The 67129-nt window shown below is 40.9% G+C and overlaps 2 protein-coding genes across 3 annotated transcripts in view; both read left to right on the top strand.

Annotated features, from left to right (window-relative positions):
• The first annotated feature begins 7959 nt into the window (after window positions 1-7959).
• Window positions 7960-44164, top strand: LOC122784424 (gamma-aminobutyric acid receptor subunit rho-2-like). Its single transcript, XM_044049695.1, has 9 exons — window positions 7960-8280; window positions 12671-12777; window positions 25979-26046; window positions 28327-28550; window positions 28663-28745; window positions 30460-30600; window positions 35622-35774; window positions 38968-39176; window positions 39254-44164. Exons 1-9 carry the CDS (start codon window positions 8156-8158, stop codon window positions 39569-39571), a joined length of 1428 nt encoding a protein of 475 aa, XP_043905630.1. The 5' UTR covers window positions 7960-8155; the 3' UTR covers window positions 39572-44164.
• Window positions 44165-60769: 16605 nt separating this feature from the next.
• ankrd6b (ankyrin repeat domain 6b) overlaps window positions 60770-67129 on the top strand; it is a 37111-nt gene continuing 30751 nt past the window's right edge. Inside the window, exon 1 of one of the 2 annotated variants that reach the window (XM_044049167.1) lies at window positions 60770-60941. The gene's annotated coding sequence lies outside the window, so the exon portion shown is untranslated. The remainder of the gene's footprint in view (window positions 60942-67129) is intronic. The other variant, XM_044049166.1, reaches the window with a different exon arrangement.

Genomic DNA, 67129 nt, shown 5'->3' with positions numbered 1-67129 from the left:
TCTCTCTCATGCTGTTTCATGTGCATTAATCTCATTTCACAGGCTCCTCCGAAGCTGCATGTAAACACTTTTTTTCCCTCTCTCTCGCCCCGCTTGTATAAATAGACCCAAACACTGTGTTACATTTATCCTCTTTCATAAACTTTGAGCTTGGTTTTTATCACCGTAATGAGTTTTACTGTGTGTTGAACAGGTACAGTAGCCTGGCAGAGCACGAGTAGCCGGAGGTGGTGACAATAAATCAAGCGACCTGTGGAGGGGAAACACTTTTATCACGTTATCTAGTCGCTCCCGTCTTATTTGAGCAACATCTAGCGCGTACGTATGTGTCCGTGTTTGATGCAGCAGCTGCAGAGATTCTCTGTGAATAATTACTTGTTCATATTCTCTTCATCTCTGCCTCCTCCTCCTCTGCTTTACAAACAGATAATAAATGACTTGAATCAAAGACGGTGTTTGCTGGCTTGTCTGCCGCCGCATCCCACCGTGAAAAGAAAAGAAAGAAAAAAAGTTAGTATAGTAAAATTCTGTGTGTTACTTTGGGACGTTCTGTGCGGCAGATGAAGATATTTTTATCTCTCTTGACATTTTGTCTTTTCTAACTTTCACAGCGTGACAACACTGTCAGGCTTCGTCTCATAATGTCACAATTAGCTTCATTGCTGATGAACCTGGTGAGGTCTTCTTGTTTTTAGTCATTGTTGGTGTGTTTGAGTGCTCATTGTTACTATTACACAGCAAAAGTTCTCTCACATTTTTATTTGTGTTTGGTAGAAAGCAAATACTGATACTGACATAATGGCAAACAGTAAATATGGAAAACTACATGGTGGCATAACAGTTGCTTGGTCGTCACCGGGATGCACAGCTGGAGTTGAGCAGGTTGACAGATGCAGGAAAGAAGCTTCCTCTGAACCTGCTGGTTCGGGGGCGGAGAGAGAGACACCTTGTCTCCCTCACAGTGCCGTGTGAGTGAGAGGGGGAGTGGCTACAGTAGAGCGGAGATATCTCTCTCTCTCTCTTTCTCTCTCTCTCTCTATATATATATGTTTGATTGATTAGTTGTTTGGTCAACAGAATGGTCATTAAAATCAGTCTATCCCAAAACTATATGCAAGATGCATCACTTCCAACTTCTTCCTTAACTAAGTCTAAGTCTAAGTCTAACTTATGGTCAGTTGTCATTGAGTGGAAACTTGGACGTTTTAAGGTAACATTAGCGATTAAACATCCGGTGTATAGACAACAGGAACATGGGCAGATCTGTGGTGACATCACGATCACATTTCCCTGGTAGTTGTTGGAGTTTTTTTAGGATTGTTAAGTCTTTTTAACTGATCTACAGATCGGGATTCTTGTGTCGCACGTCTCGTCCGTCTCTTGGCCGACAGTCTGGTGACGTCTCACATAATGTCACCTCGCCAGAGCAGGTACTAAATAAAGTATGTGGTACCAGGTACTATGCTAGTGCACACACAACGAGAAACACGCCATTAGTACCCTTTCCAGGCTGCCTGGGTACTAAGTGGGTACTAAGTGGGTAAATTAGGCAGGTCCCACATGGTTTCAGTAAGAAGGGTTTGTTTGTAACCAGATATCAAGAGTGTTCATTTGCACTGAATCAAACTGACTTTGATGTTTTTTACCATGATCACATAGAAGGTACTAAGTATATAACCCAAGGACCAAGGTTGTTATCAATTGCTTTGAATAAATTACATTTTAAATACCTGACAACAGCTCTGGGATCATTCAAATTGAAATGTATTCAAGTATAAAATAAGCTTTGGTTCAAACCGACTGTAAACTCTGAAGCTGGAGAAACACTTTCTCTACATTATTGTCATTAACTAATATCCAAGTTTGAGGTGTGATGTAAAGTCTGTCAGTAACCGTGGAATAAAACATAACCAGCAGGGAAATGCATTAATGCTCTAAGCTCTTTTATTCGTTTTTGTTTCAAAGACGTAAATCTCCTCTCACTCCTTCACTGGCTGGATAACTGTTTACAAAACCTCATTTTGACTTCATATCTTCTAATCTTTTGAGATTATAAACACTTATTCAAGTGCTGGGATCACAACGTTCTTCAGAGTGTGAGCAGCGTCATAGCAGAGCAATTAAAAGTCAAAAAGATCAGACTTGCAAAGAAAAGAAAAAAAAATCTAATTTGTCCTTGGACGTTTCACTGTGAAAAGTGAACCCTATAACAAAATAAATGATCCCAATAAAGAGAGTTTTCCACAGACCAAAGTCGTGAAACACATGAGTTACCACCCACAAGCCACAGGCTTGTGTATTTTTCATGATCTTGAGATTTTCTTCTCTTGATGAAAATGGGCGGTTGTGACAAACAGGTGCAGGAATTGTCCTTCACCTCAATGTGAGTACATTTATGATAAAAACTGAGGCCTGAAGCTTTTTCAACACACAATCGTATGTGGCTGATATTAAACACTCACAAACACCCAGTGTCCAAGATTCAGGCTGAATTATAATAATAATAATAATAATAATAATAATACATTTTATTTGGAGGCGCCTCTCTGGGCACTCAAGGACACCGTACAATACATAAATAAAAACACTAAGCGAGAAAAAAAAAAAATTAAATAAATAAAATTAAATAAAAATATATATATATAAAAGTAAAAATAAGAAACGACGATGTAGATAGTTAAGTGGGGTAGGCAGTTCGGAATAGGTGAGTTTTTAGTCTTGTTTTGAAGAGTGTGAGAGAGTCCAAGTTCCTGAGGTCCGGTGGGAGTGCGTTCCAGAGTTGGGGGGCAGAGCGGCTGAAAGCCCTGCTCCCCATGGCGACGAGGCAGGCGGGAGGGACAGAGAGGTGGACAGAGGAGGCAGATCTGAGGGAACGGGAAGGGGTGGCTATGTGGAGGAGTTCGGACAGATAAGGAGGGGAAAGGTTGTGGATGGCCTTGAACGTAAACAGGAGGATTTTGAAGTCGATGCGGAGTTTGACCGGGAGCCAGTGGAGTTGCTGCAGAACAGGGGTGATGTGGTGGATGGAGGGGGTTCTGGTGATGATCCGAGCTGCAGAGTTCTGAACCAGTTGGAGTTTATGGAGGTATTTGTGAGGTAGACCAAAGAGAAGGGAGTTGCAGTAGTCGATGCGGGAGGTGACAAGGCTGTGTACAAGAATGGCAGTGGAGTGGGGAGAAAGGGAGGGGCGGAGGAATATAGGCAGGAAGGTGACGTGATGTCCTGATATTACACACACACACACACACCAGGCACAGGAGCAGTGAGCAGCACTTATCTATGCCCAGAGAGCTGTGGTGCTGAGGCCACTCTCTCTGGTTCTCAAGCTCAACCCCCCAATTTGGCCATGGGCCGTCAAATGACCAGATAATAAGTTCTATTGGTGAGCTGAGATAAGGATGAGCTGTTTGTCTCCACAGAGGAACGTGTTTCCAATGTTTAGTTGATGAGAATGAAGTGTAGCTGTTCCTTTCTTAAGCTTTTCTAATGGGCCCAAATTTGGCATTTTCACAAATATAATTTGGCTCCAGTGAGGCTTCAGTGCAGGGTAGTGACAGCAAGAAGGTCACCAGTTCCAATCCTGGTCCAGCAGAGGGCCTGTACCTGATCCCTGTGGCACTCTTTTTTGGTCAAGAGACAATGAAGAGGACGTCTGCTGGTACCAACATCCATGTACAACTCAGTGTGCAAAGGAAACAAGGAAACAAGGAATCACAAATGAGGGCAATTTCCTGGCAAGAAAGTCTGGAAAGGTTGTCGTCACCTCCCACTCGCAAAAGGCGTGGCCGGTGGATGCGCTGATGAAAATGCCCTCTGTGCACAATTGGATAGACTTACAACCAATGAGACCAGAGATCAGGATGACGTGTGCAGAGCAATGAAAACGTTGCTTTGTTGCTTGTTGCATTTTCCCAGGAGTCGTGGCGTCTAACGCCTTCGAGTCGCTCGAAATGGAAGCAACAGCCAAACCGAAAGACTGCTGCTCTTCGATGGACGCCATGTTGGACACATACGAAAGCTGTTAGACGCCACTTCTCTGTCGCCATCGCCTTCGTGATTGGTTAGGAGATTGTGAAGTTGGCCAAAGTGTGTGCCGTCCTTTGCCTGACGTGTCTGCGGAGTGAAATGAAATCGCTGGCAGACTCGACTGAGTTCACCCGCGACTACAGCGATACTAAAATGCAATGTGTCACTGATGCATATGAGTGTAACGCTACACTGACCAGGAACAGTGGGCTTATTCACACACAGAGAATATAATATGTGTTCTGATGTTTGTGAGGCAGTTATTTATGGTTATTATTATTATTATTATTATTATTATTAATAATAATAATAATGATAATAATAATAATAATAATTCCTCGTGTGTAAATGGTTGAAGCAGACGCTTCATCCTCACGTCTGCTTATGCTTGTGTGGATTAAAGATACTGCAGGCGGGATTCTTTTGACATTAATGATCGGTAATTCCTCAACAACTTTTCTGTTGCATAATGGAATTTAAGGGATTTAAATAAAAATGACAAGTGATTTAAGTGAAAACGACACGTTGGACTCTGTTTACACTCTTTGCAAAAGTCTCACCCGTCACAGGAGGCGATCACAGTGCGCTTTAGAGAGAGAGAGACAGACAGAGAGGGCAGGATGTCTCTCTGTTGGCTGTTCCACTACATCTACTACATCTACTCTGCATTCACATCCCGTCAGAGGAATGATGGCTACTCCAGCACCAGCACCAGCAGTCTCCACCGCAGTGCATGCTAGAAAAAAGGAAAAGACTCTAAAGGCAGTCGAACAAAACAATCAATCGCCGCAAGCGAGTGTTTCAGAGATGGAGAGATTGCCTCGGGTCATTTGTTACGTACCTTGACCGTGTAAAAGAAACGAATGAAGGTTTGAAAAGTGAAACTTAGGAAACTGTAATTAGCAGTTAGCCACCAGGGAGCGCCTCGGTCGGTTTGAGTGTCAGCGTAAATGGAAGTCTGTGGAAAAATGAGCTGACTCTTTACGTGATTCATCACGCCAATTAACCTTTTCCACAGGAGTTAATGGTCTCAGTCACAATTTACAGTGTTTCTTCAATAGCACATGATGCCAACTTTGTGAATGATGCTCCCCATTGAGAGGACAATAGATAGGACACACGTGAGAGGACGCCACTGTGATTGACAGTGTATTGTCAGCAGGAAAAACCAGAAGAATATGTGTTCGTTTATATGTTGTCTTTGTTTGTATTTTGACAAACTTTGACTGAAAATCTTGAAATGTTCTTGAGATCCTGCTATACTGCAGCTTTAAGGGAGACCTCAGTTGATTGTTGCAATCTGCAAACTGACCACTAGATGCCAGTAAAGACTGCATACGGATCTATCTATCTATCTATCTATCTATCTAAATCATGACAAGTGCATCATATAACATTTGCGACCGTTTTACTGCCTGATGATATCCATCTATCCAGTTTGACGTCAGGACGATGTAAGTAACTATCGTCCCATATCTCTATTTTCACCTGTCTTCTTGAAAAAGTTGTAGCTACACAACTGATGGACCAGCTACAGGCCAGTCTTAGACAAAGTGTTGCCTCACTGAAAATATGAAAGTAATCTGGTGGGAGCTGTTTTTCTTAACCTGTCAAACATAGTTTGCTTTTGTCCACGTTGTCATCTGTTAACTTCTCATCTGAGGCAATGAAATGCTTCACATCTTAGCTCCAGAATCGAGAACAGTGAGTCAAAGTTGGCCAGGACACATCCTTCTCTATATGGGCATTCCACAAGGGTCTATTCTTGGTCCTCTGCTTTTCCGCCGTTAACCTGCCCAGCCACAACATGTCAACTCTATGCAGATGATGCAATCATATACACAGCTGTGTGCAGGCTGCTGCCGTCCTGTCCACGTGTATGGTTGATATGGAAAAGCATCTACTGCTGGACCTTAAATAGAAATTAACATTACATAATCAAGACATGAGCACAGTGACAGGATTCAAATATCAGGGAAAATTACACTAGATCCTCGACTCAAGTATAATCACCACATAACGAAGATTTGAAAAACAACAACTGAAACTACACACCACACCAGGCAGTCCTGCTATACATGCACGCCATGATCTTCTCCCACATCTCATGCTGTGTGACAGTTTGGGCACAAGCAGCTCCTTCTCCAATAAAACATTTTGGTTCATTATACAATCAAGCTCTGGAAATTCGAGATAAAAAGCCAATTCGCTGGCATCATTGTCATACACTGCAAAAAAAATACAACCTCGTGAGTTATGAAAGCCTCATTCATCTCTGCTCTGGAAAATGAATTTTCAAATGTGTCAGTAATTCAGCACCAGAGCGTCTCTGTGGTTTTCATCCAAAGACTCACCAGCAGCCCTGTCAACAACAACAACATCTGTAAAAGATCAGCTTTCTCTATCAAAGGATGTCAATGAAGTCTGCTCAGATAAAAGTGATGGAAAACTTTCTCTTCAAAGGTCAAGAACTGGTCTCAATAAGCTCTTCAAGTGTGTGTGTGTGTGCTGCAGTGGACTTCCTCAAACCAGGGAGTCTCCTTGAGCTTTACTGTCTCATGTTGTTGTCGTTTTTACTGCACATGTGTTACTCTTTTTATCTCCGAAAAGCTCCGTCTGGGACAGGAGTTGCAGACTAGTAAATTGCTCCCGGCGCTGTTTAGTTGTTGTCTTGTGGTTCCTGTTTTATTTTGAAATGTCTCTCTCCTCTCGTTTCAGGTAACTTGCTCCTTCCCCTTGTGTTTTCCTGCCAGTCTGATTGTCTGCCCCGCCCTGATTGTTTCCACCTGTTCCCCATTACTGTGTGTATATTATGGTCTGCGGCTGCCTTTGTCTGTTGCCAGTTGGTCTTGTCTTCTGAACCAGAGTAACTCCCGTGCCGTTGTCGTCACGTTTTTTGTACTTTTATTTGCTTCTTTGTCAAGTCCTTGTTTTTTCTAGATGTTTTTCCCTTGAAAAAGAGTTTTTTATTTCTTAGCTTTCCTTGAATGAGTGATTTTGTTTGTTAGTTTTAGTCATTTTTTTTGTTAGTTTTTCCCTCTTAGGAGTTTTTTTTTGTTGCCCTTTGAAAATCAAAGTTGTTGTTTTTTTTTTTTCACTTCCTCTCCCGAGTCGTGCAATTGGGTCCAAGTCCTTGTCCCGGTGTGACATCCATGTGTGGACCCTGACCTGGTCTCTGGTAATGACAGCTTTAAAGGTTCGCACAGTGTGTGTCATTTGGGTGACATTATTTTCATTAGGCACTAATTGAAGATTAAATAATTATATTTTATTTATTTATTTATTTTAAGGGTGCAATCACCTGATTGTATGAGTTGTTGTTTTTCATGGTCCCAGAATGATCCTATGCTGTCTTTTAAGGTCGTATTGCAGCGTTGGTAGATGACGTGTGCAGCGGCTTTTCTGTGAAAATCATCGTAACGTGTAAATATACATTAATAATATGTCTTTTGTTGGTATGTCTGATATCCTCATTTATTTATCCAGTAATTAAAATGAAATCATGGGTTTTGCAATTATCCTAATGGCTCTTTAAAGGGCTAGTGCAAACACTATCACGCAGTATTGCACTGTGGCTGAATGGTTAATGTTTGCTTCAAAAGCACTTGGTTACAGGTGTTGCAACACGTAACATGGACTGAGTGGAATCACGTGGGAGACAATGGACAAACCTTTTGTTTTGCTGCTGATTTAAGGCTACAGAGTTTCTACAACACACTTGGAGTTCACCAATAAATGTTGCTAAATGTTACACACTGCACCTTTAAAGTAATGTATGACGCCCATGCTTACTCACACATATCTACACGCAGACTAACTATGATAGTGTGTGTGTGGTGCTGATGCTGTGCGCTCCTGAGCCATGAGTCTGAGAACCAATCAGAGCGCTTCTCTCTCTGTCTCTCTCTCTGTCTCTCGCTCTCTCTCTCTCTCTGCAAAGCAAACCACTTGTTCACACACAGATACACACTGAAAGTCTCACACACGCCCACGCTCACACTCTCGCATCCCTCTCTCTCTCTGTGAGTCTCTCAGATGAAGATGGTCCCTGCTGTCATCACAGCTCCTCCTGTCCGTGGAGCAGCACCGTCGTCACGCACCCACTCTCTGCGGGAACTTTAAAGTGTCCATGGCGCGCTACGTCCGGTTCCTGCTGCTGCTGCTGTGTCTCATCCTCGTCGGCGAGTGCAGGAGGCACAAAAGTCGGAAAAAGCGATGGTCAACGCCGCCGACGGAGATCCACAAGCTCGGCAAGTAAGTGGAGACATTTTTTTTTTAGATATTTGTCCTAATGTGAGTTAACACTGGGATCCAGAAGTGATGAAAGCACCACATAATCTCCAACATGGATGAGATCTACTTTCTCTGTTTTTCAGCATAACAATAATTATTGATGCAGCTGCAGCGGATTTCACCTGCTCTGCATTTGCAAGAACACTGTGATTACTCGACTAATCCTGGTAGATTTGCTCTGAAATGTTTTATCACACTTGACATGTATCGCTTTTTCTTCCACGGGAACAACCCGTGCGTAAAAACGCAGCCAGAGCGCGCATCCCTCTCTCTCTCCTCTCTGTTTTCTGCTGCGACGGCGGCAGATTAGAGGAGAAAAAAAATGTTGGTTGTGATTTCAGCTGAGTGAAGATTCTTCATCAGAGTGGATTTGAGGGTAAAGAGACTTAAAAGTGGAGGGATTTGAGGAGGGATATTCTCTTTTAAGCCTTTTGTTTGGGGGGATATTTATCCATCAGTTTTCAAAGAGCATCAAACATCCACCAGCAGGAGCCTGCCTTCTGTTTTTTTGAGTGCATGATTAAAACATGTCTCTAGATTTCTTATTACTTATTATTATTATTATTATTATTATTATTATTATTATTATTAGTGGCAAACATCGATCATCAATCAAAAGTTGTTGCTGCTGGTTTTGGTTAATTGATTAATCAACTAATTGTTCTTGCGGAGCAGAAATTGGCTTGTTTCTGTTTTCACACCAGTGTTGCTGCATGAATGTGCAGAACAAGTATCAGCTATAATTAAACTCAAGGAGAGAAAAATCAAAGTCATTAAAACATGAAACCTGGAAGCATTTTTGAGTAAAAAAAAAACAGTTAAAACAACACAGAATCATTATTTCGGAGCCTCAGACAGAATACACCATAACTGAATACCTCACCGTAAAACCAGGTCTTAACCCACAAAAAGCCCTTTAAAGATGTGAGGACCAGACAGAATGTCCTCACTCACCATGGTTTTTTTTTTGGATCCTCACAAATCAAGAACACACACACACACACACACACACAGGAGCAGGAGAACATCTGTCGTTGATTTGATTTGAGATTGGTTGAAAAGAAGAAAATGACACCACATCACGACTACTTCAGTGTGTGTGTGTGTGTGTGTGTGTGTTGTTGTGTATTTGTTGCCTCTTTTGATGGCATAAATACTGGAGGACTAGTAGTGCTCATGAAGACCAAAACCTGGTCCTACTGAGGCAGAACCTCATTTCGGAGGAACTGATTAAGTTTAAGGCTTGGTTATGTTAAGGTTATTAACTGGTTAAGGTTAGACTGTCCAAATGAATGGTAGTCAATGCACAGTCCTAAGAAGAATAGCTGTGCAAACCTGTGTGTGTGTGTGTGTGTGTGTGTGTGTGTGTGTGTTATTCCTCTGTGCCACCACCATTATTAAAGACACATCATTGAGCCACACTGTTGCACTGGGTGTCAGGTGCCTTAATTATAACGAACGCACACATACTGTGGTTTTCTTGGACTCGCCACATCTTGACATAGTCGCCACAGAAACCACATGTGGATGAATACCCTGCTAATAATAGCAGGGATGAGCTGCTATGAGACTCACTCTTATCACTCCGTTGCGATAAGAGTGGTCAAAATCCCTGGGCTGGATATCAGAAAAAGCAAATCAGAAAATCTGATATGCATCTAAATATCATATAAATCATTCATTCATTCTGTCTGTCTTGAAAAAGAGGCATTAAATCATCTCTAAAACGAGTCCCCAACTGCTGCATCATTTCCCCGCTGACTGACTGATAGTGTATTTAAAGTCTTCAAAGTCGAAATGAAAGTATAAACCATGTTTGTGTAAAAGCAGTTGTGCCTTTCCTCAGCAGGAGCTGTGTGTGTGTGTGTGTGTGTTTGGTGCAGGAAAGTCCAGCTCTGTGTTTGAAGGAAAAACATCCTCATACACAAACAAATCCTCCCTTTGTGATTTCTATCCATTTCACAGAAAGGTTTAGTGCCGGCGTGAGGAAAAGACTCGGGCCTTTTCTACAGAGCGGCTGGAAAGTGAAACATCGCAGTCGGTCACAGAAACTTTTTCATCTTCCGATGAATGTGTTTGAGGAGAGTTGGAGTTGAAGAAGTCAGGATAACTGTATCTTAAATCACTTTAAGATACAGGGTTACTTGATTAAAGCTGCGACTGTCAGACTTTCTGGAAGTTAATTTGAATGTTGAGTTTATTTAAATACTCATGATTTCACAATCCCGTCCCATAAATAGACACATTTGTTTACTGTCTACTGTCTAATCTGCTGAAATAATGCTACACTATCAATCCAATAAAATACCCAAAGCTTCATTATAGGCCAAGACATCATATCTTCATCAGGTAAAACCTGTTTTCTTTTTTTCTCTTTAAATCTAAACTATTCAATCTTGTACTAAATGAAAGATTTAAGAGATGAGTTGGTTTAGAAAAAGAAGAAGAAAGAAAAGTGAATTGAATTTGCCTCAGACTGTTACTAGTAAATATGCTCTTTGACTTCTCAGAATAAAAGCCACTGAATTCAGCATGACGTCAATGTTTTCACGAAGATAAGCAAATCATTATTAATAAATCTGCCGAGCCAGATATTAATGCTGACAGTTGCCTACCATGGTAATATAAATCTTGTTATAATATAATATAATATAATATAAGGGACAAGGTGAGACACGTCCATCCATGTCTTGTCCGTGACTTTCAAAACAGGACAAAAATCAGACAAGTGGAGGTGAAACAGAATGCTTTGCTGGCCACATGGCGCAGCAGGGGCTAGCATTGCTGTTTCACCACAAGAAGGTCCCTGTTTGGTATCTGGGTTTCACCAAGTGTCTTTCTGTGTATTGTGTAGACCCAGGTTCAAGCCCCAGTTGGGCCTTTTGTGTGTGTGTATATTTTCTCAGGCTTCCTCCTGTCCAAAAACATGCAATATGGGGATTAGGTAAATTAGACACTCTAGATTGACCGTAGGTGAATGTTTAAATGGTTGTTTGTCTGTGTATGTGGACTGGTGAACTGTCCAGGGTGTGACCCCGCCCTATGTCAGCGGACATTGGCACAGCACCCCCCGTGACCCTCCTGTGGAGGATAAAGTGGTAGAAGATGATGGATATTTATACAAAATGCGTTCATAAATTAGGATACAACATTAACACAACAGGGTTACGTATTAGATACAAACCACAAGAGTACAAAGTGGTGCCCAACGTAAAGGGTACAAATGGTACCACACATGTGACAAGCTAAATATACAATGGTGAAGTCACTCTGCAGGCATTCACATGTTTTATTATGTTCATTTTCTAAATCTCTTTAAAACATTTATTTAAGCTTTCTTTGCAGCATAGGCACTTGTTTGCAATGTTGAAGTAGCGATATTTCTATAGGTGTGTAGGTGTAGTAGAACAGCCGATCGTAGCATCTGCTCTCTGTGAACTGACCTGTCATTGGTCACATCCTCCCATGATGCTACAGAGTAGCAGCAGAATTGGTGATATCTGTCTCTCTCTCTGTCTCTCTCTCTCTCAGATAACTTTCTAATTTCTTCCATTTTTTCCCTGTGCAAGAGTTTCTGTGGAGTTCTCCACAGAACTTATTTACACTGAGAACTAAGTACTCAGTGTAAATGAAGGGCATTACAGGCTGCTGTACAGACTGTGTTTGTGATGTTGGTCTATGTAAATAAAAGTGTCTTGACTTGATTTACGTTGTACTGAAAGGTTATCATCAAATGAAACACATAGCCTGCGTTTGTAATGTATTTGCCGTATATTTATTCACTAAGATACTGTAGATGAATGGAGGAACGGGGTTTCCATTTATGCACTTCTAGTAAACCCTATTTGGAGCTGCGGATAGATTACCCAATTTTCTGGTTGACTACTCTGTCTGGAACGTTCTAATAACAATGATAATCTCTGGTGACTGGGACATTTTTGGACTCTGTTATAAATATAATGTTTTTCCCTCTGAGGACAAACCATAGACCATAGGGGCGACTGCTAGTTTCAAAAAGAACAAGAAAACTTGTGTTTATAATGTCAGTAAATGGCAATATTGAATAAAAACTGAGCAGTTAATCGTCTCCATCACTAGTTTCAGCTCTTCTTCAATCGATCATGATGTCAGTTTTGTATATTATGTTCTCATTTAGACGAAAGTAGATGATAAAGCACGGCACCAGCGTGATTGACAGCCTGGTTGCAGGTGATGTTTGTGAACGTCCCTTTGGCACCAGTCAAATCACGAGTACAGGTTGTTACGGGTGATGTTACGATCGGACAAACTCTGACGTGATTTAAAAAAACTGTCTGTGCATCTGTAAAAATGTCCGTCTGCTTGTTTTCAGCCCGCTGTCGAAAAAGGTTGCCGACGGAACCAAGACCCGCAAAGTGAAGACCAGCCACCTCCTGCGCATCGACGACCACGACTTCACCCTGAGGCCCGCCTTCGCAGGTAAGCTCGCCGCACGGCTGCTGCAGATAATTAGCCAACATTTATCCTTCACTCCTGCGTCTCTGAAGAAACCGTCCTGCTTTCTGAGTCACATCACACACTGACTATTCAGCGCAGCAGTCTGTTGACAGCAAGTGTGTGCTGTTGACATGTCAGGCGACACCCTTTGTTCAACCTGAGCGTGACTGGAATAGAAGTAGAAGTAGGCTCATTTTCCACCACCTGTCTTCTCCAATCTTTTACGAGGACAGAAATAGGTGAGACGCAGAGTTTGCAGCCTCCAGCTGAAGAAAAAAAAGAAAACCGAGATCCTCAGCAGGCTGTGTAAGAAAAGAAAAAGCCCCTGCTGCTTTAAAATTACCGCTGCGGTTGTGTTACTTATCTGACAGATGTTTTTAAGGCCGTTATTTGTCAAATCTCACTCCTCCTGACTTAAGCCCAAGTCACTTTAAGGTCACTCGCTGTTACCCTGGTCGCTATGACAATAGCGCTGCTTCTAGGATTTGAGGAGACAATTAAAAAATAAGAAGCTTATTTATTGAACTAAAGAGCTCAATTCAATCTGGTGTTTAACATAAACAGGCCCTTTAAGGGCCGGCTCTATGCATGCTGGTGCCCTGGGTGAGATTGGAGTTTGGGCCCCCCCCCCCATCTCGGCCACCCAACAGACACACCACAGTGGTTTGTAGAAGCACATTTTTAAGTAACCCCCTTAGACCAGGGGTGTCCAAACTACGGCCCACGAGCCAATCACGGCCCACGATGAGATGTTGTGTGACCTGCAGCTTTGGTTTTATAATGTATTAATTAAGGTCAGGGAGGGACTTGAACAAAAAATATCGCCCCTGGTCACATGATGTTACCCCATTAGCTCTGTTTGTAAGGAGTTACATTTTGAAACCGCAGTCCAGGGTTCAAATCCCACCTGTGACAGACAGCTATGTGCACTCATCTCATATTATGTTATTTGACTCCAGATGTGGAAAAAAGGCAATTTTTTCACTCCCGCGGAAACTGGTCTGAGGATCTCGTAGCTTTGGCAGGAGTTTGGACTGCTGCACAGAGATGACTGGTTCAGACCCACACATAAATAATTACAGTAATCCAATCTTGACGTAACAAAGTCACGAATAACTCAGAGTCTCTGTGGGGGAGGTAGGGTTTTATTTTAGCCAAGAGGCATAACTGGTAATAAACAGCTTTTTTCAAATAAAGTGATATGTTTTTCTAGTTTCAAGATTACACCAAGATTCTTGGCTGAAGAACAGGCAAATGAAGTTAGAGGGCCAAGAGTGTGGACATACAATAGGTGTCCACTTAGTCACGTCGTCCAAAACCAACAATTTCAGTCTTATTTCCATGTAGATTCAGGAAATGTAATCCCATCCAGGATTTGATGTCATTTCTGCAATTTATTAGGGACTGAAGAGGATCTTTGCTATTTCTTCTGATGGCCAAATAGATCTGGATATTGTCTGCAAAACAATGGAAGGAGATACTGTGTTTTTCAAAGATAAATCCCAGGCACAGCATGTACAGTGCAACGAGAATGGGGCCCAGCATAGAGCCTTGAGGAATCCCACAGGAGAGAAATTTACCCAATTTACCCATGCTCAACATGGGATGATAAACTGTGGTCGACAGTGTCAAAGGCAGCAGTTAGATCTAAAAGCACTAGCACAGCAGGGTTTCCAGCATCAGTAATTAAAAGAAAAACTCTTTAAAGAGCAGTTTCTGTGCTATGGCGTATTTTAAAACCAGACTGAAACTTAATTCTGCATTTCCAGAGTCAGCTGCCTCCAGTCCAGGTCTGACTGTCCACTACAGATCAGACTATTGCTCATGGCTTTATCAGGTCTTTAGAGGGCAGGTCAGGAAATTTGACAAGTTCCCCAAACTTGTTGTGAACTTTACTCAAGGTCTGAAATCTTTCCTGCGGTGAAGTTAGACCACCGTCCACCACCACAGTGAAAAATGAAGTTGTGATTCTTTTTTTAATGTTGTCAATCCTCTATATTTGGCTTTATTTTCCTTCTTTTTCTCCCTCGGGCACCTCAAGGCATTGACCTTGTCACTGTGAAGAGAAATAACACATACTGCTTCTGTCCTCATATTAATGTTTATCCTCGGTGCTGCTGGTCAGTGAAAACTGTAAAAATCACTTTAACTATTATTATATTACTAGGTACATTCATTTGTTAAGCAATGTAAGGCCAAGTTATTGTGGTTGTCAAGCAACCCTCCAGTAGATGCTAGAAGCTAATTTTGGTTTACTTTTTAGTTCTAGTTTTAGTTTGACTAAAATGGCATTTAGTTTGAGTCATAATTTAGTCTAAGATGTTCTAGTTCTAGTCTAGTCGACTACATTTCTCCCATACAAAATCTATATTGCAATTTTTTGTGTGGTCCCATATCTAACATAAATGTCTACCACATTGTTTTTAACGTGTTACAATCAAAGTAAAGACAGGGAAACATCACATTTGTTCCAAATCCAGAATTTGCAGCATCGGTGGTTTGTTTTAGTTTGAACTAAAGTTTCAATTTCATTCCATTCGCTTCCAAATGCAGATTCAGGTTTGTTTGTTTTTCCTCCTTTCCTCCGTACCTCACAAAAAGATTAGTTTTGATCGGATGTCCTCCCGATTCATTCCCCTCTAGTTTGCGTCATAACAACTTTCATTTTTATTTAGTAAACTTAGTCTGGTTTTTGGCCCAAAACACAAACACTACTGCAGGGAAACATCCCACAGTGGAATCCACGCTCCTCTGGGACCTCATTTACAGCTGCAGATGGGAGCGGGACACGGTCTATCTTGTGTTTGTCTAATTTTGTTTGCCGGTGCGAGCAGCAGCTCTGTCGACAGGTTCACAGACTTTTATTGTCCCTCCAGGGAGGGAGTGTGGTTTGCAGTGGATGACAGGAACAACCACGATCATAAGAAATTACAGTTACACGTAAAGAAGACGTGGGACAATAATCACACAGTTAAAACCCAATTAAAAGATCAGATGTTAAAATGCTACTGGGATGGAGACAGTAAAGTAGTGCGAGTTGAGTGAGTTTATTGCACTTGGTAGAAGAACAGTTTGCAGTTTGTTTCTCCAAAACCTGAGAAACCTGTGTCTCTGCCCAGGAGGGAGAAGAGAAGATTCCATTTGTCCAGGAATGAGTGATCACAGCTGGCTAAGATTGAGTGTCCCCTTCTGCAAAAATGCTCTTTCATAAATGTCAGCCAGAGAAAGCTACTCTGTGCCTGGTATTTTGCTGCCTACCTTCTACTGATAGGTCAGGTTTGTTGAAGTGAGGTTGGATGAGGTAGCGATGTCAGCGTGTGCACTGCCATCACTGAGAACATAGCTGCCAGCCATGAAACAAGGAAAAACAGCTTTTATAACCGCTCAACAAAGTCTAGGATATATGAAAAAAATACATTTCTCCATTTCATCTCACTATTAAACAACCTCTTCTAACTGGAAACTGCAAAGCACTCACTCGCCTGCACCAAACCCCGGAGAGAAAATCCTCATTGTTTACCCTGCAGGGGAGAAAAAGTGTTGATCTACTTCTGCCTCATTAGGTAAGATCAGGTCGCTGAAGCAAATCTGACCAAAGCATCTCAAACTCTGTGAAGTCATTGGAATTTGCAGCAGTGGATTAACGACGTGTGTGTGATCGAATCCGTGATTTTCTCGATGGACTTTTCAATGAGCGGTTTCACGAGTTTCAGTTTCCAGCTGGAAAAAACGGTCTAATGGCGAGAAAAAGATAAAACCGTCACATTCTTTAGATATCACACACTTGAGCAGGTTCAGATTTCAGTGTCGTGAGACTCGGTTAAGGTTCCGGCAGCTGTGATTTTTAGTGGCGTTTCCGTGTCTCAGGCACCTGATGGTGACATCACCACTGACTACAACCACGTTTCAAAAAAAGCCTAAACTATCCCTTTAATCACGTTGAACAGTCTTTTCTTTTCTGTTATGCACCATGCAGCACGACATTCAACACAGAGGAAAGAAGTAAAAGAAAGTAAATGTGGTTTTCTTGTTCAAACACAGCTGACTTGTGAAAGCGCCTGCTGCTGCCCGTGAGACACCGTGTGCTTATTTGACTGGAAGAGGTGTGTGTGTGTGTGTGTGTGTGTGTGTGTGTGTGTGTGTGTGTGTGTGTGTGTGTGTGAGCGTGCAGCAGCAGCTGCCAAGGATCCTCCAGGGCTTCAAACGGAGCGGCTGCAGTGTCACTAATGAAATCTCCTTACATCACTACTTTTGTCCTCTTCTGGTGGAAGAATACGTAGAATGAGGCTCTTATGTGCCGTTTGGGGCCATGGCGAGAATTCCCGAGTCACAATCAAAACAGAGTCCTGAGTGTGGAGAATTTTAGTGTCTATTAACGGCTCCGCGATCCCCAGGAAAGACGCTGAGGAGGGAGATGTTAATTGTTTGGTGCAACAGCGGCTTGGCAGTATCAGGGGTTTGCAGGTGATAAGGTTCTGTTATCCTGATCAGAGGCACCTGCGAGGAAGATGATGAAGACAACACGCCTTGTTGTTTGAACAGAATTTGTCACCACAACAAGTTGTGATTCTTTGGAAACATCTATTTGTGGCGCTCCTGCACCACCTTGTCTGCCTCAGATGTTATTTTAAGGCCTGTCATGCTTTCGCTACATGTGCATTAACGAAACAGCATGTTTCTCCCCCCTTTTGGATTGTGAGGCACATGAATGCGTCAGTTGCCTGGGATTTCCCCCACTCTCGGCTGTGTATAGTGCCTATAATGGAAGAGTGGCGCTGTATAATCTAGTCAGGATGAAGCAGCTGTGGATTTACAGCTGCTAATCCAGGAAACACAGGAGCAGTCCGGTATCAGCACGAGGAGGAACGGATCATCTCTTTTCAAACACATGTGCAGGAATTATACATGAGGACGATTTGATCGGAGGAAGTGTGACAAAAAGGAAAATGAATGCGGTAAATTGTTGATGAAGAGGAGCTGATTTCACTTCACGTGAAAGCTTTTGATGTCGTATTATCTCCATCAATGTTTTTGTTGTTTTCGTCTGCGTGGGTTTATCTGTACGTTTGTCCTCCTGTTAGATACTTCCTCTCTGCAGTTCTTTACAGATCAATCTGATTTTTTTGTGATGAATAGCCCCCGTATGTTCCCATTTGATTTTTGTAGGAATCTGCCCACTGATGACATCACAAAAAAAGATAAAACATTCCCTTATAATGAGCAAAATTATAAAAAGTAAAATTCCCACCCACATTCACACACCTTGATGGATACAACCAAGACAGGAAATAAGATCAATTCAATACTAAAGTGAATAAATAACCAAATAAATACATCAATAAATAAATAAGCATAAGCACATTAAAATGAAAAAATAAAAATATATAGTAATTAAAGGTATCAACACTTATGCATTGAAGAGTCAGAATCAGTTTATGTTTAAAATCTTTGGATAATCTGTTTTGTTTATGAAGTGTCACGTCATGCAAGAATAATGTGGTCGTCACAAAATCCCACTGCACACCCGGACTCGCCTCCCATGTGGGAACTACTGTCCTGTCTGATAAGACACGACAGCTCATCACTCATAAGCGTCTACGAGTGAAATTCTCACCCTTTACCTTTAATTTCATCATTCCTCAAAACAAGGAAAACACTGCACCAGCCGTCCTCTGACTTAGGATTCTCTCAGTGTTCCTCATTCAAGAGTTAAATTATCCAGAGAAGTCTCCTTCACTCCCAGACAAACAGAGCAACGGTGATTAGATCTGGTAAACACACTGAAAAGTGTTTTTCCAAGGCTGTTGTACAGACACAGGGGTGTGTGTGTGTGTGTGTGTGTGTGTGTGTGTGGGAGGACGTACAAGCTGCTGCTTCATACGATGACACACACACACACACACACACACACACTTAAAAACTACTAATATTCTAAATAATTGAGATTTCAACCTAGTTGCCAGGATGTTACTGTTCATTTCTGCAAACCACATGTTAGCTCATGATCCTGAACCTGTATGATTTGACTTATTTACATGTTTGCAGACAGGGCCACATGGCAGTGTAGTGGTTAGCACTCTCGCTTTGCAGCGAGAAGGCCCGGGTTCGAGCCCCGGTTGGAACAAGGGCCTTTCTGCATGGAGTTTGCATGTTCTCCCCGTGTGTGCGTGGGTTCTCTCCGGGTACTCCGGCTTCCTCCCACAGTCCAAAAACATGCAATGTGGGGAATAGGTAAATTGGACACTCTAAATTGACCGTAGGAGTGAGTGTGAGAGTGAATGGATGTTTGTCTCTATCTGTGTGTGGCCCTGCGATGGACTGGCGAACTGTCCAGGGTGTACCCCGCCTATCGCCCGATGTAGCTGAGATTGGCACAGCACCCCCCGCGACCCTCTGGTGGAGGATAAAGCGGTTAGATGATGACTGACTGACTGACATGTTTGCAGACGTGCATATCAACAAAGTGACTGACAGGAAACTGAAGTTTGCAGAAGAACTCACTATCCTGCACCAAACTCCACACAGAAAATCACTGTTTTTACCCTGCAGGGAAAACAAGGTGTTGATCTACTGCTGCCTCATTGGTTTGTGTCACTGAAGTAAATCTGAACTAAAGATTTCAAACACTGAAGTCACAAAATAACACATTGGAATTCACTGACTGAGGCAGCAGTGAATCAACAAAGTTTCCGTTTCCAGCTGGAAAACGAGGTCTAATGGCAGAATTATTATTATTTATTATTATTATTATTATTATTATTATTATTATTATTATTTATAATATTTACATATGTGGCAACCGGCCATGACGTCCCAAATAAGAATGTGAAGTCCTGTTTTGAAGCCTCCAGAATCACGATTTACATGTCTGTAACCACACGTTAAGAGGCATCATCAAGCTCTTATTGGACGACTGTTTGTAAATCTGTGAAATTGACATCATGTTCTATTAAAGATGCGCTGAAACTAGCGATTGAGATCATTAACTACTCTGTGAAAAAGTTTATTGATGTTATAAATCAAATGAAGAACAGGCTCATTTCCCCATAGATTTCTATTCAGATGCAACCAGTGGTTTTGCCCCCTGATGGCGGTTTAATATATTGTCACTTCCCGATTGACTTCACCGAAGAAAGATTTTTGTACATAATCTCTGATGTTAACGTGATCGTGTTTTAACAGCTGAAATGAGGGAATTAGAGTTATGATAACCACATTCATAATTGATTTATATGTAGATTATTCATTCATGTAAATCAGAATATCTGATGTTTTTATTTGCCCCCAAACCAAAATCAAATGCAGTTTCCCGTCAGAGAGAAGCAAAGAAACCAGAAAATAATAATAATAAAAATAACCTTTAAGGAGCTGAAGTCAGATAACTTTTCACTTTATAGAAATGAACCAATTCAAATGATGCACTCGTTAAAAGCAGAATTGTCAACAGCTCCAGAAAAATGCAGCGCTTGACAATTTTTCTATGTGGCTAATTTCTCATGGACGCCATTTCAAAAGGAAACATTCAATCAATCTTTTCTTCTTACAAAATGTACAAATGTAACAAATGATCATTATGGTTATTATACATTATAACATATATACACATTAAAAACACAAATGCTACATTTTACTGGACGACCAGCCTGACAAATGGAATTCATTTCTATGTGAAATTGCTGAACAACTGGGTTCTTGGGTCGGGTTATTGTTTTGCCAGTTACAGCAATGTTGACATGAGACAAATCATTTCCTGTGTGCGGCGTGCAAATGTGACACGAGATCTAAACACTGACATGCAGAGAGACAGTGTGAGAGCGTGTGGAGCTGATGGGCTTAATCACTATTATGTTTATGTGCTTTGACTCAAACTGACATTTCTTTATACATTTAAAACGGACGCACAACAGCTTTAAAAAATTGTATCGCATGAAACCTTCTTAAATCAAATGGCGCCGTAATAAAAAAAAGTAGCTTTGCTGAATCATGTGTTTCTAGATACACATTAAATCTTCCTCTGAGGAGACGCAATACACAATAACAATATACAGTGAACAATGTAAAAAGTATACAGACGACAGCATGTGAATTAGTTTCTAAAGCTCCAGTGTGTAACTTCTGGTGCTCAAACACTGCTCTTGGCCTCCACTCGTCTGTCTCTGTGAACTCACACATGAAAAAAGACATTTGGGACAACTGTGGCTCAGTGGTAGAGCAGGTGTGTGAGTGAATGGGTGTGAATGGGTGAATGGCAAAATTGTAAGTGTAAAGCAGCTTTGAGTATAAGACTAGAAATGTGTCATAAATGATGTAAATACAAGTGTGGCGTCACACACTTAAATAAAAATGTTTTTCATGTTCATGTTTGGGCCACATGGTGTTACAGTGGCTAGTATTGTTTCCTCACAGTAGGGAGGTCAGCAGGGTTGTCACACATAATATTTGGTTTGGCAGAGATATACACAATCCTTCCATTTAGAGAGTCTGAATGAGCAAATCAATGGGGATTGGGCACCCTGCTCAGGGGTTCCCTTTCCACTATAGCCATGTTAAAGTCATTGAACAGCCTACAGTTGATACATCCGTCCAGTAGAAAGTGGAGTCCAAAAACACAGTCCGTATGTTTAAATGACATTAGAAGAAGTTTGTCCTAAATCAATCTTCTCTAAGTTGGACCAACACACAGATGTCGGTTAATGCACCTGCGAGTCGAGCTGCGACTGCACGGATAGTTTTTCTACCCTCAGTGGGACCAGAGTCGGACAGAACAATAAAACTACTTTGACAAAAACATAATGAAATCTAGGTTGGTACATTTTTTTATAGATTGACAAGGAGACTGAATTTATGCTCTGTCATTTTTAAGAATTGGACATTTTAAAGTAAATAGATAGTAGGCAAGGATGGATTACTGAACTGGTCTACCGGGACCAGGCCCCAGGGGCCCCTGAGGCTCAAGCCTCTTCTCTACTATCCTGATATCTTCACAACTATGTTATTCATCCTGATGTTATTACTCACAATACGCCCCAGATACTAGAAAACTGTCCGATCCTGAAGGAGGCATATCGCCCCCTAGTGTTTATTTAACAAGTAGATTCCTCGTTGTTGCTCGTGCACTGGGACAAAGACAGTCGTCCAACTGAACTAAGTTACAGAAACAGTGAGTGAGTGAGTGAGTGCCTCATAATTAGCAGACAAATAAACTCATCATCAGTGAGGGGGAAAAAAAAAATGCATCGCTCGATAAACTCCCACGCAAATAATGAAGCGTTTACTTCTCTGTCACGTTATGAGCTCGTATGGATTATGTGCATTTATTCTCCTCCCTCGTGCCTCGGCATTCATTCCATTTTAAACAGTGAGACGTGATATTAAACGAAGCCGCTGAGGTTCAGCGATGCAGAAACCAGAAAGAGACAATATGCCTGTGATTGCAGGCCACGTGAGCCCATTAACGAGGCTGTTCTATGCATTTGAACCTTGACTTACAGTGTTGGCTCCTCTGTGATGTTGCTGCCACTGACAAACACTGGCTGACACGCAGGCTCTCCCTTCACGCTTTCATCTCTTTGAAAACAGCCCACACAGAAGAAATAGCAAAACATTATCAAGTGGAGCGTCTCTGTGACGCATTCATTTGTCTCATCGCATAATCATGTGACGTTGGATCATTTGCAAATTGCTCAGAAAGCTCATAGAAGCAGAAGGAAATACTCTGGCCAAAACCCCAATTTCATCATTTAATCTCCACAGCCATCAACACTTAAGCATAGAAAACCAGCCACAATATTGTTAAACCTTTATTTAACCAGGATAAGACTCACTGAGATTAAAAATCCTGGCCAAGACAGACAGACAGGCAGCAGCAAGTTACAGACATGAACAACATTACAACAGCAAATAGATTAAAGCACAAGTGCTAGACAAATGTGGGCTTAGTGAAATTAAAACCACTTAAAAACATCGATGTTCCATCATACATCTTTCATACTCACTCACACGGCACAGCCATCAGGAGCAACTTTGGGTTAAGTGTCCTGACCAAGGACACATCAGCATGTAGACGAGCAGAGCCGGAAATCAAGCCCTCAACCTTCCACTTAAAAGGTGACTCACTCTAACACTGAGCCACCGTCACCCAATCCGTATTAAATCTGATCACAAAAACCACATTACATTAAAGCAATCCATCCTCAGGCCGGAATCGAGAAAGAATCGTATTTCATGTTCTAGTGGCGCGAGTAGAGCGTCTCTCGTCTCTTTTGTCCTCCTTGTCTCGGTCACTTGAGCATATGTAGATGCATAGACACACTGACTGAAACATGTTGATGTCGTCAGACGTGTGAAAAACATCGTTCTGTTCATGCAAACACGTGTGTTTGAATAAAGGGGCGGGAACAGCCAGATCCCATGGTGAGGGAAATGTCTAATCGTCATCCATCCCTCAGGGTTCATACGGGTCCTTTAAATCTGTTAAAGTCATAGACCGGCGACTACATGAGTCAAGCAGAGGACGTGTCCGGCTCTTCCTCTCAATACAAAACAACTCATCACAATTCACACAACAAATTCTCTCCGTCTCCGTCTAAAACCAGCTTCCACGCTCTGTGATTGCTGCTGTTCTACCCGTGCAGAGCCTTTGCGTCTCCTGGCTGCAGACTCTTGTGACCCAGCTGCAGAGACACCCGAGACAGTTCCACTCCATGAAACACCAGTGGACCAGCAGATGTCTGCTGTTGAGTCTACTGCTGGGGTTTTTCAGCAGGTGCTGGGGCTTTACCGAGTCTGGCACGTGATGTGGGACATATGGTGTGTGTGTGAGAGACAGATAGAAAGAGACAAAGTGAGGATTCTCTGCCGACAGCTGGGACTGGGCACGAATTAATATCCCCTCTTCCAGGTAGCAGCTTTGCCGTGCCACTAGTATGTTACGTAATGGTGGCGCTATTACGGCTGCACAGATTAAAAACTCAATGTGAGATTAGTACTCAAATGAAAGACGGGTATGGGACTTTTTCCCCCCCGTTGATGTTCAGGCTACTAGGATACCCTTCCATTTCCCTGTAAATCCCAAGATGGTCTTAAACATGATCCTCGCCATCAGCTACACAACGCATATCATCAAATATGTAAATGCTGTTGAATGCAAGTTATCATGTAAAATGATTGGAGAGATTAGTCTGGCTTAGTAGGATGTTACTTTAGGACTGAGTGAGTTAAAATGGGAGGATTGCAAGAATACAAATGACAATAAAATCCCACTTTGCACATCCAGGAAAAGAGACAGGATGAGCCTGATGGATTCAAGCAGTAAACAAAAGTGCCCCCAAACTGTCGAGGTAGCAATCGTAATGTTATGGTGCTAGACCTTCCTTGGGCTAAGTCAGATGATTTTGCCAGAAATCATCAGGCAGCTGGCTGAGCAGTCAAATGTTGTTGTTTTTTCCAGTCGTCACTGTCACTGGGTCGCAAACTTGGGTTGCCAGGTCTGCATGACAAAACCATACCAGAAAAAAACCCCAATACCAGAGAGTCTAGAGGTCTAGTTTTGAAACCCTGCAAATAAATTGTAAGACATGCCATGGATTTTCTGTTCGCTGCTTTAAAAAAATACAAATCACAGCATTGACTGCAAAATATATCTTTGGAAGGCAACATGACCTCATGTGAATGGATCATAGTGATAAAGCTGCAGAGAATTATGAGCTGTATTTGTAGCGCCAGCTGTTGCACCTTCGGTTGTCAGTTAGAGTCAACACCAGGTCGAGGTTTGGGATACCCCTGAGCAAGGGCCCCAATCCCCATTGCTCACTGTTAAGTGGACACTCTAAATTGACCCCCAGCCATGGTGGTGTACTCCTAGTGCTGGTCCCAGCCTGGATAGATAGGAGGGTTGTGCCAGGAAGAGCATCAGTCGTAAAATCTCTACCAAAATCATGAATGCAAGTCATCCACTGTGGCGACCCCTCGAGAGGGAGAAGCAGAATAAAATATGGGTTTCAGCCAAAGACTAGGAGTGAGAAGTCTATGGGAAAAAGAGCTTACTACTCAGTAAGCTCATTGATTGAGTCAGTGTTCTCAATCACTAGTTTCAGGTCTTCTTCAGGTCAATGTAGTAGAAAAATAGACGATTCCAGATCTCGATTCTGGAATGCTGACGAAAATGCTTAGTTGTCCCATAACTTTACTCAGAGCCTGTACTTGTTCTTTCTCTGCTGGAGGAGAGAGCTGTTATTTAGCCGAACTATTCATTACTAGCTCAGTATAAACACATTTACTGAGGTTCAGGTTAAAATACTGGAGCACTTGGCAGTCAGAGTCATTGGTATTGACCGAAAACAGAGCAAAGAGACTTACTAGACTAGTGTTTGAAGTCAATAGCCAATTTACCCACTTTATAGATATCATCAATTGTGCATGGGGTTATGTGTAGTCTGTTTTTATCTCATAGCCCAGATTCTACATGATTATATTTCCGTTTTCTCCTCTTTTTTCTCCTCATTTTTCATATATGTTCATATATAAACCTGCTGTAAACTGCTCAATGGATTTAGAATGAAGATAACAACATGTCAGGAGGTTTTTATGAATTTGGGGCAACTGTGGGTCAGAGGAACCAATATTTATGAACAATATTGTCAATTGTGGCAATGCGGGATAAACTGAATATCTCCAATTGGAAAGCTTCGTCCTCTGTGGTACCTAAGTTTACCTAAGTTTACCTTTCTCTACTCTGACAACATTTGTATTCTCACTTCTAATGTTCTGATGTCAGTCAGTGGTGTTTTATTGTAAATTTAAAATATGTGTCTATCAAACACATATGGAACTCCACCAAAGTGATTGTGATTTTATACAGTCTAATCCAGTATTTCTACAGAGAAAAATAATGCTAATGTACAGTAAAAACTGTATGAAGATACTGCTAAATGACACATTATGTAACAGTGAAGTTACAAATAGCAGTCAGATTACGGTAATATACTATTAAAAAACACTAACCTGCTGTGAATGTCTGGTATTTGGTATATTGTGTATAGTTTAGGCTCTAATTTGTCTTTAAATATGTGTTCCATCTTTGCAGTGTGTGCTGAAATCGTACTACATGTCCAAACGGCAAATATTAAACCAGTGAATGGCACAAATGCAAACTTTAATCTTTTTTGCTGCTATAAATCTGCAGGTCCTGCTGTCCCTGTCGGAGTGGATGTTCAGGTGGAGAGCTTGGACAGCATATCTGAGGTCGACATGGTAAGCGGCTTGAGCATGTTATATATGCCACACGTTACACATGTGGTAAGGTTATAGGTATATGTGGATTACAAGGAACTGCAATCATCCCGCAGTAAGAACTGAAATTTGAAGCAGACATTGGAAATAACGGTAATTACAATGGATTCGGTCCAAGAGGGGAAATGGAATTACTGGGATTATTCTGTCTCTAAATCAGTCTTCCGTCAAGATTGAAGGCGAAGGCAAGAAGAAAAATAGATTATGGTACAACATCAATACATAATGCCATTAATAATGCTATATTCAATTTGCAGCTGTGGATTGTTATGACTTCAACAAAATGATTCAACGTGTGAGAGAAGCCTTTGCTAGATAAAGAAGGTTGATAGTGAATATGACTGTGGTAACAGTGATTTTTTAATGAAACACTCCAGCTTAGAGCCCAAACATAGTCTAATAAATAAATGATATACATCTTTGCCATCGGCATGTGGATGAGCCTGGATTTGAAATGAGACAATCATGTCCTTTTATTTATAGCCATTAAACTGTTTTCAGTTGAATAATCACAATTAAATAATGGAAGCGTGATGGTAGGAACTGTTTATTTTGCCCAAAGTCAGCTTAAATTAATGTTGACTAATGTTATTAAATCAACCCTCTGCTCAGGAACCATAAATTGAATCCCAAACTGTCATCCTGATGTTGTATAAGCTCCTGTTTGCAAGGACGACCAAGGATTATATTTCAATTGGATCCCGGGGGTTGTGTCTTTATTTGATTTGGAACAGAGGACGGAGGGAGGGGGGTGATTGGTGCTGACAGATGCTTTTAATGACATTATATCATTTCACAAAGCCTCGGGACGCCAAAAAGTTCAACAGAAAACAATCTATTGCAAAAAAAGTGAATTTTAAAGGATACATTAAAGTATAGTTTATGGTTTATGGCAAACAAGTTCTCCGAAGAAACCTAAGTATTAGTCTGCTTCTGTACTTTCTATCCTGATTACCCATCTGTGACTATTTGCCCCAAGTCCTAAGGCTGCTGAGTTGAGGATTTGATTTTAAGTGAGCAGGAAAAATAATGAATTATAACAGAAAATGTTATAAGAGATGTGCATTTGTTTATTAGCTGTTGTAGCTGCGAGTCCAATTTAGCCTTCTTAGGAATAATTAACGTTGTTGGTCATATTTTGTTTTTATGAAAACTCTCCAGACCAATGTTCTGAGACATACTTAGCTTAACTATTTAAAGATTTGCCCAGGCAACCGTTTGTCGAAAAACACACCTAAAGATACAATATATGAATCTAATGTCTCTGTTTAAATCAAGACAATTAAAACGGGCCCCAAATGGAACCCTGAGGTACCTCACAATTGACTGGAGCTAACATAACTCTCAGAGAAAGTAGGAGTTGAACCACTTGACCAATGCATTTCAAAATGATTGAACTACAAAATATGAAGGCTTTTGCTGAACATCATAGCATCATAGATAGCTCAGTCGGTACTAGAGCTGCAGCCTTGTAGGGCAAAGGCCCTATTGCAGTGATCGTAATGTGGGATCATAAATGTCAAAATGTAGCTCAAATAGAGAGAAAGCCATAGATTTATGAGCCACTTATCAATAAATGCATCAGTTAAATTAGATACCAGTAAAGTGTGGATGTAGCATAAAGTTTGTGTTATTTGATATAATCAAGAAATGTAAAAACTAAGAGTAGGAGGAGCAAGTATAAATGTAAATTAGTGAGGTGACAGCAGAGGTTTTCTAGTATTAGCCACCATAATCTTGTAGCCGTGGTAAACCATGTTGTTTAATTAGAACATTTCTAATGCATAACAGTTATTGTTAACCTGAGGGATTCATAAATTCCCCCTAAACTCATCTTATGTAACATGAAATGGACTTTGATGGTGAGTGCCAAGAGTACAATGTGTCACTGCAGCCATTATTCAAAACTGATCTGGTCTTATGTAATGCCACGAAGAGAGCAGGATAGAGGATGATCTCCTGTGGTCGGCTGAAATGCACACACTCCGGCCTGCATAGCAACACGGAGGAAAGAGGCGTGAAGACAAGAATAATCTAAGACCAGTGGAAGCTGTAGCTGACATATGTTCAGCATTTCTGTCGACCACGAATGTTTAGTCATAAACAATCCATATAATCCAACAGCTACTGGCCACAGTGGTGTAATCCCAGAGGAATGTAATACACCAGATTCAGTGAGTAGAGAAACTGTATTGAGACTTAATCCAGGCATCACCCTCCCTCCCCCCAACTCCTCTCCAGGACTTCACCATGACGCTCTATCTGAGGCACTACTGGAAGGATGAGAGGCTGGCCTTCCCGAGCACCACCAACAAGAGCATGACCTTTGACGGGCGGCTGGTGAAGAAAATCTGGGTACCCGACGTGTTTTTCGTCCACTCCAAAAGGTCATTCATCCACGACACTACGACTGACAACATCATGCTGCGGGTCTTCCCTGATGGCCATGTCCTATACAGCCTGAGGTGAGGACAGGAAATTACCCACAGGGTGTTTTTTATTCCACCCACAAGCCAAATGGGACTCTGCAAGCCCTGGTGTGGCATATGCTAATTAAATTCTGCTTTAATTCCCCAGGGTTACAGTTACTGCTGCATGCAACATGGATTTCAGTCGTTTCCCCTTGGACTCGCAGACATGCACCCTGGAGCTGGAGAGCTGTAAGTATTTGCATACAAAAGTCTATTATATTTAACTCCCAACTATCGATGGACTGCGGCATTTTAGCAGCATGTTGCCTCAAGCAGCATCACACACACACACACACACACACACACACACATTCAGCTGTGATTCATCAGTAAGATGTTGGTGCATAACAACAGGGGATGTTATTGCTCCATATTATCACATCAGAGAGTATTTCTCTATTTACTAATGACCCCCCCCTGGATGCTCGATATTCTTATGCATTTGCTTTATTGACCATGACTGTAGAGAACAGCAGGGCTTTAATTGAAACAGCTTTACATTAACAGTACTACTGTCTTTCCAATATGTTTATTTAGTGGTACTGTTTCATTTAGTCATAATTCCCTCTGTGTGATCCTGTAAATAGAGTACAGTATTCACCACAGCTTTCCAAACTTTGGACGACCATTTTTGGCCATAACTGTGTTATAATGTGAATAACAAAATGAGACATATTCTGACATCTTTTAAGTTCTTTCTCTCTCTAAGAAAATTAATTTATTGTATGTTTTAATGAATTAAATGGAGGAATTTTTATATCCCTCTACTGCAATACCTCCAAGGCCCACCAGTGGGCCGCAGTGGTTTATACTGTACCATTTCTACCGCACCACTACCGTGAGTACAGCATCATGCAGTTAATACTGTACATACTCATTGCTCTTCTTTAAAGGTGCATATGTAAGATTTTGCATGGTTTATTTCCCATACGTATGTTTGTCTTTTAAACACCTAAAAATAAATATTGTTTTTGTAGCCTTCGACAAACTCTTTTATACATACAGTAATTCAGGCAAGGGCCTTGCATTACGGAGGCTGCTGTAACGTGTTTCTACAGTAGCCCGCATGGACAAACTAGCCAGAGCATGCGTTTCGTGTTCAAAAGTGGAACCTTAGCTCACAAACAAAGACGAGTTGCTCCACCAACATGCATTAACCAGCAAAGGACAAGGTGTGGAAGTGACAGAGAAAGTTTCTGTGTGGAGTTTACATGTTACTCCTCGTGTGTGCGTGGGTTCTGTCCAGGTTCTCCAGCTCCCTCCCATCTTCCAACTACACACAGATTAGAATTGGACACTGTGAATTGACTGTTAGTGTGAGTGTGAGAGTGAACCCAGCCAGCATATCCATGTGGGCTCCATAAGGGTTATATTCGGGCTGACATGGGTCCCAAGTGGGTTTGTTCATGGTTTCCATGGTGGCTCCACCGGTTTTACTGAAACCATAAGGCACAAGTGGGCAAACTTTGCAGGTTGCATATGGTATAACCCTTATGGAGCCCACGTGGACATTCTGGATGGCTTGTTGTTCATCGTTCCAGCCCTTGCGATCCTCATTTGCAGGATAAAGAAAATGAATGAATGGATGACTGATCAATCAATCATTTTCAGTTGCCTCATTGTTTGGTGCTTTGCCATCACTGTTGAGTAATTGCCAAATGAATGGACACTGTCCTCCACTGCACCTGTCGGCACCTCATTTCATTTTTATATATATTACTTTTGAAGCAACCGCAGGACGTGCTGAGTTCCCCTCACAGTAACGCTCTTCATAGTCATGTTCCATTATCAGCACGTGTCCCTCACTGGATGCACAAAGTCTGAATTCTCAGCATTTTCTCATCTCGGTCTGTTTTAACCGTCGCAGCGATGCTAAAAATGTACTGTGCTCTCTGTCCGTCAGATGCTTACACAGACGAGGACCTGATGCTGTACTGGAAAAGTGGCGACGAGTCTCTGAGCACCGACGATAAGATTTCTCTGTCGCAGTTCCTCATCCAGAAGTTTCACACTACCTCTCGACTGGCTTTCTACAGCAGCACAGGTAGCGGAGTTGAGCTTTTGCTTATTTGTGGTGTGTGACAGTTTTGTGTTGTTCTGTCTATTAATTGATGTAAAGAAAAAGGACCCTAATGTTAATACTCTTTAACGTCACACTTACAAATGCAGATCATTCTTATTAACCAAAGTATGTCCTCGTATTGCACGATGGCATTTGTCTTCTTTATAAAAAGATTCATTATTCACAGGATGTGCTGTGATTAAGGAAATAATTTGGTTTTAAACGTAAAATCACAGAAATAGTGTCATATTAACGCAAAGGAAGCACATTTAAATTCAGTTATTATATGCTGAATAGCTTCATCTTTAATTGTATATATTCTCTCCCAGGGAGTACAGAGGGAACTTCACTATATGCACTTATTATAGATGCATAAAGAGAAAAACTAAAGCCAGGACAAACTAAAGAGCCGTCAAGGCCATTTAATATATGCAGATGTGCTTCTATTATAATTAGAATTATAATTATGGTGGAGTGCTTCTGTTTTACTCACAGTTAATGCAAACAACTGCAGTTTCCTGTCTTTGAGACATGCACTGTGATGCCCACGTAAATGTAATTTCTCTCAGTCCAGTGACTTCCTGCGAGAGTATCAGCGCCTTCATCTTCTCTGCCCTCTCTTCCTCAAATATGTGTGTATTTGTGACTCAGTACACAAGTGTAAGATGTGTCTCCCGGTGCTATTTGAATTGAACTTTTCTCAGGTCTGCCACCACGCTAAACAGGCAAAAGTTTTTAATTATACAGTCAGCCAAAGTATTAATTAGCTCTAAATGTGTTGTTATCTGCCCAGGACTAATGCTCTCCTGTTGTAGAGAGAGTCTTGACCATCGCATTATACAAGAATGACCAGAGGATGAGTTGAAATATATTACAACTTTTAATGTGTTACTTTCGATCTTTCTGTCTGTTGATTGTTAGCCTGGGTGAACCCAGGCCAGCCTGTGAGTGGTTTGATTTTGCTCTGCAGACACAATCTCCCATAAAAGGGAACCAATCTGCACACAGGTTTTTACATAAAGGCTAAATGACCATAAGAAGCAAGATTTTGTGCACATCCAACATGGCGGCAGATGTCTTTCATTCCAGCTTTTGCTTCCATACTTACTAAGAGCACCAGTGTGTGCAGCACCGACTTTGACACCGCAGTGTTCTTCAAAACAGAACTATGCAGGATTTCTGCTCCAATTTGACAGCTTCAGAGTCATTGTCATGGTTAAATGTATTGTTGCAGGGAGATTGGGGGCTGTCTCCACTCCCCCTACTGTCTGTTAGCAGAAGGCCAGCCTTGCAAGATCAGGGCCGCCCAACCGGGAGTCCTCAGAATCAGGAGGTCTTGTGAGAAACACAAATTGCTTCTTGGCACCATGCACACACCCCCGAGCCCGAGCCAAGCACTGGCTGTAAGATCAAGGCAGAGGGCCACACGAGTAAACAACAGACTGGCTTTTCCCAAAAAAAACACAGAAGTGTGCAAAACAGATGCTGACCGACATGAACATGACTCCACGGCTTGTGTTCACCAGCAAATGCTCATGGCCAGTAGAGGGGAAAGCAGTAGACAATGGATAGATGAATTGATGTGTACTGTGGTGTCATACAAATGATGTACTCTGTAGTGAAAAGGGCAAAAAAGTTTGGTAGCAAAGAGCAATTTTGCACAAATCTGTTGCAGAATTGGCGCGTGGAATCGGTCCCACTATGTTCAGCACGCTGTTGCTGTGGTGCAGAGTAAATGTTTTTCAACCTGGGCCCTATGAATGCAGGTGTGTATGTGAATAATACTTACAAAAACGTTCATATTTGGTCCATATGATCACCTCGGACTGCAGCCGAGACAGGTGGCAATGGCTGCTGTGTAATCTTACAGCAGTTATCTCCATAAAAAGTGCTTGTTTTCGCCAATAAATGGCTCGGATTGTCATTGTAAGAGTCTGGCAACATTACCAAGGATGTAGGTCTGTTTGCAAGACTGGTGAGGACACTGTGCCGCTGTGCTGTCAGCACTTCTCTCCTCTGTGACTCGCAGCTCTGTTTCTGTAAAATCCCTCTCTCTCTCGCTCTCTTCTCACAGTATTCGGTGGGGACATGTCCCAGTATTTTGGAGAAAGCCAGATAGTCCCGACCAATATGTGAATGTGTGCATGAATGCTGTGAGAGGAGAGTGAGATGCTGGTAATGTTGCCAGACTCAGTTAACAATAACAACCCCAGTCACTTTTTATGGAGATAACTGGTGCTGTTGTCCCCCTGTCTACATTTGTACTATTACCATTTAAGTACTATTCACATACACACCCACATTTATTAACATAGGTCTCACTACCAGAATTCCCATTTAAAGGCACCTGAACGGGTATGAGTAAAAACCGTAGTGTGACGCACTTGTTGTTGCTAACTCCTTGAGTCCCATGTGTGTTGCTCTGGTGAGTCCATTGAATGGCCTTAGTTTCCTCTCAGTGAGAGGTTACCTCATGTCAGCGGGTGACGAGGCAGACATACCAACCACGTTTGTACCTCTAGGCCCGACAGCATGCGAGCAGACCTCTGAGGTCAGATGTTAATACCAGGTCTTGTTTTTTCCACTATCAAGAAAAACCAGGTCAGTCGCTGACTTTTGGAAAGGTTACAGCTTCCACCGACTTCTCGACTTTCACTTTGTTAAATACTGAAAAGGCTTTGCTGTGGCTACAGACACGCAGACGCATCACGGACTGAAGGAAAAACACGGAGCAGGTCTTTGATTAGCAGCCAAACAGACTGTGTGATTCACAGCTGGGTTGGAATGAAAAAAAACCCCGACTCAATGCTACCCCTGACAGCATCATTGATTTGTTAGTTTTCAAGCACCGAGTCGATGTGCCTATAGTCACTCTGCACTAAAAGCAGCCTTGACTAACTGCTCTTCCTGGTTGTTTTTGGGTTTTTTTCATTTCATATAAAGTGATTGTGTTTCTTTTCATTCACATTCACGCAGGTATTCACTGCCTATGTGTGAAATCATAAGAGGCTATGCATTTAATAATAAAAGAAACATTAATATCATTACAAACTAAAATGATATGCAGTGCAGCAGCTTGAATGTGCAACATAGCAAATATTAATGTAGTAAATAATCTGCCTTTGTGGTGCAGGCAGTGCTAACAGTCACACAGAGGATTAATGGACTGGTTCACAGCAGCGATGGCTTGGCCTTTATTTGTGCCCGTGTATCTTAAATAAATGTGTTTGGGTTTTTTCAAACAACCCAGACACTGAAAAGTTTTACATTTCTTAACCAAGAAAGGATTTTTTATCTGGACCCTCGTCAAGCTGAAGGGCAGCTGCAATTGCTGTCTCAAATGGTTTAGTGGTAGAATTAAACATGCCGTGTGTTTTTGGGAGTTGGCCCGCAGCGGCTGCTACCCTCAGAGGGAAGCACTATAGATAATAGATGGAAGAATGGATGGATAAAGATCGTAAAAGCTGAAAGAGAATTGTTTTGTGTGTGCTGATAACTTCTTCAGTAGCTGGTGTTAACAAAACAATCCCTGCATGTAAAAATATGAAGCCGTAATATTACATGCACGGTTTGACAGGAACGCTTGTTCCTGCTGCATCTTTACAGCTCGCTCTCATTCCAACAGCATCAGATCGCGCCGCTCTGTCTCTGTCCCTCAGCGTCACCTTACAGACGCACAAGGTGTCGCTCTGCTTCTGAAAGTGACGCACCAGGCAGCACATTCAGACGCTCACATCAGTGTGTGAGTCAGCAGTCAATATCTACTATTTATCCTCTGTCCTCTTTGCCCTTACCTTAACCCCTATCCTGGCCCCCAGCCCTAACCACAGTCTCTTTTCATTTTACCTCCAGTGGAATCAACTGAAAACCTCCTTCAGATGTGGGAGGATACCTCGTGCGTCTATAAGACAGAGCGCGGCTGTATGTGACGCTCTCGCATGAGAGCGTGTTGGTGGAATACTGCTAGAATAAAATGTCCTAAGTGTCTTTAAAATAGTATAAATGTGTTTTTGTTGGTCAGTGGTGCATCAATAGAGAAACAGTGCACCTGACCACGCCTCATACAAACACCAACAAAACCTTGGGTTCTACGGTAATGCTGCATTCCATTTCTAGTCAGAACTTGGACTTTTCCAACATGGCAAAGGTTTAGTGACACCGAAGAACGTTTCAGTTAAACTTTGACAAAAAATACCCCGACCTCTTTGACGTTTCCTCAAGGGACGACCACAACAAAGATGTTGGCGAGAAATAGCAGCGGCACTAAAGCAAACCCACTTCCCTGATGACCTATGAACCTGTGATCCACAGGTGCACGTCTTGCACGCTGAGAATTGATTATGATGATGTTACACACAGTTTCAGTCCACACTAATCACATTTGAAGTCAGAGTCAGTTTCCAAAATCACGGTGTGAATCACAGACTTCACTGATGGTAATAGTCAAGAAAACAGTCAAACAGTTTGGGGCCTTATCCTGTGGTTTTATTGAAGCTGTAGGATGAATGCTGCATATAGAAGAGAAAAACTCTTCTATATTGGACGACTGCTGTTTAAAAAAAACACACACTCGTCTGGGTGATTTTAATATACTGCTCATATTTCCCTCCCATTGTTTTCCTACCATTTTCTACCTTGTAGTGTTTTTCTGTCATAGTCATTTGTATTCAGCACAATGACTTCTTTTTCATTCAGCTGCTGTTTTGTTTACTTGCTTGCCTTTGTTTATTTTCATGCCCTCAAGATTGGGATCATCCCCGAGCAGATGTTTTATTTTTGTTTTTTTTTTACCGAAAACACAAAAGACGGAACACTGACAGGACAATGTGGGGACAAGGAGACATTAACTCTAGGACAGGACAGTTAATGAAAGTCTGGAGAGGGCACAGACAAGCAAAGTGACACTTACTGTTTGTTTATTTGTTAGCATGCACAATATGATATAATATAAACAGATTTTACCCCAAATGTCCTTCTTGTTTCTCTTCGTCTCTGACGCTCAGGCTGGTACAACCGTCTGTACATCAACTTCACCCTGCGGCGGCACATCTTCTTCTTCCTGCTGCAGACCTACTTTCCCGCCACTCTCATGGTCATGCTGTCCTGGGTGTCCTTCTGGATCGACCGCAGGGCCGTTCCTGCCAGAGTCTCGTTAGGTAAACTCCATAAAAAATCATTACATTTAAGGATAGTTCAACATTCAGCTTTTATGTTGTGTTCCCAGCTCTGTACTTACACACAGTTAGCATCTAAGTGTATTTATTTGCATTATAATATCTCAATACAAAGGAGACCTACGCATGCATCTGCCTCGGGCCCCGACCTGAGAGGGCCCCTGAGAACGGCTGATTATAATAATCCACAGAAACAGCATTTTTTTAACTCCCTTAAAGGGGCTATGTGTAAGAAATGTATTATATTAAGTCATAAAATGACCCTGATGTGTCATCGAAGATTAATAAAAACGTCTTTAAACTCGGCTTTGCAGAAAACAATGGTACAGCCAATTTATTCTATTTAAATTTTAACATACACGCTGCAGACTCATTCATAATCACGTTTGAACAAAGATGAGGAACCAAATGCCGATTTAAAGGGAAAAAATAAACAAAATTAGTCTAATAAATCAAAATTACAGAAGGCACAAAACAGAAGTAGCTCGAGACACAGGGAGTAGAAGTGTCCAGTAACAAGCCATGGAAAAACTACAGCAACAAACTGAACTGAAACAAATAAATGAACCAACCAAGACACTGGTGCACAAAGACTGAACACACAGGGAGGCAGGGATAATCAGACACAGGAGAAACACACACAATCAAAAGGGAAGACAGGACAGGAAGCAACATTTGACAAGGTACACGTAAGAGGAAACAAAACGGAAGCAGACACAGAACTAAAAACCTAAGGTAAAGAATTCATGGGGTCATGACACACACACACTGTTATGCAGCTCGTAGAAATTGTCACGCTAGTTTATGTAAAGCAGGAAGAGTATAGAGAATATAGTAAATTATCTGCTGCTGCTGCTGTAGAGTAACTAAGTAAAGTTCATTTAAAAGCAACCTTAGTTGACCAAAGTGCTGCACAGATACAGATGATATATCGTCAGGATATATATGGAGAAAAGAAGTGGACCCAGCATGGAGCGTCTCTATCCATCTCCTCCCTGTTGCAGACGGTGAGACAGTCACATATTTGTACGTATATCCCATTTGAAGTTTGTGAATGGCTTTGTACAGACGACTGCACTGACACCATGGAAACACTTGAAGGATGCCTCGAGCTGAGTGTGACAGCTTTATAAATTCATAGTGTTATGGTGGAGCAAAGACAAGAGGAGGAGGGGAAGGAAATATTTAAGGGCTGCCAAAGGCTTGGCGTGTAGCAGCAAACATACATAAATAAAATAAAAGAACAACAACAAAGAGATTGTGAGTTGGTGTAGGGGGGCAGGCTGCCTTTTCCCTGCGTCCCCCAAAGTCCCCTGAAACATCCCTGCTCATACCAAGTATTCAGTGTGGAGCTTTGCTGCACTACTTACATGCTTTTTAAATTTTTCTCAGCATACTGCGGCTTCAGTGGTCCAGAAAAATGCAGCCCGACACTTAGCAAACTGTGTATATTTATATAGTTTGAACTGGAACATCGTCAAATTAAATGTATTTATCAAGCACATTAAACAACTATCACGGTTGGTTAAGTGTAAAGAAAAACAGTGAGTGAAATAGTGTTGATGTCCACGATAAAGTGCATTAGAATAAATTGAGATGTAATAAACAAATTCACATATGAACAACTTAAAGCTGCAGTAGGCAGGGCGTTAAATGGGTAACACTCTGGTGAATTGCTTCCTTTCCTAAACTACACATCACATGAGTAGTTGTGTCATGTGACGGACGCAATCTCTGAAACTCTCTGACGATGTTGACACCTGTTTTATTGAGTTTATTGTGACTTTCTTCGATGCACTTCGATGCATCGTGTCTATCTCTCTGAACTGCTTTGATTGGTCAAGGTTTCTGAGATGAGAAGTCATTCTCTCTCAGATCACTTGATTATGCTAAAAAGGGAATTATGAAATTATTGATCAGTTCACCAAAAGATTGTGTTGCCTTCTTTAGGTTCAAGGCCATTCAATTTACAATTAACTTCATTTTTCAATCATCAATTTTCAATCAAAGTTTTTGGGGCAGATTTAACAAATGTATGAATCTTGCCATCTTAGTTATCTTAGTATCTCGTTGTTAATAATGGAGATATTTACACACCTCAAAAGATGCTTTTTTTGTGCCCTTTGTCCTTCACATCCCAACATGCGGGATTAATGGTAGAGTGAGTCGTCTTCCACATAGAGGGTCGGGGATTTGATCTCCAACTGTGCCTGCCTGTATGTCGATGTGTCATGATGGGCAAGACGATTACTCCCAAGATGCACCTGACCGCTGTGCTGAGCAGCATGTGAATGGGTATGAAAGATGAGTGACAGAATAAACTCTGTGTATACTGTTGATGTGCTGTATATACAGTGCATGTGTGTGTGAGAGAATGGGTGTGCTGGCGTTTTTGGACTTATCGTTGTTTTAGGACTTGCTGGCGTGTTGGGTCTTAACGGTGTTTTAGGACTTGCTGGCTTGGGCTAGGTTGTTGGGACTTGCTGGCGTTTTAAGACCTGCTGGCGTTTTGGGACTTACAGGTGTTTAGGACTTGCTGGCGTTTTGGGACTTGCTGGCGTTTTACCTGCTGGCGTTTTGGGACTTACAGGTGTTTTAGGACTTGCTGGCGTTTTGGGACTTACAGGTGTTCTGGGACTTGCTGGCGTTTTGGGACTTAGCGGTGTTTTAGGACTTGCTGGCGTTTTGGGACTTGGGCGTTTAAGACCTGCTGGCGTTTTGGGACTTGCTTGCTGGCGTTTTGGGACTTAGGACTTGCTGACGTTTTGGGACTTGCTGGCGTTTTGGGACTTGCTGGCGTTTTGGGACTTGCTGGCGTTTTGAGACTTGCTGGCGTTTTGGGAATCCGCAGCATTTGTGAATATGCCGCTCGTTTCTCCTCCTGCATGTGTTTTGGAAAAAAATCCCTTAATGAGTACACACCATTTACCATTTCACGACTAAATTTCTGCGATGGACAAACACAGACGAGTGTTTCTCAATCATGAATGATTTGAGTGAATGGGTCGTTATCAGGCTTTTGCAGAGCTTGATGATGCGCTGACCATTTGAATCAGGTGTGTTGGAGCAGGACCAAGATTGAGAAACAATAGACAAATCTTCCTCAAATTTCTCCCAAAATAACCATCTTTTACTATCCTGCTAACATGAGGCTGTATTTATCTCTGTGCTTCAGGTATAACCACGGTGCTCACTATGTCAACTATCATCACTGGAGTCAACGCCTCCATGCCCAGAGTCTCCTACATCAAAGCTGTGGACATTTACCTCTGGGTCAGCTTTGTCTTTGTTTTCCTGTCTGTGCTTGAATATGCTGCTGTCAACTACCTGACCACGGTGAGGGACGGTAAAGAAAGGAAGCTCAGAGAAAAAGCAGCGGAACAGGTAGAGCGATCTTTTTCAGACCTTTCCAAATTGTTCTTTTAACATAAACTTCAATTTCTTTCCTTTTTCATGCGTAGTCACAGAACCTGCCCTGCACCTGTGGCATGTCCCATGCCAGGACCATGATGCTGGACGGTACATACAGCGAGGCGGACACCAACAGCTTAGCAGGATACACCCGAGCCTCCATGATGGCAGAGGATGCGTCGGAAAAACAGGAACGAATGGTGGTGCACCTCTCCCTGGACAGCGAGTCCACGGCTGGGACCAAGAAAAAGGGGATTCGCGGCTTCCGGATAATCCAGAACACCCACGCCATTGACACCTACTCTCGCATGATTTTCCCTGGTGCCTACATCCTGTTCAACCTGATCTACTGGTGTGTGTACTGCTGAGTGTGTGCGAGGGGAAAACGCTGCAAAATCATTTAATTGACACTGGAAAAAAGAAAGCTGTTACTGATACTGCATGTTCAGGTGCTGGAGCGACTTCTGCCTCATGACTGAAAAACATCCCAGTCTCGCGGATGTGAATTTCACCAACTCTGGCACGAGTCACCACTGGACTGGACCACATATACAGTTGCGGCTCCTGTAAATAGTTGTATCATAAACTCATCTGGATCCCAATGATATTCCGACAACCTGGTGAGACCAGTCACACCAGTTTTGCTCTTAGAGTAACTTATATTGTACAGAAATAAAAAAGTTTAATTTAAAGACTGAAAAGGTAGCCACCACAACCCAGGGCTACGGCAACAGTGCTATCAACAGTGACTTGGATTCATTTGGTTTCTGGCAACAGAACGCATGAACTCCAGACAATGTCCAAAACTAATTCTCTGGACATGATGTTCTTGTATGATGAGCAGCAGGAGATTCTTTTCAATCTCTAGTGGATCCAGGCTAAAATGCGGTTCCTGGCATGTTCTACGTCATCTGGAGTGTCTCCTTAGGTGTTCTCGTATGAGCTCACTTAGTAATTATCCAGATATAAACTTAAGATCTGGCAGGAGTAGCTCCACAGAATGTCCACAGCGTTGTCTGCATTCTAACAACCAGCCCTTTTTGGACACTGCTGAGAATCTCCTGACTTTGGTGCATGTTTGAAAGCAGCTTGTCTTGCATCTGTTTGTTTTTTTCCCATTCTCTTTTTTGGTCTCCACCAGCTGAACACAAATTCTACAAGAGCAGAGTTTGCAGACCAGAAGCCCTAAGCTCTCAGCTGTAAGAAACTGAAGCTGTAGCCCATTAATCATCTGTGGGTTTACTGCAACAAAGATCATTTATAGTACTGTATATTACACATAGTCAAGTCTGTGGTTGATGAAGAAAACAGTGTTTGGAAAACGTCTTTAAGATTTTGCACAACTGAAGATCTTGTAAGTTATAGCTGGCCCTTCACAGGAATAGTCCCAAAATAAGAGGCCCCTACGCTCCATTTTTTGGCACCCTTGCCTTGTAGTACCAGAGTAAAATGGTACTATATAGTAAGGTCAGGCTGGAGTTAGACTGGCTCCTCCCACGACAGTCAGATCATTGGTTGACAGACTTTGATGTTTTTATCGGCTGTCTTTCTCTTGGACGCCTGTCATCTATTCTTATACAAAGCTTGATGTCTTGTTGAGACAAACAGTCACAAACCGAGTAGTCTGTCTGTCTGTCTGTCTGTCTGTCTGTCTGTCTGTTATGTTGCGTTTGATGTCATTGTTAACTTCTCTTCACACCGGTACAACGTGCACAGCCCACATCCGTCGACCACTTTACCATTCCAAACCATACTGTACTCTACCAAACTGAACTGTACCATCATGGAAACACAGCATAAGTAGCTTTGTAGGGCTCCTGAAGCCACCTCCGAGGGACCTCCAAGGCTTTGCAAGCAAAGCAGATCATTTCTGCCCAACTGTCCACATTTTTAATTGCAAGTGATAAGTGAATTGGATTTGGCTTTCCAGACATTACCAACCTATCTGCATAGGTGGCTTTTGTTAATGACATAGGCATACCCAGGTTGTTTTTTACCATTGCCACTGGTATATATTGCAGTGTTCTGTGCTGTAATCACAGCGAGGGGTTCAATGTTTTGATGAGTGAATACCTCCAGCACTTCTGAGGGAAATTCTGATTCAATGTCTCTTTTTTTGCTGTCCAGACTAAACTAACCATGATGAAATATGGATATGCAAAAAAAAAAAATTTATTCTGGCAGTCTGACGCAAGAGAACATAACATATCTTCTAATAGAATTTTTTTTATTAAAATAGATCTTAACAGAGCCCCTAAAGTCCTGGAATGTTTTATTATTTATCTTGTACGCACGAGATAACAACTTTTGTGCACAACACATGATCTTGTGCGCACTAGATCATCATTATCTGATCATTAAACAAATTCAACCCTTTACAGAAAATTGTACACAATGTTTTAGCATCAGGGAGGGTGCATATTTTTCCAAGCAAGTAAATCTCCTTTACAGCATAATGTAGCCTCATACATTCAAGCACAAAGACATTTCAGGACACGGTGTAGTAGGAGGATTTTCCCTAATAACCATCCCTATCGAGTCCTCTAAATTGATACTGATATTATCTCCACAAATTACATAATTGCAATAAAACATTGCAATTTGTAAAGCTGCAATGTTACTATGCAGGATTGTTTAGCCTAATTTAACAGCTTGTTATAGTTAAATGGCTGCCCCTACTGCCTGTTAGCTGGAAACCAGCAAGATTGGGGGGCTGCCAACCCGGCGTCCTCAGAATCAGGAGGTCTCACAAGAAACACAAATAACTTCATGGCTCTACACACACACACACCTCTTAGACAGGATCAGCTACAAGATCAAGGCAGTGACAGCTTAATTTTAGAATTCATAATGGCAGAGCTGGCGAAAAAGAAGCAGAGAAAACTGCTGTTGATGGAAGCAATGGGCCACACACGAGTAAAAATTGGGAATTAAAAAACACAGAAGCATGCAAAACTGGCTTGTGTTCGCCAGCTCCGTTGAAAATAAATGCACATGGTCAGGAGAGAAGGGAGGGAGGAGTGTCGGCAGTGAGTTTTTACAACAATGAGGATAAAGTGGTAGATATTGGATGGATGGGTGTTTACGGTGGTGTAGTCTTCGAATGCACTTTGAAAACTATAGAGTTACAGGCAAAAACCAGACTGGCTTTAAGCTCACTTCAGAGAACGGCTGTTTCGACAGACATTAATGTAACTTGTGCCCGTGGTCAACAAACTGCAGACATTAAACACCTTTATTATGCAGACACTTTTCCGTTAAATATCTTCTGTTCATAAGATTCATTTCTTCTGGGCACAAGACAAGATAAAAAAAGTAATAGAACTTTCTGGGACAAACATACAGAGATGCAGTGTTGTGTCAACAGCTTGAAAACAAATGCTACTGGTTTAATCAAGTCTTGACCGATATTGGATGATCACACACTGAAAAACAAGTCAAGTATTGGTGGTGAAAGGAAGATCAAATCAAATTCTCTTTATGGCTTAAGGCTTGGGTCAACTTTGTTGTCTGTCCGTCTGAAGCTGGGCTCTTAGATCTGAACCGCGGTGAAAGTCTGTCTCTCTGCAGCCAGTCCCTGCCTACTTATCCCCAGAGACTGCACCCTGCTCTGGAGCTGTCTGTTTCCGAGATCAGTCAAAATAATGAGAGCATATCATTTAGCCGCTGTTGTCTCTGTAACCTTTGGAAGTGTCGGTGTCACGTCACTGAACGTCTCACGAGGCAGTAAGTGAGCTAAATACTACACTGCAGTGACAGCCTCTCAGTTCAAGTGACACGGCAGCGCTGCTTCCCTGTATTTACTCTGTGACTCTACAGCTGACATTCACTAGAATACAAGCTACTGATGATAAAGGCAGGACTCAAACAGGATGCAGCTACTGTATGGGCTTCATCACTCTTGTCGATTAGAGTGTCTATTTATTCACGCGTTTGCCGGCGTTCTTTATTCGTCGAGTCACTTTTCTTTTATATTTATTTATTTATTGATTGATTGATTTCGAGTGCAGCAAAAGATCCATGTGCCATTATACCTTGAGTTGGCAAGGATGCACAAAACAGAAGGACTGCTTGATGCATGCTGCACGATGTACTTTGTATATAAAGAGAAGGATGTTTTTGAGATGTGGAAAGCTTTAACAGTTATGTAAGCGACTTCAACCGCCTTAAGTCAAGATTTTTTTTATACACCAACATGGTTCTGATGGCTGTATTTTATTTTATTTTTCCATTGGTTTGTTTGAATACCGTGCGTGACTGCATAGTTTTGTCAGTGAGTTTTCACTTGTTTGGAAAAATGGCTGAAAAAAGGTGTGCGTGGTGATCAGCTTACTTATTTAAAAAAAAATAAAAAGAATTAGTTCCACTTTTAAATGAAAACTTTTACTCACTTATTAACATCCTACGTTGCTAATCATTAAGGCTCCACAAGGTGCACTGCAGGATTCCCATTAACCTCCTGCATCAATTATAAATCCAGCTTTAAATGAATTTCATGCTGGTGCATTTAAAGTACAGAGCTGGACTGGAGGGTGATTAACTTAATGGTTATAACACAAAAACAGGGATTCGGGGGAAATGGCACCAACCACACCTTTAAATTTCAGGTAACACTGGAGATGTGTTAAAGATAATGAAGTTATAAAGTTACAGCAAACCTGCACAGCACTGTTTATTTCACACCTGGTTATTGCTCGTTAAAGTAGTTTTGTAGAATTCTCCATCTTTTTTCATGGTGAACTGATTCTCCAGCCATGAGCGCACACAACCTGTCTTAAAGGGACAGTTCTGGTTTTTGAAGTGCTGAATAGGGGTGTAACGCAACACTAAAGTCACGGTTCGGTACGGTTCATAGTTAAGGGGGACAATGAAAAAACTGCTTTTTTGTCAAATCGAACATAAGTTTAATTAGTAAACAATTAAACACAACAGTTAAACAGTTTTAGCTGTCAAAGAAAATACTGCAGCAATTCTCTAATAAATAAAATATGTCTTAAATAAAAGTGCAACTGCAGCATTAACTTAAATTACAGTTTATGTCTTTTCAGTATAAAAAAGAAAATACTGCTGCAAACAACAAAGTTTTCAGATGAATAAAATAATGCTCAACTAGAAGTGCAGCACTTTTTTCCTTTCACTAGGGACAGAGGTAGCAGGTACCGCAAGGTAGCGTTTTGCTAACTTAGCAACATGAGGATATTTGGGCTCATTGGTCTTCCATCATAAGAGTGGATTGGAATCCAGTGCCACGGTTACCTACGCATGCCTGCTACTCTCACTCGCTGGCTGCTACTGCGCACGTGCAAGCCAGGCCGGAGGCTAAACGGTTAACGGTCCGTGCCAACAGGCCGTTAAACTGCTACCCCAGGCACATGAGAGTCCATAGAGGAAATCAGCAATTTTAAATCACAAAACAATAGAGTTTTTGATCCATTGTGGCCTCCACCAGTACGTTCAAATGTGTTATTTTGTGACTTCAGTGTTTGAATTCCCTTGTTCGGATTAGAATATGTGACACAAATTTACCATTGAGGAAGCAGTAGCCCAGCAGCTCCATGTGTCCCCGTGACCTAAAAACACTGATATTCTCTCTGGACTTTGGTGCAGGAGCGTGAGCATTTCACAAACTTCAAAGTCCATTAGGAAAAGGCTGTCTGTCTGCTGAAGTGGTAAACAGGCACTTAGTTGTTGTGCGGATCGTATCAGACCATGTGTAGACATTGGCTTTAATCTGGTATAGATGATCAATGCCGTTCCATATTCTGTTCTGACGATGTGTCAGTGGCTCATTCAACTACACTTCAAAAACCTGAAATATCTCTTTATTGCTGTCTCTATAGCTGCTTTTTACTGCACAGAGAAGACAGGGTTGCTGATTTTTCATCTGAATTTAAAATCATAATGTATTCAGTAACCATGGCTTCAATGCAGCAATAAACTGCAAAGATTAAATGTGATTCTATATTCTGTTTTTTTTCAAGGTGCATATCATTTTTGGAATGACAATTTCAGAAGAGTGAAATTGTGTGATGATCTCAGTGGAGAGAAAGAAGAACAAGACAAGCACGCTTGCAAGTCCACCTACTTCCTAACTAACCTCACTTCTCTCTTCATCTCCAGAAAACGTTGAGAATGTAATGCTTTCAGAGCAAATTTCATAAATAAAGTCTTTCTTTCATGCACCTGAGTGAGTGGATGTGATTCTGTTCATGCACTGAAGATTTAATGACTCTGTAAAGTTTCTGAGTAACACAGTGGCATAAAACTCCAAAGTCTTTAAAGAACAGCAGCGGCTAAGAATTAAAGAACAGTAAAAACTCATTTCCGATCTTCATGTGTGACGCACAGTCGTCTTTCATGCAGATTTTAGAGGCATTCATTACACATCTAACCACCCCAATAAACAAATCATTTCAGATGCCGTCACTTCATAAAAATAAAGCTGTTCTGTGCGGCAACTAATGCTATTAACTAATGCTATCGTCTCTGATGTTTATAAATGTGTTTCCATCTGCTGCTTTAAGGAAAAGCACTGACTCATGCTCTAATATGTCTGGCTGTGGTTTATACCCATTGGCAGATCCCTGAAGATTTTGTCCCAAACATAAGTCTGTGCATCTGAAATGTTGTGTCTGTGTAAATCAGTAAACATATTCAGAAAGTAAGAAATAAAAACAAGGAAACCATTTTACAAATCTCTGTGTGTGCAGAGCCAGTGCCTCTGGGTATTTTGGCTGGATTTGAAGAGGAAGGAAAGGGATCTGATGTGCACTGAGCCTGACCCACATGTGAGTGGTTATTTTAAATCAGTGCTCAGTATAATATAATCTGGGTTGCAGAGGTAACGACCTTCATTTTAATGCCCTAAAATAGGCTCTCATCATCACAGGGAGTCAAGTCAGATGTTAGGTTATGTCACTGCAAGAGGATGAGCGATGACAACTTGGTGGATTACATCACTGTCGCTTTGCCCCTGCCTCTTCTATGCTAAGCTAATGAGAACACACTCTTTCATGTGAAATAAATCCCCCCCAAAAAAAGATGATTACCATATAATACAATTGAAATCCATCCTCTCTCATGTCTCACACACATTTCCCATTGTTACTAACAAACTACATTAGCTAATTACTATAGAAATTATAAATATTATTCCTTAACTCATGCCATCAAATCCTCTGTGTTTCTGATTAGCTGTTGTGGGTGGAGCATGCGCATAGACCTGGGGGAGTGGGTCAGGCTGGGTGAGTGGCAATCGATGTGGGTAAGTAAAAAAACAGGAGAGAAAAGATGGACCACATTAGAGCTAAAATAACAGAGCTAAAAAAAGCAGCATTTAAAAAAGAAAACCTAAGCAACCCTCAAGAGATGTGCCTAAGTCAGGTTTGAAGTGAAAAACAAGCACCTGAAGTGTGGTTATGATATAAATATCTTCATTGTTTACCACCTTAGGAGGAGCTGGAGCCAATCCCAGCTGACATAGGACAAATGTACAACCTGGACCAGTCCATCACAGGGCCAACACACTCTCACATTCACATCTTCAGTCAATACAGAGTGTCCACTTAGCCTAATTCCCAGTTTTTGTATGTTTCTGGACTGTAGGAGGAAGCTGGAGTACAAGGAGAGAGCTCATACGCTGACCTCCTTTCTGTGAGGCAACAACGCTAGCCACTGTATCGCCTTGTAGCCCATGATACAAATAATTACTGTGTTAAATTCAAGACAACACTTTGCTGATTATTTTGATTCGCTGCTGAAGTATGGGGCCCTGGCAGCGCCTTGGAGTCTCATTTTCAGCACATTGGAAATTTGATTTGTGTCTGTGACACATCGGGGAGGCATTAGCAGGTCTTTTCAAGGTATGTCTTTGAATATTTCACACTTAACGATTGACGATTACATGCCTATTACGTGCAGTGTGTTGAGAACCAGGGGCCAATACTTGCAAAAGCCATCAACAACTGCATTTTCGGGCTGAAAATCCTGTATTGAACTATGTTTTATTTAGAATAGCCAACAGGGGACAATCTCTCTCTGAAAAGCCCTGTGATTGGTCAACTACTCCTGTCACAGACCGGATTTATTCAAGGCTGTAGTAGAGGTGAGTTCCCTCACAGATTACAGATTTTGCTGAAATGATTATACGATAGATGCAGTGACTCAGTTTCTCTTTCCTCCTCCATGTTGGCAGGAGAAGCATCTGTGAAAATGAAGGCTGCTCGTGCCAGTTTCAAGCCTCCAGAGACTGGATATATCTGACCTTTATAATGGCTCCCCTGGTGCTTTTCATTGTCGTTCCAGACCTGCAGTATTCCAGCACCTACGCAACTTTCTGATACTGAACTTTTCCTCATCCTACTCCAGAGAACACCTACACATCATAACACAAGCATGTAAAACTAACAAGTTATTCAAGCTGGTAAGCATCCGATTCTGTACCTGATATGAAGTTATCACTCATATGAAGTTTTATGGCAGTGATCCACATCATCCACCTCTGCTGTCTCTTGGGATCTTTGCATTTCCACTATAATCGTCTCCCATTTGCTTTTTTCCAGACTGTTTTGGTACATGTGCTATCCACCGTCTTTGCTCAAGATACGAGTTGCTTGACATAACGATGCAATTTGGCTGTGGCATATAGGCGGAGGTCGGTGGGGGTTGGCTGTGCCTCCCCCAGTGGCTAAAATATATAACTACACTAGATCCAACAAAAAAAATGTGATTCCCCTCTGTTTGTAGTCAGTCATCTCTGCATATCACACCACTATTGTAGCGACAGTTTTCCTATAAAAGGTCGCTAAGAGGCTTAGGTGGGCTCCAGGCAGTTACGCGTCATTCAAATGAATCCAAGTCCAGTGATGTTTATTGTTTGACGATTTATTCTTGGTTATTTGACGATTTTACGGTAAACAGAAAATATAAATCAGGAACGCCACTAACCCCCTTTCTCTCTTACCCACCGCCGATCCGAGTGCCCAGGTGTATAGATTAAACCACACCCATGTGTCAATCAAAAAACGGAAGTGACATGACCAAAAAACAGTATGAGTGACCTTTCAAAATAAACAATAAACAAACAGACCAAATATGCATTTTGGCCCCTACAACTATAGTTGCACTGTGTACTGTGTTCTTGCCCCCCCAGTGCAAAAGTCAAACTCTGCCTAGGATCTATGGATTAAAATCCTTCCTCATTGTTTTGGTCCCAACTGTTGCGTTAAAAGGATGGTGTGACATTAGCTACCAAAAAAGGGTCCTTGAAATCCTGAAATTTTGTGAATTTAAAAAAGAAGAAAATTCAAGGCCCTTCAAAGTTTTTTGAAAATTGCCCTAAATAGACGTGGGTCAATGAAAGTGATTGGATTGTTTGCAAGAAAGAAGTTATGTTGATATTTATTAGTTGCAACGACACCTACCAACGGCGTTGTGGGCCCTGTACGCTGTCTCTCTTCATTCCATGCAGAACAATGCGTGAGTAACAGTAAATTACGTGATGTGGGAAATGCAAATTTTGAGATATCTGTCTCATTAAAGACTTGTCCAACATCTCAAAGACAATCACTTGGCCGGTTGCAGAATGTGCTGCATATCAATAAAAAATGGTCGCTCTGGGTGAAACGACTCTTACAAGTTTCCCTCCCATCTTAAGCCGTGTCAGCGCATTCAGTCCTTGAATTTGAGGGAATAGGTCCTGGGAAGTCATTGAAAAGTCCTTGAATTTGAAGTGAGGGAAAGCCTGTATATCAAAAAGCATGAGAATGATATCAACCTGTCATACAAATGTGCATTTCTGTCTGTAAACGACAGGAGAGAAACCTTGGCAACAACTTGTGTTAAGCTCTGTTCTTTCATACCCAGTTTTTGGGCTCTGTAGACAAATTAAACAGCTAGTGATTCACAGGAAGAATGACAATTTAATTTTGGGCCTGTTCTCAGCTCCGAGTTTGTATGTGGGGGATATAAACTGCCAGAAGTGAGATCGAACAGCTTTGAAGACAGTGTGCGAATCAAGTCTCGCCTCTCCGCTCTTCTTGTGAGACAATTTCTCCTGCGGCCTGAAAACTTTGATCACGTTAATGACATCCTCGCTTGCAGTGAAAACGTCAGCCCTTGCATACAAACCCGTAACCGCTCCCTCTCAAATGTGGACTTGCTGGACTAATTCCTTTAGTTTTGTGCTTGCTAAGTAGTTCTATCATTAATGAAGTATCCTAATTTGCCTTTATCGCTCTGGTAAAGAGGTGGTTTGCGTAATTCAGTCATTAGTCATGTCACTTCCCACTGATCCACTGAGCAGAGCTCATTTGGAAGTGTAAACAATGCTGATTGAGGTCAGCAATAGAGACTTTCTCGAGTATTTCACCAAAGCTTCACAACGATCAATTGTTGTCACTGCAGACAAAGTATAATGATTATTATTGTTGAACAGCAAGTGTTTCAACTTTGAACATCATCACCTCTATAGGTTTAAATAACTTCTGCACGAAAGGGAAACTCAAGTTGGATGGATATAATTCTATAATATTATAATAACACGTGATTATATACATTGAGGCCCCCCCTCACTCATGTATACTTACAAAAAAGAGGTAAAGGATCAGCTTGCTCTGAAATATTAAATTGTATTATATTCACTGTCCTATTCAGTGTTTAATGAACCTGTAATCTGAGACATTTTCTGTGGATATTGCACAGAATATTATTTAGAAGCACATTTCTCTCACTTTAAACTTCATTATCGTAAACACATTAGCATCTAATGAAAGCTCTTACATAGTATGTCTTGAAACATCTTGTTTGGTATTATTTATTATTCCGTTTTCTTCTTCCCTTGTTGCTTTGCTGAATGTTTAACTTTGCTCCTCTGTGATGAAAGACCCAGTAATTTTCAGCTCTGGTTGTTTTCTCTCGCCAAAAAATGAACTAAACGCTGAGTCCTTTTTTTCTACATACTTTACCCTTTAAAGGTACAGTGTGTAAAATGTATTCAACATTTAATAGCAGAATGTCCTTCACCTTACCCTTCCCTGCCAAGTGTGCTAGAAAAACTATGTCCAGTTAACATAAAAATGCCAAAGATGTTTAGTTTGTCCATTGTGGTGCTATTGGAAAATATGGTGGTGCAAAATGGCCGCCTCTGTAGAGCTGGGCGGCTCCTTATATGATAGAACGCTCATTCTGGGGTAATAAAAAAAAAAAACACAATTCGATTTTGTCTTCGATTTATGTCACCTCAATTTTACACACTGGACCTTTATATGGAGTAGGTCTTTATAAACCAATATAAACCACACACTTTGTAACAACATCAGCTCAACACTTGACGTGAACAATGTGAACAGGTAGAAACCTGAAGGCAACTAAGACCTTGAAAATGACTGAATGAACCCAATAATACTCACGCTGATGCCTCAGAGACTGTAGCATTATGCTGACATCTGCTGGATTTGCTGGGATCCTTTGCCTTGGCTTATCGAAATCCCCTCAAGCAAGTGGCAGGAAACTGTCACTGACATAGAGTGTGGTTTCAGTGAAGTAGTGGCTGTCGCGCCATACTGAATACTGCACCGTTCAGAGTTTCTCTTTGTGATTTTCCTGCACATAGATTCAGATTTAGAGCTGGAAACCCAGTAGAGATTTTGTGATTTTGGAGAAAAAAAGACCATCAACTCATCTCAGTATATGTGACTTATTCATAATGTTCTCATTGTCTACATTCACCTCATTTTCTTGGACACTTTCCAGTCTTCATCATCAGACTGAAGTCACCCAGCTGCAACGGAGATAAACGGGAATAATAAATTTAAAAGATTTATGCGTGCAAATGTTAGGCAGTGTTGAGTATGAATCACAGAGAAGTGGCAATATTGTTATATAAATATCTGTCAAACATCTCTGATATACTATACCGTCTCTGTATTTATATACTATTATGTACATAAAAAGATGAAACAGGGCCCTTCATCTTAGCCTGATTTTATCCTTTAATGCTCCTCTAAGTCATCCCACTTCATCATTGCAAAGTGTATGACAGGAAATCTCTTAGGAAGACAAGAAAGAGAATTTCTTCAAGTGAGAAGGTCATGGCCGACTGCAGTAAAACATTCCTATTGCGTTTTTGCAGACAGCCTGTGTCCCTGAATGTTGTTCTCTGCAGAGACTCACTAAAAACACTGTCACTATGCATCAAGCGTCCAATCATTTAATGTTGCAGAGTGCTAAGAAAACACTGGCGAGGACAGATGCAGCAGAGTGATGCAATAAAATATCAAAAAAATCAGTGGCGGGAGTTCTTCAGGGGGCGGTAAACCTCATATTCACAATGTCACTGTGTTATTTACTGACAATTTAGAAGATGCTATTCCTGCTCCAAATAAAAGTCATTCTTCTTAACCACAAGAACGAGTTGTTGTACCGCTCTAACAACTTTGTTCTGCAGCGAGACAGGAGAAATGACTCTTCCTTCACAAACGCTCCCTCGGTCGGGTCTGATAGTATTGCTCGATAGAAACGAAGGACACAGCAAACAAGCAATGTTCATTTCTTTCTGTTCATGAAAACGAAACAGAGGCAGAACAGCCACAAGAAAAATCAATCAGGTACACCTTTAAGGTCATATTTCTTTCTTTCTTTCATATTCCTACTCCGCTGTGTTTTAGAGGGGAAGGAAATTCAGAAGTGCCAGTAGTATATGCCAAAAAAATAATTTAACCATATTCTAAAGGGCAGTTCTTCCCAAAGAAATCCCAATTTTCTTCCGGAAGTTGAACTTAATTCAAAATTACATTGTTTTTCATATGGCAATAAATTGTTCGCATACATTTATTTCATTTATGACCAAAAGCGAATATTTTCATCGATATTGAGATCGGGATTATTTCTGATGAGTATTTATTGATAAGAGTGAAAACATGTGTTTAGGCATAGGCAAAATCTTTTTTTTGTTCTTTTTTCAGGGGGGGCATCAAATCCTCTGGAATTTGGAACATTCTGTTGTAGGGTCCGCGTGTCACCACATGATGGCCCTATATTGCAACTTGATTATTCAGCATTCATGTCATTGGGTTGCCTTCTCAGATCATGTCCTACTTTGAATTCTAAATGAATAATCGTATTAATGACACAAATATTGATTAAGTTGTTCAGTTTGAGGCTTCTGTGGTTTTGCTAACACCTTGATTATGCAGTGTGATTGGAACAACAGGGCAGACTTGTTGGGAGAACTCTGCCGGCCTATTTCCCCTGAACTCAGCATTGGAACATTCCACTGCTCAAAGAGAAACTCTGTCAGATTTATGGGAGCTCATCATGCAGGCATCAGCTGGCCTCGGGCACAGGCATGCTAAGTGGCCAATTAAGGTCTTGCACACACCAACCGGCAAAGTGATTTTGCAAATTATTTTCCAGCTGTTTCCAAACTTAATTAACTTTGAATTCTAATGTGGGCTGCCAGTCTTTGACTTTAATGTGTTTACACTGTTGCTCTGGGGACTTGTCAGGATAGTTATGGTGGAAAGATGCTAGAGGAAAAGAGAGATACAATAATAAAGTCCCTGGCCAGATTCAACCTGCAAGCCAGAGACACATTCTTTATATTTTATCACCTCGCTTCTCATTCTCGTTATTTAACCATGTTTCCTTCCGTCTGTGTCCGTGCTCTTTCTCCTTTTTAAATAGAAACAAGTGTTCTCTACTTTTATAATGATTCTAAGTCTTGTTAGTGCCTTGTTTTGATCATCCAACCTTTAAGAACTCCCACCAGCCTTATTACCAGTAACAGCAGGTAACAAAAGAAGAAAAAGAAGATAAACACATCATGTTCTTTCTGGAATGGTGTGTGCTTTAAACTCAAACATGACCCAAACATTTTTTGCATGCACAAGAGCAAGAACAAAAACGTTTCTTCTACTGACACCAGGGTGTCCAACGAAGTATATAAACTAATTTGTACCCAAGCTTTCGCATCGGTTGATCTTTCTTGATAAAGCTGTTCTTGGCCTGGTCTCTCCTTATCTGTCTACCTACATGTGTAGAAAGATGAAGGTCCTGAGAGTGAGAACAGAAAACAAGCTTTTACATAATTATGCTGCTTCGCCAACATGGAATAACTTGCAGGATGATCGGAAATGATCAGCACAATGAAAGTAGTATAAAGGATCGAGAGGATAAACTCCCTTCATCGATGGAACTGCTTCTAAATTGTTGAAACTACACCTGCATCATAATTGGTTTTGTCCTGTATTACTTGCATGTGACAATTATTACTTTTCTAGTCTTGAGGACTTACACTGCAGTTTTACCATTCATCCATTCACCCATTCACACATTCATGCAGCATATCTATGTGCAGCCAGGAATCGAACACACAGCCTTCAAAGTGAGGCGACTCGCTCTACCACTGAGCTACCATCGCCCATAACTGTGTGTCTGTTTGTGTTGATTTTTTTACTTCACTTAATTTAATAATCATACGAACAAATAAGAACAAAAATAAGATAAGATATATAATAAGTGATAAAAAGTGACAGAAAGTGAGGCTTTAACAGTCCATGTTAGTCCATATCGACCCATACACAAAGTCTGATTCTGTTATCCTCTCTGATATATGGTGCAAAAATTGGTTAAATATGATTACATTTGAATGGATTGTCTCTCTGTGAGAGGCTTATTGCTTCAAGAGGGATCAGTTCCATTCTGATCCTGATCCAATATGAGACAGCAAGGACTTTGTACAATATTAAGTCAGGGAGAAGACGTCTCCCGGTGCTATACAACAGCACCTGATGCAATTTCAGTTAATAATAGCTTTTGAACGCTAACATCAGCCTTGTTTGTAGATAGGGAGAAAACAGTCACCGAGCACTTTATTAGGAACATATGTGCACTTATTGAAACAATCACATGGAAGCAGCACTGTGCATAAAACCATTCATTCATTCATTAAACATCACTACAAAGACTGAATGTGACATTAACTGCAATGCGATGTTTGGTGTCACCTGAATTATTTCTCTAACTGTTGAGTTTTTATCCTTAAAAAAAACAAACGTTAAACCTCTCCTCTAAGCTTCTTTAAGGTAGGAGGGACTAGAGCAGAGGTGTCCAACTGGTGGCCCAGGAGCCAAATGAAGGCCCCCAAACAATTATAGTATACAAAAAGGCTCATTCTGGGGTAATGAAAAATAACAGTTTATACTGTACACATATTGTACACTTAAAAAAGTAGAGTATATTTATTTTACTCTAAACTTTCTGCCAAATGACAATAGTGTCACCCTGGACCTTTAGATGCATTAAATTGCGTATAAATAAGCTTGTTTGGTGATTTGTTTGATTTATTTTTACGTTTTGAGATTAATACATTTATTTCACATTTTTTATTATGTTGTAATTGTGAATTGTACACCATTCTATATCAAAACAAGCACTCTGAAATTCTGTGAAACATCATCATGAATATCTTTATTGCGATATCACAATGGGATATTGTGTTATAATTGTAAGCTCATAGTGTCCACCTGCTTCTAACAGTTGTTTTTTTCACCCTCTTGACCAAACTAGACATTCACTCATTTGAGTCTGAGACCCCTGGTGCAGAGTAAGAGAGAGAGCGAGAGAGAGAGACATCACATCAGCTCTTATGCCTGTCAGACAAGGACCTAGAGGTGAGGCTGCAGTGGACACACCCAGCGCCGGCCTTTTATTGATACACATGTAAACACATCCATAAATTGCATTAATTATAGTTATAGTGTTATTTACAACAAACCATTGCCACTCTTGAGGGCAGTAAAATCACAAAAGCGGCCTAATATAATGTGTATATTCAAAGTGAAGCACTAATTTGAATTTAAAAAGTAAACCAGTTTAATGACTTTGGTTTTTAAAACTTAGAACGGTTGTGCATATGTGCAATAAATATGCAATCTGCAACTCCAAAATAAACCCAAATAACAAGCTCAACACTATTTAAATATCTAATGATCTACATTTCTTTAAAATGTTAGAAGTTTTTTTCTCCATATCACTACGCAGCCACTATGCTTATACCTTGGGCTGGCTCTGGACACACCAACATCCAACCCAGCATGTCCATGTGGGCCCTGTAAGTATTATTTAGGGTTCTCACCGGTCCCTGAAATCCTTGATCCTTTGTGAATTGGAACAAAATGCAAATGACAAGAATGACTTGAATTAAATTTTAATTTTGTGCATGAAAAAAGTTAAGATGATATTTAGGTAAATGTGTCCTGCCAATGAAGCCCTTGTTTGTTACAATGCCACCTATTTTTTCATGCACCCTGCTTTGCATTATGTATGTAGACTAGGCCTACATGATGCCTGGGAAATCTCAAGGACAATCACTTGGCCAGATGCACAGTGTGCTGCAAATCAATAAAAGTGGACACCATGGGCAAAGCGGCTCTTACATTTGCCCTCCCATCCTCAACTGTGTCAGCACATTTGGTGCTTGAATTTTAGGGAACTGGTACTGGAAAGTCCTTAAAAAGTAATTGAATTTGATGTCAACCAAGGTGTGGGGACCCTGGTTATATAGGCTGAAGGTCCCAAGTGGGTTTGTCAGTGGTTTCTATGGTGGCCCCACTTGTGTTTGCCCCTTTAAGCTCATCCCCACTTAGTTTTCATTTCCAGGTTACCTGGGTCTTAAGTGGGCAAATTATGCAAGTCCCATATGATTTCAGTAACAGACTGCACATAGGAAACCAGCATGGGACCCATATTGTCAGCCCAAATATATTACTATGGTGCTCACATGGACATGCTGGCTGGGACTGGACAGTGGAAAATGAAGTCCAGTATGATGCAACTTCAAGTGTTTTCATCCATCACCTGATGCAAATTCCCAGCAGAAAACAGCTGAATTGTTGCAGAACAGTAGAAGAATGTGCAGCAGACAAATCCATCATGTTGTGTCAGTCATGTCGACATGGAGCTGATTGATTCTCAGGAAAGTTTCCAACATCTTGTAAAGACCCAAGGCTGTTTGAGAGCAAAGGGCGGAACTTCTAAGTGTTAGTATTTTGTTACCAATACAGTGATAAGTGAGTGTATACAGCGTAGTTGTCTGCTCTCCTCAAGTTTCCAGCTTGAGAGAGTTTACTCGCTGGCGACTATACTCTTCAAGTATCACATTCCTCAGAGGCTGACGTTATTGAAACATTTGAAAAAGTTTCCTCTGGCAAAACTCAAGAGCCCAAACCTGAAATCCGTGCAGTCACGTAGAATCAGATGTCTGCGCTGCAATGTGAGACAGGTGAAGTGAAAACAGCATTGTCTGCTGACCATCAGGGGTCAGCGGCAGTAAAACCTCATCAAGGTTGCGGCGATTGAACCAAAGCCGCTGACATCACCTGACAAATGACTCGGGGCTTTGTTTGTGCGAGCGTTAGGCCCAACGATTTCACGGCTCAGGTTTCTGTGGTCTTTGCTCTGAAAATCTGTGGGAGCACGGCAAACAAACACTGAGCATAAACGCCTCATCCTCAGGTTGCATTTTTCTTCCTGTTGTGGTTTTGTGTGTGAAGACAGACAAAGCACGGGCAACTGTATGTTTGACATTAAACTTGGGGTAGGTCATTTTTTTGTGATGTTAAAGTGTAACGAAATTCCCGCCCCATGCCTGATTTTGAAAAATGCCAAAGAAGCGGGTTAAGACCTGAGCCCCATATACACTGGTTTACACCTTGAAAAAACTGGTTTAGTGGTTTAATGTTGCTATATGTAAGATACTCAATATATTATATGTTATAAAACTGCCATGATATGGAGATTAAGGAAATATTAATTCATCTTTTACTGTGTTATCCTCCACATGCTGGTGTCATTCCAAGCTGACATGAGGGAAAGCCAGTAATAAAAAGTCCATCGCAGGGCGACACAACCATTCACTTTCACACCTACATTCAATTTAGAGTGTCCAATTAACCTCTGCATGTTTTTGAATTGGGGGAGGAAACCAGAGAACCCGGAGAAAACCCACACCCACACTGGGAGAACATGCAAACTCCATGCAGAAAGGCCCTTGTTCCAACTGTGTCGCAAACCCAGGTCTTTTTGCTGCAAAGGCACCAACCGTGTAGTCTTGAGGAGACAAGTTATATTGAAATATTGGCTTCACTTATAATGAAAGAGCCTGTTTAAACACAATTGGATCTTTCATTTGTGGTCTGCAAACTTTCTAAGTTTTGATGTTTTGGTCTGATGCCCCACCTACCTAAAAGTTATTCAAACAGTGTTATTCAAAACATTATTCAAACATTGCCAAATCTGTAAAAGCCTCACTACCCCTCGCTAAAATATAATGACCTGAGGTTGTAGAAGACAGTTATGCTGATGTGGGAATTTCAGGGAAGTGAAAACATTAGATAACTTCTAAATACTAAAACAACTACTAAAAGTCAATGTTAATTTTTTCAAATAATATATGAAATTTTCACTAACGTAAGTTTCCCCTTTGCAACAAGGAAGTGAAGGAGCTGGCTTATATGATATATATATGTATATGTATATACATATATATATATAGTATATAGTATATATATAGTATATACTGTATACTATAATATTATATTCAGTGGTGTTTTTATGACACAACACAACACCAGCTCTGAAGAAAAGTACCTGTGTCCCCATAGATATCTTACTACTGCTGCGTCTTTACGGCAGCCACCAAAAATGAACTGCCTGGACATAAAAGTTAACTGTTGCCCCTTTAAAATGATGTACTGACTATGAGTTATCTCATTAATTATTCCTGTATTCATTATTAATTCATTTTAAAACAATATGATAAGAAATTTAGATTTTGTGTATGGTTGCTTTTTATCCGTCACTCATGTGCTCACGTAGATTTACCAAAATAACCTGCAGACAACATTTTATTATACATTTCCCCACTTATGCTTTATCCTCGCATGCTGAAATCTATACCAGCAGATATATTGTGTGTGGGTTCGGCCTCGGCTCTCAGCATTGTGCTTATAGACCTGAACAAGCCCTAAGGTGAGTGCAACACAATTTCAATCTGCTCTCATGCCTCTGACTCACAGGACGAGACAATGATCTAATAGCTAGGGAGAGGAAAGTTTGCCGGTCCAGAACAGAATCATGAAGCCACGGTTTCACTGCAGATACTCCGCACATCTCCGATATCTGCTCCTATTCTTTTTGAAAGCTATTGTCTCTGGCTGACAGCGGGTGAAGTAGAGAACACACAGGGAGTGAAGAGGAATGAAAGATGCAGGTCGCTGCTGTGCAGACACGCCCTTCTTCCTCAGGACGGGGGGCCCGCTGTAGTCTCTGTGGCTTCAGGGCCTGTATACTGTAGATGCTGCAGGAGAGAGAGATAGAACCATGACAGAACAAAGACTTGCTCAGATGTCACCAGTCTACAATTAGAAATGTGTGTTTTGTTGCCCCTGAAATGATATCTCTTCATTCCGTTTGAAAAATGTGAGACCTCCTATAGTTTCACGTAACACTTGACAGCAGCAAGTTATAACAAATTATAGCATTTTGCAGGGAAAAAAGAGCAGAAGGTTGAACACCAACAGATGACACCAGTGCTGAATACCTATTTGTTGACAGCAGTCACTATAGAGACCACCCTTCAATTGGGGAGTGGTAAATATTCAGAGCCATTTTCTCCTGTTTCACAGATCATTAAGTTGAATTTCGCAAACGTAGGTTTACTCGCGAGACACTTCATCACTTCACGACGACCTGTAGGCAGCGCCCTAGGCCCAGTTTGTGAAATATACTTAGCCTGGTTGTGTAACATCCTGCTGAGGGTGAGAGCAGCTTTTAACCTGGTGATGTCACCAGTTCGGCAGAGGTTATCTGAGCCTTGTCAGGGAGACTACACAATTGTTGTGGAAAAAGTATGTCATGTTTTAAGGATATGAGCCGTGCACCAGTGCATCAGGTTGTGAGTCTGACACATTTAATTTGACTTTACAGAGCTGCAGAGAAATAGACCCATCATGAAGATTAAACATGTACTCTTTAGGCTCTTCAAATCAATGCAGTGTCTTCAGAAGACTAGGTGTGCAAACGACCAATTTTTGATTTAAATCTATCTTTGGGAGAACATTTAGTGAGGATATTTTGGCTTGTCCCCAGAACTTTAAAGAGCTTTTTTAAGGGTTAAGACTTAGGTTCAGGTTAGGGTTATAGGTTATAGGTTAAAGGTTAAACACAAGCTCATCCTTGAATTTTAAAAACAGCAAGTGGTATTTGTTCCAATCCAATCCAATCCAACTTTATTTGTTAAGCACTTTAAACAAACCACAATGGACCAAAGTGCTGTACAGAATAAATAAAAGGCATAATAATAAAAGGTTCAAAATTAGATAAAACAGCTTAAAATAAATTAGAATCATAAAATACAATAAGAATTAGCAGCCATACAATAAAAAAACAATAAATTCTATTCAAATTAAAATATGTAAAATAAATAAAACCAAACGTCTCATGAAGTTAGGTTATATGGCCAAGTGTAAGGCAATAGACAAGAGGCTTGTTACTATAAGGTTTCTGGTTAAAATCTGGGAACAAGTTAACGAGCAAGATACCCAACCACCATTGTTCCTCAGGTGCAGAAATGTGGTCACTCCTGGTGTGCGATGGGTTAACTGTGAAAGTCAAATTCACTAAACTAATTGATGTGTGTGCAAATTTAGATTTTTATTTGTGATGGTTCATATGAGGGTAAGGGACTAGGAAATAGATGTAGATGCATGTCTATGAATGTCCTCACTAAGACTGTTGTACAAGTGTGTGTGTTCCAGGTATAAGGCTACTACTGTTGCAGGGACCTAAATCTGTTTACACAGTCACATTGTGGGGCCTTGTCTGTTAATTATTTTAATGTGAAGTCATATTGTATAGTGGGATGAGGTTAGGATGAGGCCAGTAGTAAGTGGTTGAGGTCGGAGTGAATCTCTCCAAACTAGACTGTGTGCGTGTGTTACCTGTTTATGACCTTTTCTGGCATAAACACTGATGGACACCAAAAACCTGGTCCTAATGAGGCAGCACCTCATTTCTGAGGAATAGGATAGGTTAAGATTTGGCATTATATTATAGGCATTAGGGATAAGGCCTCAGGTATGCTGTCCAAATGACTGGAAGTCAATGCAAGTCTTAAAATGGATAGAAATACGAGTGTGTGTGTGTGTGTGGTCACGCTTGGGTCACTTCTAATGAAATGAATCCACAAACAGCTGCTGCTCAACTTTCTCCTCTGATGAACTAATCCTTGCGCTTAATCACCAATCATTACTCCCTAACATTATCATAATGGAGGATTATAATCCATTGTGAGTGACAAACGGGACTGCTGCATGCAACTCCCTCTAAGTGAAAAATAAAGAACATTGAACAAAAAATAAATGAATTTAAAAGTCAATAAATCAAGCATTACACACACACACACACACACACACACACGCCGTGTTGATATGTAAATTGGACATAGGAGGAAGGAGCGAGGGAAGGAGTGAGGGAAGGAGTGAGGGAGTGAGGGGGAGCAGTGGCAGTGACACACACACACACACACAGCTAAAGTGTGTTCCGTGTAGTTTCCTCCGGCTCTGACAGAGGACACGCTCTCCTCTCTGCCCCGTGTTCGTGTGAGTGGGACCGTGTGGGACTAATAAACACCGCCTTCGCCTTTTTGTGTTACTTTGCTACTGTTAGCGTCTTTTCACGGTAAGTCCCTGCGTTTATTTTGTCAACATGTACGCTCGCGTGTGTGTGTGTGTATGTGTGTGTTTTAAATACCTGAATGTGTACGTTTACGTGCGTACTACGCACATTAGTGGAGTTTTGAGAGTTCAGAAGAAACCACTGCTAATTTAAAAAATAAAGTGAAGTACGTCATAACCATCACAGCGACACTAACGTCACCTTTACTGTAGTGTGTATGCTTCACGTTAGCTTAGTACTTCACTACTTCACCGCGACTTTCTTTTGACAATTCCTTAACCCGCGCTAATGTACGTTAAAACTTTAGTACATTCACTTGTTTTGACTTAATTTACTCCACTTTAAGATCACGTCGGCTACACCTGTTTGACTTATCTCGTCGCTACGAATCACTGTGTTCGTCTAAACACATTATATTGTGTTTATTTGTTTGTTTTTTTAAAGAAATTAATCAATATTTAAGTGGAAATTTAACATTGGGAAAGCTGCTGTACTTTAAAAGCATTTTATCTTGGTGCCCTGCTGTCCTCCTGCACACAACATGTGGCAAGAAGTCAGTGAATAGAACTAAACATTAGTCACATATTTTTACATTAACATTTCCATTAGACTTGTTTAACAATTATTCTGGGCCATAATAATGTATTGGACAGACAACCTGAGTGTAGTGTATAAATAAATGTGTCAGTACTTAAAATAGTAAAATTAAGAAGTACCAGACAGTATCAGCCCACTTCAAACACTTCTATTGTCACTGTATTGTGTTTCACCATTGGAGTTTCAGGTTTTGCCTTGGACTGATTTATCGGCCAGTTGATAATTTGAGCCAGTTTAAAAAAAGAAAAAAAAAGTGTTCTAATTTAATTAATCAGCAAAGCCATTTAACACATGTTTGCTCTTAGAAACTTGATAAATGCTGCAAAGTCACTAAAACTTAACATCTTCCCATCAAAAATGTATTTTACATAGTTTAGCTTTTCGCATACCCATTTCTAATGTTGTTGAGTAAGTGTTTATTTAAGTTAAACAGTTTTGAATCCCTGTCTTTAACTGTTATTTTATCAGATGGATAAAAGAGTACTGGCCCAAAAATCTGGCACCATTATTGGCCATTGTGTGCCCTGATTTGTACTAATCGACCTCTGAACTTGCTTGTCTGTGTGAAAAACATATCTGAGAACAACACTTTAATTACATTTCCTTAGAACAACAGGTGCAAACTGGCCTGTGCTGTATCTGTTGTGAATGAGGCTACAAACCCTGAAGGAAATAATACAGAGAAAATGTGAAATAAAGTAGGCTTAGGTGAAATCCTCTCTGCAGTGCAGAACTTGGCCTTAGGCTTAACTGAAATATTTAAGACGACAAGGGCTCACAATGAGGGTATTTAGCAGTTGAAGATATAAGCTTATTTTGGAAGGCTGGTCAGTAATGTGTTTTAAGGATAATATCTAAATCACCGAGAGGGCAGGAGAGGTGGCTGTTGTAAGACATTAACAGTTAATGGGATTTGTGTATTGTGCATTAGTGTCACAAGGGTTGAAGGTAGTTGACTTTGCTTCTAAAAACTTTGCTTTTAGAGTTTGCTTCATGTTCATGTGACTGCATCTCATTGTTTCTGCTGATTTGTCAGATGCATATTCATATTCTCTTCATTCACACCTCAAAGTTTTTCTGCTAGATTTACATCAGGTGACTGTAGAGGTCTTCCAAGTTCACTGAACTCACCACAAACTGAACTACAGACATTCAAATGTCCGCACAAGTTACTGGGCACATTTTCTGGAGATCCCGCCAGCTCCTTTGTCTAATCTCTGGATAATATTGGCGTGAGCTCACGTGGGAATGCACATGCAGCACGGGAAACTCTGGATAATCCACAGTGAGTGTCCCCCTGCCTCCTGCGTGCACAAGCTATAGGCCCCACCCTTCTCCCCTGGATGCTTTTGGGAGATTCTCCTGCAGCTGTGAATGTGTCTCACCCAGACAGTGTCCTGCTGAGTTTGTCATCTATGAATGTCCAGACCCAATTCTCCAGACATAAATAATCAGGGGTTCATGTTTGCAAATGACGAATGGTCATGTTCATTAAACCAGTTTGAGGCTGGATCACAATACTTGGGTACAATATTACGTTGAAATCATGAGTTATTGGTTTGAAGGCCAACGGATTTTCATAATCAGATCGGCAGCAGGTTGGGCTATTAATAAAGCTGGTCGGCTTCATGAATTCATGCTGTTGACTCAACACTCTGACTGTACCATCTGCAGCATCAGCAAACATCTAGGCCTAAGTTTTTCTTTAAGCACAGCAATCAAGACATGTGACAAATGACACAAAACTCAACGCGCTTATATTTGCTATGCCTGTATGTGGCGCTTTGAAGTTCCCACAGGAATACACCAAACATGGAGAAGAAGATCCGCATAAAACGTCCAAAATCCAAACGCAAGAGTGACGATGACATCTAGCAGGGTGGGGCTATAACATCATTTCTTTCCCAAAGTTGTGTATACATGAAAAAGCAAGAGGAGCATTTTACTTGTGTTTTAGGGCTCACACGATGCTGGTTCCGCACAGATAAAAAGCTGATTCAAGACAAAACGTTTGCGGGATTCTTCTAAACTTCTAAACTTGTGTGTATGGGTTGGTGAGTCTGTGTCCACTGTAGCCTCATATTTGTGTTCTTGGCTGACAGGAGTGAAATCTGACATGATTTTTTTTGCTGTTTTAAAAAAAATCGTAATCTAGTTTTCATGTTATTTATCTCCACCATGACTGTTCTGATTTTCACAGTGATTATCTTTGTTAGCAGCGTGGTTCAGAAAGTTGAAGACGGATTTGGATGAAATTTGCCTGAGATGTAGTTTATGATCCAAGGAAGGAATTATTAGGTGTTGGTGGTACTCTTTTGAGTGTAGTATTGTGTGAAACTGAGCTGCCCTGGAGGAGGTTTGCACTCTTCAAATGCTTTCTCTTGTTCTGAGAAGTTTCCTAATGAATGTGATATCAGAAGTAATAACAGGCTTTGGAGATAGCAGAAAGGTTCGGCTTGAATTTGATCATCAGTTTGAGTGTTTTTTGTTTGTTTTGTCTTTAAAACAAACGCTCTGATTTTTTTAATTTTCTGGTTTCTTTGCTCCATATGAGAAAGAAATAATTAAAACTGAATAATTGTGGTGTGTGTACAAACCAGTGTGTCTCTGTGTGGGGCTGATGAGTGCATCCATGCAGTTTGAGTATGCACAACAACAACCACACCCATTTCCCCATCTGCTCACATCCCCACAGAGATGATGAGCACGGCAAAGTGCTGACGAGTTCAGAGGTCACCATGTGTATAATGGACACATAATTAGTTTTAATGGGTCACTAGGTGGGGCACATTGTACAGGCTTCAGAAACTAGACACTGTAAAAGAGGCGATTATTAGATTTGTTTGTCAGATGGTGAGATGCTGTTTGCTGCCAAGTACAAACACACTCAGACATCTGTTATTTCCCATATGGTTTTGTGAATGAAAATCAATGTTAAAGCCGTCCCACTGGTTCCTACAGTGACTGTGCTGTATATTAAATCTATGGCATTGATTACTTTCAGGAGATAATGTCACTATGTAATTAGATTTTCACATTAGTATCGTAAACTCAGCCTCAGGTGGTGGCATAATGGGACAAATCATGGGATTAGCCCACTGTTTCTCATAGCACTGCTTCATAGTGAGGCACTGCCAGTGAATATCACTGCAGTGATATAAGCAAAGGAGCTTTATTGAGTTTTCGCCTTCGCAGGAGCTCGAAATGCCACTTAAGCCTTTATTGCTTTAAACAATGAACTCTACGGCCATGCACAGGCCATCAACCCTTTTTCAGACACTGCATTTGCTTTCACTAAATTCTGTTTGAGCCGAGGACTAAAGAAGTGGAGGAAAGTGCTGGTGTTTGGACACTAAGGCCGGAGAACAATATGTTTTTCAGTTTAATTGCTGTTTTCCTTTGAATGGACCAATTCCAGTAACATGCATTACAGAAATTGCTTTTTGCACCGTTTTCTAGTTGTATTGTTCATCTCTATGTGTATGGTTGGTTGTTGTAAGACTTTGTGATATATGTTATATGTACGTGTCTACATCATGGTATATGAGTTGTAACAATACACAAAATTGTGTTTTCACTTAAAAATTAACGTAAATGATGGTTGTATGCACTATTTACTTACACTGTATCTATAACAACATACATTAAATAGACTATACTGTACTTTTATATGTGCTTATAGGACTTGACTGTACCTAGATGCAGTCACATAATCAATTAAAAATTATAAATATGAAGAGATTATTCAGTAAACACACAGTATGTATTTTCTGTAGTTAAGGTCTCAGTCAGTCAAAACAATCCCAATTAATGTCGGGAATCAGCTATAGCTATAGAGGTCATGAGTAAAGTGGATAAAGGTGACTTTAATGAGAACAGGATTTACAAAGTGTTGGTAACATTTGTGCTAAGTAGTCTCATCAGTTATACACATCTTTATGCAGTTAAATGAATATCTTTGGTTTGTTTTAAACAAAACTTTTAAGCCTGTCGTCATAAGGGTTTGGGAAACAACTACTCATATTTTTCAGTAATGAAAATAATCATTTGTTTCAGCCCTAATATGAATTATATTGAATTGACTTATGGTCATTAGCTGACTGTCCTTTAACACATTTTGAGGTGGCATCTATGAATGGGTTGAGCGTAATAGATTAAAAAGACTTGCATTAAAAGTAATGTTTTGAAAGAACCACAATGTTGGTGTCTCTCTGCCTTTTAGCTAGTATTTTTGCAGCATTAATGGGATGTTTTCATTTAAATATCACTGTCCTCCAAATGTCAGACATCATCAGCCTGACCATTAGAGTAAATACAAATTTGACTTTCAGGCAGCTTATTTTTTTCAAGGGCAGTTTTCCCTTGAGTGGTCAGAAAAAAGGACTAATAAATAAAAGTAGTGTGAGTTGTAAACTTCTTTTGTGTGTGTATATACTGTATTTAGGTGTTATATGAATATAAATATTTTTTTAATCCAGTTATATTATTCAGAGTGACTTAGCGTAGTTGCACTGGATGTGGTCATGTTATTTGTAGTTGTTTAGGTTGACCTCTGTCTAGTTATTCAGACGGCCATCACATCTGGCTCAGCTGTCACACAGATGACAGAAGGTTTATTTGCAGGATTTAACCTCAGGATTAGCCAGCAGCATGTTAGCCTCCCTCTTCTCTGCAGAAAAGGCTCTTAACCGGTGATCAAAGTGATGCTACACTGTAGTTGTAAATATTTGTCTGGCATTCTCTGGTATTTATTGTCCATGATAAATGCTTCAGTCTGCACAGATCACTCTGCTTCACTGCTGTTGCGAGCAAGCTATCGCTGAAACAAATCTTGGGATTAGAGAGAAGGGTCAAAGGATTGTTTTAACCTGGTCTGGCACTCTATCCCTAACCAGGGCGGGAAAGATCAGATGGCTTAGATTTGAAAGAAAAAAACTGGGGATCCAAGGGAAGGATTGGGGGGGCACCCTTTATTGTTGCTGCTTTGTGTCACTGATCCTTTACAGCTACTGAGAGGGGAAAAGTCCAAGTGCAGTACAAATACACTTAGAGATAAAACAAATGTTACTACTTTGAAACTTTTACCTCTAATGTACTTATAATTTAAGAAAGAAGAATAAATTTTTTTTCTATAAAGTCTACTTAAAATCAGGCAAATAATCAATATTTAATCATCTTTTTTTTATTGAGATAATCTTTTGGTCATATAACCCAATCGTAGTTAAAGGCTGTTGCACTGATAATGATCATACTTATTATGTTGAATACATTTGTGAAATACAATATAAAGTATTGATAAAGAATATACAGAATGGACAAAATTATATCTGAAAAAGTCACTCACAATTTTAAGCCTAATTATTTGTTTTATGGCAGAATTTTACCCGATTTATAGTAAATTTAATTGTTTCTAACACGCTTAAATATCCTTCATTTAACGTTAAAAAGAAATGAAAAGTATTGTAAGCATGCTATAAAGATAATAAATAGTAGATATTTTATTTTAGAGTGTATTTACAGTGTATTGTCATTCGCCTTCTCCATATTATTTATGAGCCATATCGCCCAGCCTTACAGAAATATTGATTTGATTT

The sequence above is a fragment of the Solea senegalensis genome, linkage group LG17, assembly GCF_019176455.1.
Source record: "Solea senegalensis isolate Sse05_10M linkage group LG17, IFAPA_SoseM_1, whole genome shotgun sequence".
Taxonomy (NCBI): domain Eukaryota; kingdom Metazoa; phylum Chordata; class Actinopteri; order Pleuronectiformes; family Soleidae; genus Solea; species Solea senegalensis.
Note: the sequence above shows the minus strand (reverse complement) of the source record. Positions and strands in the feature narration are given on the sequence as shown.

Excerpts from the sequence above, each read along its gene's own strand:
- LOC122784424 (XM_044049695.1), top strand. The coding sequence starts at position 8,156 with ATGGCGCGCTACGTCCGGTTCCTGCTGCTGCTGCTGTGTCTCATCCTC. Across the intron at positions 26,047-28,326 it reads GCATATCTGAGGTCGACATG|GACTTCACCATGACGCTCTA; the intron begins GTAAGCGGCTTG and ends ACTCCTCTCCAG. Across the intron at positions 28,746-30,459 it reads CACCCTGGAGCTGGAGAGCT|ATGCTTACACAGACGAGGAC; the intron begins GTAAGTATTTGC and ends TCTGTCCGTCAG.